The sequence below is a fragment of the Erigeron canadensis genome, chromosome 1 (assembly GCF_010389155.1).
Source record: "Erigeron canadensis isolate Cc75 chromosome 1, C_canadensis_v1, whole genome shotgun sequence".
NCBI lineage: Eukaryota > Viridiplantae > Streptophyta > Magnoliopsida > Asterales > Asteraceae > Erigeron > Erigeron canadensis.
In genome coordinates this window covers 40542951-40611613 of record NC_057761.1, presented here as the reverse complement: position 1 = coordinate 40611613, position 68663 = coordinate 40542951, and the positions used below count along the sequence as shown (strand labels likewise).

Below are 68663 nucleotides of genomic sequence, written 5' to 3'. Positions count from 1 at the left end.
TATAGTAGGTATAGATAATGGTCCTAGTGTCCAACTTCATGCCTCCTTCAATGGCATGGAACGGTTAACGGTATATATTGTTTTCTATGCCAAAGAAAAACATTTAATTATTGAAATAGTGATGTTTATAAAACTTAGTTTTTTAATTGTTAATTTGTTATATGTATGTATAGTTATTGTTAAGGTGGCCGGTACACTTTCATTAGATAATTATACTTGGACAATCGGAGTTCTTTTAAAAAAATAATACAGTAACTAAGTCATCTATAGCTCGAGTAAATATGTAAAATAGCACCTCAAAGTAGCCGTTAAAGAAAATAAAACTTACCCACGTCAAACTTTTACAAAAATTTATTATATATACCTTAACTATTCTGTCATGTATACACATAGTCAGATACATACATGGTAGTATGGTACGAAACATCTATTGGACGCGCAAGTTAATTATTTCAAGCCATTGTTGGCTTGTTTCATATATTTTCAGGTCACTATCTTAAATTGACGTGTTTTCTAAGTTGACCACTATTAACAAACGGGTCCGACATTTTATTGCTATTAGTTTGACGATTCTAATATAGTTATGTACTTTATGTATATAACTATATACTAGTCAATTTTTATTTTTATTTTTTAAGCTAAATTTGGGCAAATATATCAAATTCACAAAAAAGTTATTCGAGTTAGTCACCCCCAATCTGTTTATAGTTTTTGGATACAATATTTATCATTATTATTTTAATATAATTTGAAGTCGGTATATTTAGATTCAAATCTTAACTTTGTCCCTGCATACAATGTTGATGTTCAACTCCCCATACATTTTAGTTATATGTGAAATGCGAATTATACCTATGATATGTGTTGCAGTATATAATCTAATTAACATGGATGTTCAACTCCCATCCAACACATATTGTTTATACGAGTATGTGAAATGAGATTTACCTGTTATATATATGTGTTGCAAATAACGTTTTTTTAGTTACCTTTCAATATGTAATTGAATATTTGGAAATGATTTATTAAAGTTATCCCAACTTAATTAGTCAGTTGGGATAATCTTGAACTTTGGATGAAAATCAAGGGTCAAGATTAAAGATAAGGTTTAAATTTTGACCCTTGATTTTTATCCAAGGGTCAAGATCTTTCCAACTTGACTAGTCAAGTTGGGATAACTTTATGGAACCCCCTCCCATGAATATTCTTATAACATTTCAGACAATATAATTGTCACATCATAAAAAATAGGCGACAATCAACAATGTAATATTTAAATTTGCTAAGCTAACAGTTATATATCTAGTGAAAATACTTAAAATATCTCAAGTTTGAAACTTAATAAAAAAAGGATTAGTACCCCATAATGCAAATAACTTTACACGAATTTTCATAGCTAGTGTGTATCAAATTTTAGCCTCGTGCATTGTATGTAATGAACTTTTAAATTTTGTGCATTGTATGTATTCGACCAATCAAAACCTGGCAAATGGCAGCTTATACGGTTGTCACATATACTCGGATACATACAATGCACAAGATTTAAAAGTTCATTACATACTATACACGAGATTGAAGTTCGATAAACACTATAACAATTCGTGTAAAGTTGTTTACATTATAAAATACTAATCTATACTATATTGTAAAGCAGACCTCTCTGTTTACATTTTAAGTTTCAACATTTACTTTCCCAAAATACCCATATTTCAATTTTATATTTACCTAACACCCTTTCTCTCTCCTCAAATCTCTACCAATCATTTGTTTTCTCTCTCCTCCATAAATCAATTATTCCTCCAATTCATTCAAAATCTTTTATCTCAAAAATCGTGCACCGATAAATTATAAAAATTATATGGGTGTTCTTAAAATTTCATGTTCTTTCATTAGAGATGTCATTCGATATACTTTCGACGAATTTTTAAATCCGAGGGCGGAGCCCGTACGGCTAAGGCATTTGGTTATCACACTCTATGACCTATCACCCCTATCATCTCACCGCCGCAACGTACGGATACTTGCTCTCGTCCCTAAAAAAAAAAACCTATCATCCTTTATGGACATAAAAGTTCACCCACAACGGTTCTTGACTACCCAATTACCAATATAACGGGTGGTCCGATGTATACCTAAGTTAACAAAAGAAAAACACACAATAACAACAAATTAAAGCTTGACATGCATGATAAAATTGGTTACTCAACTATATATTTTTATTAACAGAAAAGGGTTGGATATTTTATATAAAAGGAACTACCAATGACATAGTAACATTACAAATACAATTATAAGGTTAGGATGGATAATAATGGTTATACATTTTCAAAAACACTTTATGATAAAATCAGGGAACGGTGGTTCATTGGTGAGATTTTTGACCTTAGAGAATTACACCACGGTTCGAATAAAGTTCAATTATGCTCTTTTTTTAATAATTAATAATAGATGCGCGCATGTCAAATGTTCAAGTTATTTTGCAATTGCAATGTGTTTGTGAACAGTCAAAAGAAATAATTTCAAAGGTAGAAAATTTTATAAAGCCATCATACCATAAATCTCTAATAATGATTTCATTAACTGAAAGATCTAAATTGTCAAGCATGTTAAAAACCGCAATTATTCATATATGTACAAAGTCTAATATTCTACACTAGCACACTACGACTTAGACCGAACCGGCTCCTCCTTAATAGTATCCAAATCCGGCTTTTTTGATCTACAAACGACCAACCTATGACTAAATTCGGACCCATCAACAACCAACCTCGGCTCTTCATTCCGCACCATCGCATTTTCATCACCACTCAATGCCGACGACTCGGGAGATATTTTTCCTGAAATTCGCCTAGGTGCATTATTAGCTGACATCCAAAAAGTGGCCAAATCGGCTGGAGTGATCATTGAGTTCACACGTCTCATAGGAAACATGACATAAACGTTTCCAGGTTCCAAATCCTCGTCCGCGGATAGAGGAGAGAATCGTCTATTGATGTTTAATGATTGTGAATTAACTAGGAAAAAATTAGGACAAAAAAACATGATTTCGGCCGCTTTGATAGATTCTTGGAACTGTCGGATTTCGCCTGTTGGGAATATTACTCTAGCTGCTTTGTTGCTCTTTATTTTGGGTGTGATACCAAAAGTGCTACAAGCTGAAACATAGTTGCCCATATGTGTGTGTGTAAATATTTGTCTTGGTGTGTGTGAAAGGTCTATACTCGTACACTGTTGGTTATATTGAAGGGAATTATGAAGGATTGATTGTGAATTTATAGAGGATCGATATAAATGCGCGTGAAAGGAAGGTGTGAGGATATGTCACGGACAGAGTTCGTGTGGGACTAATCCGTTATGTTATTAGTCAAACTTTGGGATAAAAGAAGCATCGATCGATCTCACTTTACAGTTGCTCACATCTTTTAGAAAAAACAAGGGTCTAGAATCTAGATATAAGATATTTGGTCAACCAAAATCATACCCACGAAATACACAATTATATATGATATCTCAATAAAAAAAAAAAGTAACTCTTTTTTATTTTTCTTTTTATAAATCAAATATAACAACTTAAAACTGAAGAATTAACATCGATTTTTTTTTAACATAAGTATATGACAATTATGTTTGTTGATTGTTGGTACAAATATTATATAAAGTTAGAAATGATTAGATTAAACCCCAGTGGCCAGGGGTGTTTCACTAAACCTGCTATACAGGGCCCCGGGAGAGTTTACTCAAGGTCTTGAAGTCTTGGTAGGTTTTTCTCGACAGTATATTCCAATAAAGGAGGTGGTATGGTGAGAAATACTATTTAAGATTCGCTTAGTGTGGGACCCTTTCGTTGTGCAATTAGCACACATCATATGTGTCTTAGGTAAAATTCACTTGTCAAAAAAAGAAATAAGTAAGTAAAATGTAAATAATATATGTATATATTGCAAATGATAATCTATAGGGGTAAGGCGTAGTATCAATTTTTATGTATACTCAGAGATAAATAAAGTCTGAATATGAAATTTCTAACACTGTATTCTTGAGATTGATTTATAAAAGAAAAGGAAAGATTAAAAGATAAGTTTGTTTCCTCTCAAATCATTCCAGATATAAGAAGAAATTTTTTTATAAAAAACAATTAGATTACCCCTTCAAATTATATTATTTCTCTTCTTTTCTATCTTAAAAATAAATTCAAGAACACAACTTGTTTTATAATCCATTAAATTCCTTTCTTTTCTTTATTAAAAAAAACTCAAGAACATAGCGTAATGGAATCATACAAAGACCATAGTTACAAGAACTTACTATTCCTTTCATATAAAGATAAATATTACCAAAAGTTACTACTCATGTGAAAAAAAGTCACATATTTAATAAGAGCCTGTTCATTTCACTTACTGGCCCTTACATTCTTTGGGCAAAATGTCATTCAAATTTCAGTGAATCACGGAGGGTGGAAAACCTCCTATTAAACCGTCAAAAGACATAGAGTTTAGTAGTAGTAAACATTGTCCCCTCAAGATTCGAACCAAATTTCCTCATACCCATGACCTTCATGGAACTATGGAATAACTAATATACCACTAAGATTTTTACCGCATTCAATTTTCAAAATATATGTATTTAGTGATTTTATTCTAATGTGATCTTTTATATGGATGGGAAATAAAAAATTAATATGGATGACATATGACTATAATGCACCAACAGTCACTTTTAAGGTGAATTATGGGTTTGAGTTTGATTATCTAAAGGTAAACCTGACATAATCATAGATAATCAGGGGATTATTAAGTGATTGAGATAATTTATTCGAATACTAGCCTGATTGGGAACTTAGTTAGAACCAAATGGTACATAAGATCAAGAGGTTTCCATCCATAGTTGTTAAACTTTTATGAGTCACGGGTTGATTCTTACGAGTCGATTTATACCCAAAACGAGCCGACTCGTTAGGTGACTCGTTTTTGTTCAAAATCTTACGAGTTGTTGTGCGAACTTGGACCGAGTCAAACTATTGTATTTTGATATACTATGGTTATATATTGTATATACTATATTTATTGCTACGTTATTTTGTGTGATATCTATGTAGTTTTGATCACTTTATTGCGAATTAAGAGATAAGTTATAAGTTAATGACTCAAAACTATTGAATTTGTAATATTTGGAGATAATGAAGTTATATTTTGTTTATAAAAATGTCACATGTATATAATTATAACATATTATGTAGTGTTTAAAAATGTTATGACTCTTACGAGTCGAGTCACATTTCGAGTCACGAGTCAAAAAATCAAGTTTTTAAGTCAAGTCAAAAGTTACGAGTCTAACAGCTATGTTTCCATCCAATTACCTTTTGATGTTACGTTGACAAAGTTACCACCAAGCTTATGATAATCCACTAATTTCTTGTTTCGGGATACAATAAAAAAAGTGACCATAAAAAATGGATAATACTAGTCGTACCATTAGTTTTGATATGTTTATCATAATTGTGTAGTTAATATTTATACAACATGCATGATACTTCATATTTTGTGATTGATATATCAAAATTGATGATACGAATATTATGAGCTCTATAAAATATGCACTCAATCAATTCTTATAAATTGACCTAGAACAATCTTTGTCTTTGAAATCAAAGAACATGTATTGATGAAACACGAGTATGCGTAGTTTATATCGTGTGACAAATGACATATTAATCCTTAACATCAAATTAAAGTTGAATTGATCGGTCTTAACCCATTAACGACGCATTCGTAATTTACTAGTGATATACGATTCGAGTCTATAAATTAATATATCTCATACATATATATTGAAGTGGACATGCCTTTTGTTTAGCATATCACCATCTATTTAATAATAAATAAATCAGATAATCTAATTATCTGAAATTATAAGTAAATTTCGAATTTTGGCTTTTGTGACGTGGACGTACGGCTAGTTGATGCAATTTTCTCCGTTAGCATAAGACTCGTAACAAGTTGCTCGATGAAAATAAAGAATTATCAATGTAAAAAATAACATAATTTGTAAGTTTTTATTTCTAGGTTTTTATATATTAATTAATTAGTTGCACTACAACAAAAATGTAATTTGTTAACATTTATGATGTGCGAAATCTAGTTTAAAAATTTGTAACAAACTCTACCGTTTACTGACTACCACACACTTACGGGCAGTGTACCCGTTCGTATGTAATATAGTTAATTGGTAAGACCAAGATCGAACACAAAGACTGAATGTTGTACTTAAAGTTGTAAAAATATAAATCAAGAGAAAGTTTGGTTTGTGACCGAGTTGTCACTTTGCGTTTAGAAAAATTAGTTTGCCGAAATTAAAGCAAGTTAGTAATTCCGAGGAATTAATCGAAAATGGTTTTTGTTGTTAACAATAATTAAAAAGCCATCTATGTCGAATCTGCTCCACAAGAAGTCTAGGTTGCATATAGTTTAAGTTCAAAATTCATAATTGTTGGTGATAATAATCGTGATAAGTCAAAAATGCAAACGGGTGCACAACGTTTGTAAAATCTACTCAATCACCTAATTAACTCAATTTCTTGCAACAAGTGGTACCACCAACCCTATTACAATTCCTTGAACCAACTAGTTTGCTTGATTATTTAAATAACAATTTTATCTTTGTGAAAGAAACGTGGTACCACCAACCATTAAATCCACTTAACAAAGTAATTTCTATTAGACTTGTATTCTTTACTATCATACCATGACATAGTAAAAGTTATTCATAGACAAACAACTAAAATAATACTTGCATTCAATTAGTACCACTATCGAAGAACACAAATATCACCATGAACACAAATTTAAGTAGAAGAAATCACTTCATTAAGATCTTGACAAAATGTTAAGTAAAACCAACTTGAATTCAAAATATTATGCAATCATAACTAATTGTTTCACTTCATCTTCATAGATGTATAAAGATTTAGCTACTCATAATATTAAGAGCTAAAGATTGAAATAAAAAGGAAGACATGATGTACCAAATATGAAGTAATAATCCAAATCATGGTTACAATCGAGCTACAATGAGTAACAAGAGCCAAAATTAGTCTTCAAGTCTTCAAGTATGTTGAAGTGATGGAAAACCCTTAAAAACTGTTTAAAAATGGCTGCAAGTTAAGTATGTGTGCTCAAGTGTCTAAGATTAGGGTTATGGTTGAGTGGGTGCATGTATTTATACCCAAGGAGAGAGAAAATCTGCCAGACCTGCTCAGAATCGCGTCACGAGTCCCCCTGGTCGTGCCGCGAGAATTGCCAAAACTGGAGCCTTTTCTTATAGAACTTTTTATCGTGTCGTGAGCCACCAGACTCGCACCGCGAGTTGAATTTTTGTGCAGTATCGCGCCGCGAGTGGTGTTGGCTGCGCCGCGAGATTCTTCAGTACTTGCTTTTCCTGCTTCGCTCTTCATCACGCTTCATCCGTTTAGTGCATAAGGACCAATCTTAAGCTATTTTCTACCATTTATGAGCAATGTAACTGTTGTAGCCTTGAAAACACTAGCAAACAACATAACGTACCACAAAACAAGTATAAATGGCTATAAAACGGATACAAAACGTCCAATAAAGATGTGTGAAATATGTATAAATTGAGACACATCAATTTATTTCCTCACATTTCTAAAAAGTGTAAAAAAAATATGTTAATTTGTTCACAATTAAAACTAGTTTTTGTCACCCTGGCTTTGCACCGGGAGACATTACGTTTATTGTATGCGATAATATACACATTTCAAAATTGACCTCTCTACCATTCGTTATATTAAGATATTCACGCGGGCGTACAATGGCAGTCATGAAAATACATTATTGCATAAACATAATTAATTTTTTTTTTACTAAATTCAGTTTAAATATAATTCATTACAAAAAGTAGATAAATTTAAGTAAGCACATTAGATAACATCTTAAAATATTCCACTATTATTTAACACGTAATTAAAATAATCAATAAAGAATTGACTCACAAATTATAATCTTATGTATCGTTAAATAAACTGATTAAAATATGACAATGATATAATAAAAAAGATATAATGAAAATAAAATACAAATTTATGTCATGAATGGAAAGAAATGGGGTAGCCTTAAAAGTGATATAAAATGTTATAGTAAAACTGAAAGAAAAAAAAAAGACAAAAATGTCCAAAATAATCAATTAAAAAAATAAGCTACCAATGACCATATACAACTGTGAGAGGGTGCTAAGTTGCTAACCCCACCCGAGGTAGTACAGACCTAAAAAAAAATAAAGTGAAATGGACAAACCTAATTAAAAAAAAATGGGCCCAAATGAAAAATTAAAAAAAAAAAAAGTGAGAGAGTGCTGACCCCACCCAAGGTAGTACAGACCAAAAAAGAAAATAAAAACATGTTAATTGTGAGTGTGCACGCAAATTTGTACCTTTAGTTTTAGTATATATAGTAATAGTAATGTATAAAAAAATTCACATTTAAAAGTGTGAAAAAATTTAAAAAAAAGTCATACTTTTTTCACAACTATAAGGGGGGAGGGAGTGGAAGCGGTGAAAGGGTCGCGGGGTCGTGGGGCCGGGCGGGCACACCGCCGCCGGTGTTTCACCGCAGGAGAGAGAGAGAGAGAGAAAATGGGGGAAGGAAGCCGCAGCGGGGAAAGAAGAAAGAGAAAGGGAGAAGGAGAGAGAGGGGCTCGTGATTGGCTGGTCAAAACGCGTGGGACCCCCCACTAACGGGTATATGACCGTTTTTTTTTTTTTAAAAAAATTTAATTTAATTTTATTTAATCTCTTTATCTATAAAACCAACATCACTTCACCATTTTTATACAACAAAACACCATTCTTCTTCATTTTCTCTCCTCTTTCTTTCAAATTATATACCAAAACTCCATCCCTTTTATAAAAAAAAATGTCATCCGATTCTTCTTCGTCGGATGATTTAAATTATCCTACTTCTTCCGACGAATCCACGGGTAGTTCTTTGCAATTTTTGCTTAAAGCACATAAATATCTTCAAGACACCGCAAGCTTTAGTGAAATCCGACCCCGTCAAAGTATAGATCGTCGGCGTGATATTGGTCTTCAAACTCTAATGACCGATTGGTTTGTTGAAGAACCAAAGTATGACGAAGCTTATTTTCGTCGCAAGTTTCGTATGGATAAAAGTATGTTTTTATCCATAGTAGACGACATTGAAGCAAACTTCCCATATTTTCAAGAAGGATACGACGCTCGAGGCAAGAGAAGTTTCTTGGCTTTACAAAAGATCACGTCGGCGGTAAGACAACTCGCAACCGGCAACGCACCCGATGAGTATGACGAGTACTTATGCATGTCCGCAAGAACTTCACGTGAAACTCTTGATCATTTTTGTGATGCCATCATTAAGTTGTATGGACGAGAGTACCTACGTAGGCCGACTCAACACGATGTTGCACGCATCTTCAAGGCCCATGAGGCTAAGCACCACATTCCTGGCATGCTTGGTAGCATCGATTGTACCCACATCGAATAGAGGAATTGTCCTAGAAGGTTGAGAGGGCAATATACGAGAGGTGACTATGGTGTGCCTACTATTATGATTGAGATTACGGCGTCACAGGATTTGTGGATTTGGCATGCCTTTTTTGGAGCGCCGGGGTCGAACAATGATCTCAATGTATTGAATCAATCTGATTTGTATCTTCAAGAGATACTAGGAACGGCTCCAGATAGTTCATTTTCTGTGAATGGACGAGATTACAAACGCGGCTACCATCTTACCGATGGAATCTATAACAAGTGGGCGACCTTAGTTAAAGCGTACCCGTATCTTACCGACCCAAAGGAAAAGAAATTCAAGAGGTTACAAGAGGCAGCAAGAAAAGATGTGGAGCGCACATTCGGTGTGCTAAAAGAAAAATGGAAGATTCTCATTCGACCTCTCCGGCCTATGACCAAACACAAAATTGGTCAATATGTTTATGCGCTATGTATTTTGCATAACATGATCATAAAGCGCGACGGTAGGGCGATATCACCAGTTCATATCATGGATCCGCCGGTGGAAGGAGTTTATAACGGTGATGTATACAATGAGATACAAGATGAGGATGTCCATCACCGTCTTCGATTCGACCTCACGGAGCATGTCGCGGCTCAAGATTTGCCATATCTTGATGAGTAGTTTGTTTTTTACTATGTCGTAATGTTTTAATTTTTAAGTATGTCGTAATGTTTATTTTTATGCAAGTCGTTTTTTTTAGTATGTTGTAATGTGTTTTTAATATTTTTAATAAAATGTGATGTTTTTAATATTATTGTTGTTATTTTATATAGTTTGTAAAATTATATAGTATTAAAAATAAATGAAAAAGAAATGATGAGGTGGATATGAGGGGAAGATGGGGGAAAGTGTCGCCAGTGATTTGGGGAAGATGAGGGAAGAGTGAGGAAACTTGAGGTGGAAAAATCTAATTGGTCAGTGGTGGGTGAAGAGGGGTGACCACTCCCTCCCCCCTAAATGTATAAACAAAATATTCACACTTAAAGATGTGAAGAAATGTCAACCATTACTAAAAGAAAAAAGAAAAGGACAAAAATGTCAAAAATAATCAATTAAAAAATAAGCTACCAATGACCATATACAACATGATCCGAGTGTTTGGGCTGTGAGAGGATGCTAACCCCACTCAAGGTAGTGCATACCTAAAAAATAATAAAGCGAAATGGACAAGTTTAATAAAAAAGTGGGCCCTATAAACAGAATGTTCATACTTAAAAGTGTGAAAAAAATGTCAACCATTTTTACACTTAAAAATGTGAGATTCTTTGCACTTTCTCTTGTGTGAGGAAATTTGGTGTCACAAATTATTTTCACACTTTTAAGTGTGAAAAGATTTTGATTATTTAACTTTATTCACATTTTTGAATGTTCCACACATTTATAAGTATCAACAAATTAATATTTTTTAAATATTTTTTAAAAGTGTGATAAAATGAGTATTAATAAATAACATATTTGTTGTAGTGTTTGATAAGTAGCTCGAAAGAACAAGCAACATATATGTATGTTCTATTATATTATATATTCGTCCATCATTTGATCAATACAACGAACAGACAACACTTTTTGCTATAATGAAAAGTCATGGAATGTCTCATATGCATCTTTTAAAATTGAGATCTCGGCAGTCTGATAAAAACAATGTAACCATTTTCACATTTTACTTTTGCATGTTTCTCACACATTCAAAAACTAAAATTAAAGGTCCTACCTATCCGGTGGCGAAGCCAGCGTTTTAAATTAGGAAGGGCCAAAATTTTTTTTTTTTTTTTACCAAACTATTTAAAAACAATGAAGTAAAAAAAACAACCTTAGAAGAAACTGCAAATAAATAACAACCAAAAAAGCTAAAAAAAAAAAATATATATATGAAAACTATTATTAAATAACAACAAAAAAATATATAAAAAAGCAACTTTCTTTATTTTATTGATAGAAAATAGTAACAAATATATACCGAATAACCAATGTTGTTACTAAAAAAAGGTTTTTGTAAACATTTAATACTTGATTGTAAACTAGAAATGTCTTTTATAGTTACCCTTAAAAATTAAAGAATTAACTAATATAAGCAAGGATGAAACTTTTAAGGGGCCAAAGGGGGTTCCAGCCCTTCCAGAAGTATTTATCTTTAATACTAATTTACTTATATATTCTTCAAAAATAATTTTCATGATACATATTAGTCTCTCTAACAAAACTAAATTTTATGTGTCATTGAGTTCCGCCCCTTAATAATAAGTGTTCAAGTTCCGCCATTGAATATAAGTTTACAACAGTTTAAATAAGAGCACCAGAAAAAAATAAATGTCATGTAAAAAAAGGAAAAAAACATCCAAACTTGGATATGTATTAGTGTCAAACACTATAAAACTCAAATTTAACTAAAATGAGTATTGGGTTTTATGAAACATTCTAATCGGTTTTTTAACTTTTTTAATAACAACCTTCTATCAAAACTACTAAATGGAATTGTCTTTGCATGTTACTTTTATAAAGTTTCAAAATTAGGATGGGCCACATGATTCAATTGATCAAAATATACCAGATTATCTATATACATGTTATAGGTGATGAGTTTTGTAGGGTGGGCCTTGGCCCGTCCTGGATATAATGTGCCACTAATCTTATATCAAGTTAATTAACGTCTCACAAGGTTGTAACCTTTAATCTATATATAATAAAAAAAATTAAATCTATGATATTTGGATGAATTTGATAATATTTTATTTATGACGACACACTACCGTATTTTATGTAGTTACGCTGAAAGGTTGGTGATCAACTGGATTTCCTCACGTGGTTTCCGGTCACGGGATTCATTTGGTTATCATATATTTCATTATTTTATAAAATTTAAGCCGATGTATCAATTATATTTATTTTGCTTCAATTGTATTTAAAATCTAAGCCGATGTATCAATTGTACGGGAAGGTACCCGCGTAATATGGCGGCGTTGGCGGCGATGGATGGTGGTAGCAACAGTAACAGTGTGGTTATTAATGTAACAATATAAGTGATTCACTAATGAAACCTTACTTCAGATGGTGCAACATTTGTTTCCATAAAAGGTCACTGATGAATTATGAGATATGTGTGAAGATAATATAAAATGTCAAGGCAAATCTGATATTTAAAAGAATGAATAGTTTAATTTAAAAAGGGAGCTTTTGCTTTATAAAAGAGTAGAGATTTATTTTGCTTCATTTTTCTTTTAATTTATTATGAGCTTAGCATTTTTTTAGAGTTATGAAGGAACCGTCAAAAGGATGCTAGCTCCATGTTGCGTGTAGTGTGTGTTTTTTTTAACAGCAATGGTGATTGGACTCAGCGACATGCTTCTTTATCATCCGGTACAGATTGACCACGTCACCAGCACAGTCAATCCGAGGGCATGACTGGCGGTGGAAGTCCCACTACCGTTCTTGAGAAAATTAGCTAATGCTAGAGAAAAACCCCCATGCTCCACCTCATTGGCAAAAACTTTCCAATATGCCTTTCTGAAAGACATAAGGGGCATTAAATGTCCAGTTGGGCTAAATCTTTAACTTAAGTTAATACGAGTAACAAAATTGATCCTCTACTATAAAAGTTATCTTAGGTCGTTTGGTTGGAATGTATCATGGAATGGAATAGATACCATAATCTTAATTTCATTAACAGATAAAACTATGGGTGTATTTATTTTTCAGTTTAACCAAAAACTAGGATTTTTGAACCGATCAACTCATCGAACAACTGTTGAACTGGTTTTTAAAATATTGCTTGTAACATCTCGGGAAGTCTAAAAATGTGCAATGTGAAACAAATAATTAAAAAATGACATATAACATGCTATCACATACTTGCATATATTTATGGCTCGCACTACAAATTTTTATGTCTCAATCAGCTGTCTTCAAAAGATTTCGTCTTTATTCTTGTATCCACACATTCCTCACAAAATTTACAAACGGTTGGATAAAGCCATTTTACTTGCCCATACGTTGACTAGTTATAGACTTATAGGTAATGAATGTCACATTAATAATTTCATAGTATTTCTTACATGTACCATTAGTGCTTGCAGGGATCTCAGCACATGATTTGATTATACTCGAGAATGGTTCGAACGTTAATCGGTCTGTTGCCCCTGGTTTGGTTTGGCTTAGTGTGATCCGGTCTTTTTACGTTTCCCCAATGTTTCATATATCCCTTTTGATTATAAATTTATTAACATGACAAAGAAGTTTTATTCATCGCATACAATATTAACACGACGCAGACCAATATCCAAAACGATTCTAAACATTAAATTCGCTTAAGCAACTTATAATTCTTATTCTCATTTCAGAAAATCTTCATTACAAAGCACAATCCAAGTATCAAATAGTAAACCCCCTTTATTCCTCTAGATTGCGTCTTGAAAACATACATAAAATGATAAGAGTAAAATAAGACACATAATGTGTAGAGATAAAACTTAAAAGTGGGATCAATGGAATGGTAATTTAATACTGGCTAAAGTTCTCACATTCATGGGCCATATTTGTTTTTTGCCTCCAGCCCATATACCCTTGGCAATGAGCCCATAAACACGCTCGGAGGGATGAAAATAATCCCAGAAAAAGTAGTCATTTGGGTTGTGACACAACTTGTAACCTCGTAATCCACATTGCAACTCTCCATTTAGAGGTCCAGCTCCACAACATGCTTGACTTACATTCAAAAAACCTATTCCAATTCCAAACAACCAGCATTTTTTTAAAGCAAAATATATACATTTACTAGCAAATGAACCGATTTTCTCGTAGTTTATCGAAATAACATTGACCCGGTGTTGTGTGAAGTGATTCAACAACAAAAAGTGACACATTATGTTACTATCTTGATTATATGTTTTGTATAATAAGAGAGAAACTAAATGAAAGAAAAGGTACCGTAAAGTTTTGGGTGAGTAAGGAAGTTTTGTACGGTGGGATACACTACAACATAAACACCAATCGCGCCAGGATACCTACGCGGTATACTGATCATTAAGTGTTGCAATTCAGCGTTGTAATATTTAACCATACGGTCCATTTTATCATAACAGTGGTCCTTAGGTGCTCTTTTTATGAGGACTCTGCCAGGAATACACCCCATAGGACCTACCCCATAAGCGACGATTCTACGACCTCCTAGCTTGTAGATTTTGTCAATGAACTTGGATGCTTCTTTTAGCATGGCATGTGCATAGGCTGTTTCGTTTAGCTTCAACTCACCATGTAACAAGTAATAACTAAAAATATCATTCGAACCCGATGCCAAGAAATATATGGATTCTACAACTTGCTTCCTGTGTATAAAGTTTTGTTTAACTAGTGCTTGGAATTGTAGCAATTGGGATTGGATTGATGTCACCCTCTACCCATCATACATGGAACAATAAAAAATGTGGGAATAAGTTAGTTAGATTAGTAGTTATCTAATCAAAATGTATATATTTCAGAAATTAGAATCTGTTGCACTTCAAGCACAATCACTACAAGATAAAAGAAAATACGAGTCCGGAGGGTTATGGCGATAGGATGTCAAAAAATGTCAGATTTCTTGTAGTGACCATAGTCGCAGACTCGTAACTATTGACTCGACTCGAAAATATGATTTTTCGACTCATGACTCGTCTCGTAAGAGTCAAGCCATTTTTAAATATTACAAAATATAGTATTATTGTATATGTAACGTCTTTAAAACCAAAATATTAGTTGATTATATTAATAAGTTTACCAAATTATCACATTTTTGACAGTTTTGAGTCATATACTTATAATTTATATCCTAGTTCACTAACTTCACTCTAAAATGATCAAAAATATATAGATAACACACAAAATAAATTAACCATAAATATTATATTAGTTATAGTATCAAACTAGAATAATTATAAATTTGCGGCTCGTATTGACTCAGTCCTAGTTCACACTACGACTCGTAAGAGTCTGGACAAAAAGAGTCACCCAGCGAGTCGAGTCGGTTTACACCAAAAGCGAGTCGACTCGTTTTTGGTGTAAACCGACTCAACCCGTAAGAGTCGACTCGTGACTCCTAAGAGTTGAACAACTATGGTAGTGACTATGTAAAAAATAACTGGCCAAAGACATTCTAAATGAACTAAAAAACTCGAAGGTTTGGTCATCTTACTTGACGGTTGTTTGTATCTGGCAGAAGTCCACTTCCGGCACTGGCAAAGTTAAGTCCGTTGTCCGGCATAGTTTTTCGGATGTGGTGGCTGTGGTGTACTAATTTTCGATACACCTCTTGGTATGGCTTTTGGAACTTAATCCCCAAATATTGTGCTTGATAATAATTTGTCACACGCGAATTAACATTAAACATATACATAGCATACATATGATACTACAAGAAAAAATAAAAACCTAGCCATTACATATGATATGATGTTTTAACGTTTAATCGATTTCCACTAGTTTCTTAGAAAGAACGTGTTCAGCATAAATCAAAAATGTAAAATTTGTGTACTATACCACCAGAACTCACAATCTATTAATGGATCATTCAACTCGCCCTCAATTTTCTTTTTTCATCAAGTTGCCCATTGTAAACAATTCTCTTTTATACACAATTTTTTTATATTATATTGAAGACATAATGGGTAAAATATTACAGACTACATTTATCCAAAACAACTTAATGAGTGAAAACTTTACCATTTTAGATGACAAACGATGTTATAATTTGGAATGGCATAAGAAATTTGAACTTTCAAAGTGGAATTTGAAAAAAAACTAATACCAAATTTTGAACTTGATAGGAATTTGGCATATAATATCAAATACGAGTAATAATGATGGGTTATAAAGTAAAATAGTGTAGATAATTTAAGTTCAATGGGTATTTATGTCAATAAAAAGTTACATGATACAAGTGAAAAATTCGTTTCCATTTCTAGCCATGTTCAAGTATGTAGAGAAAGAGACTTACAAATGAAATCTGCAACGGTTCGACCGTTGGTGAACCGCCCGGTGGGCGTATGAAAGTAACTCATGCCATAAGGAGTATAGTTGGCTTGAAGGCCGCAATGCTTGATGTATTTATTGTTTCCTGCATCAAATTGAGAGTCCCCAAAGACGAAAATAGACTTAACATGATGTGCAATACCGGGCTTAACATGATATGCATTGGCCAACGCCAAAGCCGCAAGAAATGCAGCGAGGAAGAGGATCAAATGCGGAAATCTCCCCGTCATATTTGGTACCGATAATGATATGCTTGAACTTTGAAGCTAAATAGAGCCTAAGAAGTTGTACTTAACGAAAGGAGTAAGTTGAAGAAACGGAACAAAAATGTTGCCCAAAGAAAGTGAGGAAAATTGGGAAATAGAACGGAAGACGTGCAAAAAGCACAACACTAACTTACCATTATTATCATATATTGCATCAAAGTAGCTTTGGTTACGACAATTATACAATTTTACCGTATCGTTATATGATAAGCCAATTTGAGTGATTCAAACTCTTGGCTTGTGTTCATTCTCATTTAAAATAAGTTAATTTGTATTCATGTTATGCATACTTGTATAAAATTGTTTTGACAGATATACTTGGAAGCAATGTTTTCCCTAAATATTGCTTTGTCACAAATCTCGTTGCTATGTGCTTTAAGCACACAACTTTTTCAAACTGACGAAATCCGTGGTGATTCCATTGTGGTAGGGTTTATTGCAACGGATTTAGCCGTAGTTATAGAGTGCTGCTGTTGTAGTGCAAGATAGAATAGTTAGTGTGAAACTGAATTAACTTATGTAACTTATAAATACATCAGCAAGATAGGATGATTCTTGGTTTTTGGTCCAAGTTATGTTATTCTTTTTAATAGCAACTTCGTAGTAGATGTTCATGTATAACAAACATGTCTCTGTTGCAAGAATCAGGAATCGTGTAAAACAACCAACGAAACCAAGCTAACCAGGGTAAAATCCCTTTTATCAAAATAAAAACAACGAAACCATATAGAGAAAAGATCCAACAAAACAACTATCGACTAGAATACACCTCAAGTCGTGTTAGTCTTTTAACCAAAACACATCAATTTCTCTCAGTGGGGTGTTGACACCAATCACCTCACTTAGCCTTAAAATTTCACGCGTCTACACATAATCCAAGAAACCATTCTACGTTGAATGTCCCCCGTGAAATAAGGATACTTCAAGTGTATATATTGGTCACGTTTTTCCTTCATAGGAGACGATCGAGTTGCTTATAAATTCTTGTGAAGAACATTTGGCATGAAACTCATTGTATCAATTTAATCTAGTTCGTATTAGCAAACATTCGTATAAGCACGCACTTGGTATAATACTCATGGGCTGGTGGGCATGTTAGGCAGCATAACGTCAACAGGTTAGTTGAGTAATAAATTTCATTCACATGATAATTTCATTTATTGAAAACACTCTTGCAGTTTGTATTCAAAATAATAATAGTATAATAATAAAAAAATATATATTAGAGAACTTAAGACCATTGGTTGTATATCATCTCCTGCCATAACCTTACCTATTACGAGAAATTTAAAAGGACTATAAACTTTATAATCAAACAACCATTAATTATCTTGAGTAACCAAATACTGCACACATCGCTCTGTTTGCTTTGAATACTGGCAACTTAAAAAACATCTACATGTAAATGAAGTTCACAAATGTGACGCATATTATGGTTAGTCAAGATACCATATATCCACTAATTTGGGTGTCTGTACTATATAAACCAAACAAATAAATTAACACAATTTCAGTTGCATTATACACATCATATGCACAAGTAAAAAATATACCACAGAACCCCCAAAATAAGATATTATATACACAAATCATTGTTTATAGTAGCCACTCTGGTTCGGAGGCCTGGGGAAAGATCCTGGTTGCTGACCTGGTGCATTGTAGTATGACCCCTGCCGACCCAGGTAAGTGGGCTGGCCGTATTCGGACCCACTGGGTCCCGATTGTTGGCCTGTTTGAGGTGGGTACGAAGATCCGCTAGGTGGTGGCATGTTGTAAGGAGGTGGTTGCTGAGTGTATCCTGATGGTGGTGGCTGATAATAAGGCGTTTGAGGATGGAGCACATAGGGATTTATAGCGGGCCTGGGTTGGGAAGAGTCATTGTGTGTGCTCGAATTTCTACCATCTTGAACACTGAGACCCGATATCTGTCTCTGCAGATCTTCAATCATGTCATGGCATTGTATACTTCGGGTCATTGCAAAGTCACTTGCCTGCTGCTTTATGCTTGTGATGGCTTCCTGCAAATTCATAATTACTCGTATAAAATCAATTATTTAATATATTCATGCTCAGGGATTGACTTCTTAAAAACAATACAAAAAGTCAATTACCTGTAGAGCGACATAAAACTTCAACCCTTCGTTGATATTCCCTTTAATTTCCTGATACTTAGCTATAGCAGCCTCAATCTGCTTATAGCATTTCTCACAAGAAGCTGCAGACCAAAAGTACAGTGCTGTAAGACGAGAGGCTTGTATAAAAGAAATTAGAGCAGACGGTAGAGCAAAGAAATTAGATTGAGTTGAGAATCAAATGGAAAGAAAAAACGCATTACAAAGAACAAAACAAAAACATAGGACTTTAAAAGTGGCACATACCCCTGTAGTCCTCAATGCTGAACGTGCTTGCAAACTGATTGTTTTGAGACTATATGGAAGAAAGGATATCAAAATTATGGTATTAAAAATGAAAACATTATATTTTTTTCAGAAAAAGAAACAGTAAGAAAGAATACCTGAATATGAAACAATAATTGCTCTTGTGCTTGAATATTTTGAGATATTTCCTCACATATATGATCATATTTTGTTATCTCTTTTCTGAAAAGATCCTCGTATGATCCATTAGAAGCCATCAATTTAGGAAGTATATCATCCTAAGACCGATGGATATAAATGCAAATTAGAGTATTAATGATTAATAAAAAAGCAAAAGAAAATTAGCGAAGAAAATCCCAGATAAACATCTCCACTAGAAAGAAGGCAATACCTTTCTCTTCATATCTTTAAGCATGTCTTCCAGACCTGCCCTTTGTGTACCCAATGTCTCCAATTGCATCTACAAATGCAAGAATTTATAATTTCTGGTACCCACAAGTTTCATTTATCAAGAAGTATAAAAATGTGGCAATTTTTTGTAAAAATTATTAAAGAAACACATAATGAAACCAAGTTCATTATAAGAACTTATCACATCATAGACTAAAAAGATAATTTACCAAGCTCTGCTTTAGGGCGCCAACGACAGCGTCTTCGTTGGCATCTAATGACATAATCGGCCTTCCCAAAGTTGGTAGGGCAGATTCTATCTGGTAAGTAACAAATTCAAAAAAACAAATTAGCTTAAGCGCTTAACAAAAGTAAATAGAACTGCTACATTATCGATGAACTCCAGATATAATATATTATTACAAATCAAATGAACAGTAAAACTACACAGTGTTTAGTATAAGGTTATCAGAGATGGAACTGTGAGAATTGCACGATACATCTAAAATATCAATTATAGCTCAACAAATAAATTGCAAAGAAACTCGTCTTAAAGTAGTCCATAAAAGTAGTCGACAGTCCATGTAAAGAGTTCAAGAAAGCTTACCGGGCGGGTATCTAGAATAGACATGGGTGCCATGTGGGCTTTAACAGATCGTTCAAGTTTACCATCACTGTCTGCAGCTTGCTTCAAATTTGCTGCCAACTTATTTAACCGATCCATTAAATTCTTTGTAAGAGTGCTAGACTGAGGTCTGGTCCATCGTGTCCTAAATTGGCTACGAAAATGTGTATCTTCTGCTGCTTCTTTCTGGAGGAGCTCTTCGGTCTGGACCACCAATTCATGGTTCACTCGTCTCAAATCTTGGAGTTGTTGGAGCTCACCTTGCAAGCCAGCTGGACCACCACTAACTTGAACCGCTTCTACATCTTCCCATAAAGCAGTTGGCAAGACGGAATGGCCTCCCAAAGCAAGAACTGAATCCGGTAAATTCATTTCCTTGAGGTGCACTCGTGCAAGCTCACTACCTTGCTGTAATTTCTCAGTTTGAGTTCTGATGATGTCATCAACCATTTCAGTGTACCTTGAAAGCGCCTTGGCACTACTGTCAGGAACTAAACTAGCAAACAGTGTATCCTTGCTGGCATCCAACAAATCACTCATGTCCATTGACTTGACCAAAGAGAATGCAGGGAGAGGTTGTAGCGAACTGGTTGGAGGAACCCTCATAAGATAGACCCTATCGTTCTCCTTCATAGCCGTTTCTAGATTGGAATTAAGATTTGTTTCAAGCTTATTGATAACATCAAGTATTTGCTGGGGAGCACCCCATGGAGCTGACTTTTTGGCATCGATTAACGTGGTGATGCCACTTTTCAATCTTGCAACTTCTTCCCCAATTTCCTCTTTCTCATGAAGCTCTAAGCTATACCTATAACAAGCCTCTGCATAGAATAAAGCTGCCTTTAAGTGAATATGAGACGTCCATGTCTTATCAAAATGCTGACTGAGAGGTGCGACACTTAGTGCAACTGCGGCTTCCTCATAGTAGAGGCCCACCTACAGTTAGGTAAATCTTTCTATAAAACCATAGCCAAATGCAAGTACTCTATTATTTGGTAATGCTATATTGGTCAAAAGTTAGTTGCTTTTGCATAACTGAACTCGGGGATAGGGGGGACTCAACTATGTTCAAACAGAATATCTGCATTGCTCACAATATACATTACCGTACATCATAAAAATGACCATTACAAGTCTGTAATGAACGACACAACAAAAAACATACTAAAAAGTTCTTAACCCAAAACATATCTCATTTTATCAAGACAACAAAACCGCCCCGTTTATCCCTTCTCTCTTTAAGCAATTTTAATTCCTATCAGTTATAAGAATACCTTTCCCATCAAAACAATAAGATATCATACTATTTTTCTAAACCTATATTTTAAACTCTGGTTTTTCGCACCCCACTATTTCACACTTCACAGCATTGACCGCCACACAAACTTAGCCCATGTAAAGCTCTGCCTTTCCCTAAAGAGACTAGTGTGCCCCCACATAGATATTTCGGATATGAACCCTCGACCTCAACACCCCTCGGTCAAATTTGTCACTAACTCCAGGGAAATCTAACAAGCCATACTTCTTAATCAAATACCAACTCACATTTTCTAAGCAAACTAGATCAATACTATCACATATATAAAAAATCATTCAATGCATTTAAAACGAACACAGTATATACCTGTCTCGAAACCTTGGCACAAACACCATGACTACTGCCTTTGGCAACGCTATTCTCGAAAACGCATTCCTGAGCTTGAGCAAGCATCAACTTCTCCAACATCCCAACACACTCACCGGAAACATCCACCGTACCACCACTCGCCACCGCATTCTCCCTCAGATAACCAAAAACGCCCGCACTCGCAACAAACGCCTGAACCGCGTCTCGTCTCCCATCCACCGTAGACCGATCAAACCCTAACCCTAACTGACTATACACCGCACCTAAATTAAACAACACAGCAGCCTTCTCAAAATGTATGTCCTGTTGTGAAGCTTTGTTTCTGGTTTTAAAAGCATCGTACCACGTGAACGTCACGTGAGTGTTCCTATCGCTAGAAAAAAAGAATCTGGATTGAACGGCGGTTAGGGATTTGAAATAGGAGATGAGATTATCTCGGCGGGAAATTAGGGAGTTAGTTAGGAGGTTGTTACGGAGGGTGTTTACAGTTTGGAGATCGTCTTCTAGATTTTGGGCTTGTTGTTGTGAGTAATTGGTGACGATGTAATTACGCAATGGACGGTAGAGATCGATCGGAGTGGTTTTTTTATCCGGGATTGATAACATGATGTTTGATGATGATGATGATGATGAAGTGGCCATTACTTTATGATTTTGATATATGAATATAAGATTATAAAGTATTTAGGATAATCGAAAAACTAAAACAATTTGAAATGGTGAAAAAACTCAAGGATATGTTGTTGTCGATTTTGGTTTCATGAATGAAGCAATCAGGGAGCTATTTCTGTTTTGTGTGATCTGTTTAATTTAACTAGGTGGCAGTTTGAGTTTGTTTTTAAGTATTTTATATCAATATAATGAAATGATAATGATTTAGATTAGTTTATTTTATGGAAGTGTGACAAGAAATATGTCGACCAAATACTGGTTTGTTGATGTTTACATTAAATGCGTAAGAACGATGTTGCAACAATTGGATGACTGGGCAATATTTCTTTTGAATAAGAAAATAGAAAGACTCATTCGAACGATTCATGAAAATAACAGTGATCTTTAAATGTTTTACATTTTAAAAATAAATTTTAATTTATTTTTAAAAATAGTAACATTTGACACACGTACATAATGACATGGACATTTTTTGATTACCTGGTATTTTTTGATGACATGACATATGTTAAAACTACAAAAAATATAAAGGATCTTTCGATCAATTTACGAAAATAGTAGTGACCTTTAAAAGTTTTACTTTCGAGTAATAAACTCATTTATTGTCAGATTACTCCAACACTGACGACAACGTGTTGAAGGTGGAGGTGGTTACTTCTCGATTTCTTCAACTAAGTTTAGAAACTGTTGGCGGTCTCTTCGAGTTCGAGCTAACCTCTGGACCTGCATTATCTGGATCTATGTCATCTGTCGACGAAATATCTTAAAGGGTCCAAATCCGGCCTATGTCTACAGAAATCTATAAAATAAAAATTAGCTTCAGGAGAAAATGACGAGAAGAAGTACCTTACCAGTAAAAAATGACACGGCTGATAAAAATTACATAGCAGTGACCAATTCACGACACTCCAAAAAATAGAAAGTAAAAAATGTCACCTAATCGAAAATGTCTATATCATCATGTACACGTGTCAAATGTTACTATTTTCGGGAATAAATGAAAATTCATCTCTAAAAAGTAAAACTTTTAAAGGTCACTACTATTTTCGTGAATTGGTCGACAGGTATTTTCTATTTTCTGCAGTTATCCTTATTTTGTTTAATGTTTAAAATAAACAAGTCTTAAATTGTATAAAGACGTAGAAAGTTTGGGTTTTTATTATTCTTTCTCATAAACTCCAAAGCACTTACAAAGAGAAAAAAATGTATATTTTAGTACACCGCAGTTCGATTTTTGTAACCTGCATTGCGTATGACAACAACACGTCTAAACAATTAACAGGGGTAATACTCCTCCTCCTCCCCAACTGAATTATACGAAGTAAATTCTTAATTGCATGTATTTGTTATGGGAGGTGATTTTTATGGGGAGTGATATATCTATAACAAGTTTTTGCCATCTACAACAATACATGCTTTATACAGTTGTATAATGTGCAGTATAATATGTATGTTTGTTGTAGGTGGCAAAAAATTGATGTAGATATATCATTTCCCCATTTTTATATTGCAAAACTTTACTTCTCTTACTACAACAAATTTTTTATTACTATTTTGCACTTATTGATTCATTTTAATTTTTTTTATTAATCCGTAATTTGATCTAATCACAAGATATTCATCCTATTGTTTTTCATCTTTTCTTTTTCTTGCTCTGACGCTGGCAGCACATCAAGACACAGGTAATACATAATATCTTATTCCGATTGAAACTATATGTCGATCATATTACAAATTGCATTTCATGTGACAAGAATGTTGTTCATTATTAACACAACATGTCTTTCATTTGAGAAAAAAGTCAATTATTATATACTATTATCATTGGTTGAATAGTTTTTAGTTTTTTATTTACTGATAATATATATTTTACAGTTGAATGAGATCCTTTGTTGTGGTAGTGTTTTTTGTACCATTATATCATTTCATTCTTGCTGCAAAACGATAATGTTAAAACATATATTCATAGTACTGTAATATATTTATACTATAACCATACTGAACTAATTCAACTTACCAAAAGTAATGTTAATATTGTAAAACATTTTATTTTTATTTTTTGTATTATACTTGAACCAGTTTTTTGTAATTACATCTGAGTCTCATTATATTTTTGTCAATGCATATAGATGAGCTCAATTCAGTCTTCAAGTTCGGTGATTCAAAATGAAGAATTTTATCTGGCTAACTCCAAATTTGAATTATATGATGATTTACTAAAGAGTGTTCGAGACTTTTATCGCACCAAAGGATATGCCTTAACTATTCGTGATTCAAGGAAAAATAAGTATGTCATTTTACAATGTGACCGGGCTGGATCCTATCAAGATACATTTGGTGATAAACGAAAAAAGAGCATTGTAACTCGTTTGTTTGATTGATTGCCCCTTCCAAATTTCAAGTAAAAAGGGAAATGATGGTCTTTGGATATTTAAGGCAAAAAACTTAGCACACAACCATGATCCATCTATATTGATGTGTCCGGACATCCATCATTTCGTCGATTACTACCTGATGATATACAAACCGTCAAAAATATGACACTTTCTGGTATACCTCCGAGACAAATTCTTTCTTCTTTACAGCAACAATCACCAAATCTCCCAGCTGCCTCTAGAACTATTTACAACTTGAAAGCAAAAATACGTAAAGATAGCTTAGGAGGTCGGCCATTGATCAGTTTTTATTTGAAGAGCTTCAAAAAGGTGGGTTTTCATATGATGTTTTACAGAATCCAGAAGGGCGTATAACACGGTTGTTCATTGCACACCCTTTGTCAGTCAGATTGGCGAATAATATCTCTAATTTCTTTGTGATGGATTGTACCTACAAAACCAATATATATAAAATGCCGCTTCTCGATATCATTGGAGTTTCATGCTTTAACACTACTTTTTACTCCGTCTTCACTTTCTTGGAAAAAGAGGATGAAGAAAATTATGTATGGGCATTAACTGCATTTAAAAAGATCGTTGGACATGAAAATCAACCATCTGTAATTATGACAGACAGGGAGTTGGCACTAATGAATGGCATAACAAACGTTTTTCCATCTACAACAAATCTATTATGTGTTTGGCATATTGAAAAGAATGTCTTAGCGAACTTCAAGAAGCATTTTGGACGTTCTGAAGACTACGATATTTTTATGTGAAGTTGGAATAACGTGGCTTATTCTTCAACAGAAGCTCTCTTTAAGAAGAATTTGGTTGTTTTATACAGAGAAAAAAGATGCAGTTGAGTATTTAATGAAAATTTGGTTGCCATGGAAAGGAAAATTTGTTAGTGCTTGGACTGACAAGTACTTGCATTTTGGTAATCGGTCATCTGCAAGAGCTGAAGGTGCTCATTTGAAACTCAAAAAGTATCTACAAGTTTCTACCGGGGATTTCAAAGAAGTGAAAGACAAACTTTGTCTTGCTATTGAGCATGAGTTCAATGAGATTAAAGTGAAACTTGCAAGCGAGAAAATCCAGGTTCCTAACAACTGTAACATGCCTCTTTTCAGGGAGCTTCTTTGCAAGATATCGAAGTTTGCATTGAAGGAGGTATATATGCAATATGAACTGATAAAAAAATGGTAATATTGCTGATTTGCAACATTTGCTAATATCTCATTATCATTTTCTCATATAGTTTTAGATATACTTTTACTTTTTTCATATGTTTGGTTGTCTAGGTACAATAACTTCCAGCATCGGTAATTATATGGCAACTATGGGTCTTCCATGTGCTCACCAGATTGAATCTTTGCATGGAATGACCATTTCATTGGATCTTATTCATTCGCAATGGAGGATCGACACATTATGCCTGAACTTGGAAGATATTCTGATGATAATGACCATGAAAAGTTTCTTAAGTTAGTAAATGAGTTGATCTTGAAGTACAAAACGTGGCCTCTAAGCAAAAAAGGACTTGTTACTTCTATGATCACCAAAGTTATGACGGAATCTGATGTTTTGTTTGAGCCAATGATCCGACGACCAAAAGGAAAACCTCCGAAAGCAAAAAAGAAATAAGGATCTGGGACAACTTCAACTAGTCGAGATCCTTCTAGATTTGAGCACGTGGAATCATTACAAGCACACAACCCTTTAAGCTCTACTTGTGAATTTCAGAGTAGATGTGAAGTGTTCGAGGGATCTAGTTATATGCATCTTGAGAACGACTTGCTTGATTTAAATGTCTGTCCTAATATTTCAGGTGTATACATCAGCTAGGTTGACTTTGGTTTGGCACATGGCTTTTGCCAAGGTTTTGGGTTGCTATTGTGTTTTGGTCATCGTTGGATTCTGAAGACAAACACTTTCTTGGTTGTATGTTATTTTTTTCTTTCAATTGTGTGTTGAATTTTTACAACTGGTCATGTATGGCGTAATTTTGAACTTTCAAGACAATATCACTTTCTTGGTTTAAAGTATTATCTTTCATTCCAAGTATTTAGTGAGTTGTTGCTTAGTATTTCTTCTCAAACTCAAATAACATATGTTGATCTTTATTGTTATTGCATTTATAATCTATATTTTTTTTAGTAGCAAGTGGTTAATATCTTTGTGACTAGTTCAGTTACAATATGTGCACCAATCTATCATAGGACTTATATCAAACAGTTTATGGTCACCACAAATTTAGAGAAAATAGAGTTTTATATGACAAGCACCAAAGCTCAAAATATCATGGATTCCAAAAATAATAAGCAATAAACGTGATTAAATGTTCGTTGCCAGAAAAAGTAAAAGGCATAAATGAGAGTGGAGGGGTTAAAACTAATTTTATGGGTAAGTAGTTACTAATTTAAAATTTTTTAATTAATATGGGCAAAGTAGTCATAACCAATTTTATGCAGTATAAGAATAAAAGTCTGCAGTATAAAAATTAGCCCCCTTTACTTATACACTGCTCAGGAATAAATAGTGAACATGTGTAAAGGTTTTTTTTAAGGCATTACATCAATAGTTATCGATATAAATCATCGCCTCTGTAGTTAACTTAAAAAGTCATGTTTTATTTCATCGCTGAAAAATAATAACATCACCTTTTTTTAACACTGAATTTCATTTGACAAACTCTCATTCTATGGATGTTAATAGACTACCCTGCAAGTTAGACAATCACATAATTAATTTCATCATCATATATTGGCTCTAATTTGTATGGATAATGATCGATCAACTTAAATCATATGCCTAAAAATCAACCTAAATGATACGTTGATTCTATTAAATCTCTTTGCTAATCTTATTCCTTTATTTTTCCACATGTCATTATTCTATAGAAAAGGTTGTTTTTTAAACGTATGAATTAAGTTAATGAATCAGTATTCATTATGTATACTAAAAAGTCAAGAATAACAAGTAGATGTGGAATATGTGTTGCGTTGGGTTAATCAACAAAGATATCGTTTGATGGTAAATTTATATAAATATTCGTGACACATATATGCTAGGTTTTTCCAATGTAAGTGAAGCATGGCAGCATGTTGCGGGGGTGGAGCTTTGAATGGAATGTTGCAATGTGTTTCACAAGATTACAAGTTGTGTAAGAAACTAAAAACCATAAATGAGTACTTTTACTATGACGTTTTTCATCCTTATAAATGTATTTATCGACCATTTGCCAAGATGTTATGGGCCGAAGGAAATATAATAGCTCCACCACTATGAATGAAGACTTTAGCCCATATTTCTTTACCATTCTTTTATGCCCATTGCATATATTTATTTATACATTTGTTGATGAGCTTTATGTATTTATCCAAGAAACAATCTTTTATTATAATGATAAATTGCTATCATGTGATAAGTTGATTGCTTTTTTAGTAAATTAAATTATTTCTCACGTAATACGTGAGATAAATATATTAAGTTTCACAATTACGTATTAATAGTTACTAATAAGACGTTAAAATATGATAATATTATTATTCAAAAAATTTATGTTGAAAGTTATTAAAAGTAAGATTATTCATAAATTATTATTTTAAAAGGATTTATATATCTTAATATAATATGATGATGTAAATTAACTAAAAATAACTCTTGCGGAAAAATGATAATATATCTATGTCAAATCAAATATCAAATCAAAGGTCAGGTTAATAAATATTACTCATACGTGACAAAATAAGTGTTCATGATAAAAATAACATAAAATTATAGAACTTGCAATTATTTTATACGCAATTATTGAATGACATTTTTACCATCAATTTTTGAATAGATCTCTCACACGTTTTAGTAATTAGTATCGACAAATATTGACAAATATGGGCTCAAAGACATCTTTCATATACTCATTTTTAATTCTAGGGGAAACTCATTATGGGAAAATCATGTCTCCATTCTTAAAAAAATTTGCTCACATCAGGATTTGAACCTAAGACTTTTTAGCCTCAGGCTCCACTATACACCATTCATTTATCTAGATTTTTTTTTATATATTTTTTTTATAAATAGTAGAAATTAATATTTAAATTTGACAAAGTTGTAAGATGGTTATTACTTAATGTTTATGCTAGTAAATCTTGAAGACAGTTATTCGTAAGTAAGCATCATCAATTTATCAATTTATTAAGATGTAACATAGAATAATTCCGAATCGAAACTTGCCGAATTGAAACTCCTCCTATAAATATGAACATTACTTATTTTTTGGTGATAGATACATTAAATAATATTTGAATATAATGTTTTGACTAATTATGTAAAATTGAAAGACTAATGTTGTGTCTTAATAATAATTTTCGTAATGATATAATTATTTTGATATAAGGGTTGTAATTAAAAGTTTGAACTTATCTAACGGTTCTTGATTTTCCATAAAAGAATTTTAGACCTTGTTATATATATATTTGGTAGATTGGTAGATGGTTTGAAATAAGACAATAAATATATATACTTAGGCGGTTCATTTAAAATTTTTATATTCAAAGACTGATTTTTGGATATTGGACCGTGAATAACCAATTTCAACTTACCATATGAAATAAACCCAATCTTTACCCCAAAGCCTTCCCTTAAGTCTCTCTTTATATATACCACTTCTTTCTCGCTTCTTTCATTATTCATCGGCTTTCTCTCTCTTAAAACACCCCAAAAACATCATACTACTCACTTATTTCCCACTTTATTCATTATTTTATTATTTCTTTTTTTTTTTTCCACAAAATTAAACAAACATATTTTATTATAATTAAAAACATTACATTACTTGAAAATATAACATGACATCCCCAAAAACACATTAATCTACGAATTTAAAAATAACAAAATTATATACATTTTGGACATCTTGAGCTTGCGAAACCTATGTTTCATATCGGATTTATGAAGACTGTACTCAGTATTCTGCGATGTGTATGCTTCAATTGCTCAAAGATCCTTGCAAATGAGGTACTTTTATACGGATGCAATCTGGATTTCTTGAGGTTATGTAGCTGATACCACGGATTTGATGAAACGTCTATAATATGATTTGTATCATTATATAAATTGAACTTAAAATATGAGTTCAGTAATATGAGATCAGTAGTACAATGCACTTCTTATGTCAATTCGACCAACTCTGGGTAAGATTCTAGTTCCTACCTTCTTGGGAGATAAATTTTTAGTGACCAATCCTGCTGCTAATTACTTGCAAGTGCAAACAGATTTTGCTTTCTACAATTGAATATAGTACTACTCTCTTTAGTTTTTCATACCTTTACCATATAAAATGACAGGATAGTTGCCAGTTCGAAAAATGCGCTAACATGAAGCTTGTCCAGTAACATATTTGGCTGCTACTTCTTCAACATTTTATTTCTATCTATAGATTTGTTGAAATCAGCTCTGCTTCTTTAGCTGGCATTATCTTTTGATATTGAATCTTCTCTTTGGTCTCATTTTAAGTTGTGCGCTCTCACGATAAACTTGTGACTCTATCCATGTGTGCATGCCTGTGTACAGGATGATCATAAATTCAAGCAAGCTCAGAAAATAAGAAACCCAAAACATAGGCTTAAGAAGATTTTAGATGCATGCAAGAACAGAAGTTCATGTGAAGGTGGTGATGAGATTGATTCCCGAGTACAGGATGGTGTTAAAAAGAGTCTAGGGGGTTGTGGTGCCTGGCAGCCAAAGTTTACTATTGAAGGTATGATCATGGTTGCAGAATACAAGTGTCAGAAGAAGGAAACTGATGACTCACAACAACTTCCTGAGCCAGCTGAAAGAAGGCAGCAGCTTTCTGCAGAACGAGTAAAATTTTGGAACCCATAATATTGCATTTTGCATGTTTCTTTCTTTGTGCAATGCAATGGCTTAAAAGATCCATTGTTTTTTAGGTTCTTGGTGTATTAAAGCAGATAAGTGATGAAGACTGCACGTTGTTGGGATTGAACCCCGATTATGCTCGTCCAGATTGGATGATCCTGCAGGTCCTCCCAATACCACCACCTCCAGTCAGACCATCAGTGATGATGGATACGTCGGCTTGGTGTGAGGCAAGTTTCTTGATTGTGTGCTTTGACCCTGCTTATCTGGGCTCTTTTGGCCCACATTATGTAAAACTCCTCCTAGAAAACAAAAAACAAAAAGGAAAATTTCTAGATGAAAGGAATAGAAGAGATCCTCTTCTGTGTGTTTTTATACAGAACATTTTAAGTAGATGTGGAAATTTCTACCCAATTACATGTGAATTGGTTGATTTGGATTATGTTTCAATTCTAACAGTCACATGTCAATTAGATAAAAGACCTGAATAGGAAGTGGGCCAAATTTTGCAGGTTGGATAAATTGTGTATAATTCATAATACTAATCATCATATTAAATTTTTTGATCATTGGCATTGTAAGTATTTATTTTGAATGGTAAATACTCAAACACCCTAGTCCCTGCTACCATCGTATTTAACCCACTATCGGGGCCAGCCAGACTGGACCCTCTCGTTTTGAACCATCACTCAACTTGCCTGACCGCCCATTTCGCCACCTCCAATTTTATGTATAATGTTCATTAACTTAGAAGTGATCAACTATGTGAGTGTGTGAGCTTCTAAGTAATCAACATCCTAAATGCCTTGTCGGACTTCATCTCAACTTTTATTTTCTGCCAAACAGGATGGCCTAACTCATCAGCTGGCCATGATAATTAGACACAATGAAAACCTGAGGAGGCAAGAAAAGACTGGAGCTCCTGCTCACGTAATCTCTGAATTCGCTCAGTTACTGCAGTTCCATATTTCCACATATTTTGACAATGAGCTTCCTGGCCTGCCAAGGGTATGTATACATACATCTCTATTCTCAACTCATATCAAATTATGCATTAGTTGTAGTATTATTATGGCATATAAAACTCGGCTTATTCCACAGGCTACTCAACTGTCGGGTCGCCCAATCAAATCTATATGTAGTAGGCTCAAGGGAAAGGAGGGCCGGATCAGAGCCAACCTGATGGGGAAGCGTGTTGATTTTGCGGCACGTACAGTCATCACTCCAGATCCAACCATTAACATTGATGAACTTGGAGTACCATGGAGTATTGCTCTTAATCTTACTTATCCTGAGAATGTCACTCCTTATAACATAGAATGGTATACCCTTCTAGACATTTATCATCTTTTTTGGCTTCTGCATTTCATTTTCCTTTTCACTATTGATTTTCATTTTTCATCAGGCTGAAGGAGCTTGTTGAGTACGGCCCCCATCCTCCCCCTGGTAAAACTGGATCCAAGTATATTATCAGAAATGACGGTCAAAGGCTCGATCTTCGTTACTTAAAGAAAAACAGTGATTGTCATTTGGAACCTGGATACAAGGTAAGTATAGGACTTAATGTTGTTAACTCGGTAATCTTGTATTTGAAGACTTAATGTTGTTTACTTTTAATCTTGTGATTTTACAGGTGGAACGACATTTGATCGATGGAGATCTGGTTCTTTTTAATCGACAACCAAGTCTGCATAAGATGTCCATAATGGGGCATAGGATTAAGATCATGCCACACTCTACTTTTCGGCTAAATTTATCAGTCACATCACCATATAATGCTGATTTTGATGGAGATGAAATGAACATGCACGTACCTCAGTCATTTGAAACAAAAGCAGAGGTTCTGGAGTTGATGATGGTACCTAAATGCATTGTTTCACCACAGGCAAATCGGCCTGTTATGGGTATTGTGCAGGATACACTCTTAGGTTGCCGTAAAATCACCAAGAGAGATACGTTCATTGAGAAGGTGATCCTCACAATTCAATCTTTTTAAAGACTTTTTATTTGGGCTGCTCACTAATACAGTGTCTGATATGAACAAATGGACCATTATGTTGGAATGGAATGAATCGTTCACTAGGAACAATAAATTTTTTGATTAATAATAAAAAACAACTTTTTAATGGTGTCCCAAGATTTTATTAAATTTCAAGTTGTCATGGTATGCTCTGAATTCATCCTCTTCATGTATGCAGGATGTTTTTATGAATATACTGATGTGGTGGCAAGATTTTGATGGAAATGTACCCACACCTGCCATTTTAAAACCTAGGCCTCTATGGACGGGAAAACAGGTGTTCAATCTCATTATCCCAAAGAAGATAAACCTTATCAGGACAGCTGCTTGGCATTCAGAAACTGAAACTGGATATTTAACGCCTGGTGACACTCAAGTTCGAATAGAGAAGGGAGAGGTTGTCTCCGGTACCTTTTGTAAAAGAACTCTCGGTGCATCTGCTGGAAGTCTTATACACGTCATCTGGTGCGTTCTCGTCTACCACTCCTATACATATTATGGTAATTAATTCACATGTCTGTAATGTATAAATGTAATATTACAGGGAGGAGGTTGGTCCAGATGCTGCTCGTAAGTTTCTTGGACATACCCAGTGGCTTGTTAACTACTGGCTTTTGCAACAAGGGTTCAGCATTGGGATTGGAGACACGATTGCTGATGAAAGCACTATGAAAACCATCAACGAAACTATTTCACAAGCCAAGAATGAGGTGCAACAACTTATCAAGGCTCTGCTCAAATTAACCAATTGGAGGCAGAGCCTGGTCGAACCATGATGGAATCATTTGAAAACAAAGTGAATCAGGTACTTGGCCAATGTTGGTGGCAGTTTCAGCCCATATACTTATGAGTGTGTCGAATAGATATTGTGTTGTCTCAAACGGTTCAAATAAGAAGGGAATTGGGTTGAATGGATTGAGCGGGTCAAACAGGTCCATAGTTGCCTGTAAAGTCTTTTTTGTCTAATAAATACAACCACTTAAGTTGCCAAATATGAATATTAATGTTTCTGTAATTACAGTTAACTTACGAATATAATTAAAGTGTGAATCCCTACTATTTTTTTAAGTACATTAACATACTGCTGTGGCCAGGTGCTAAACAAGGCCCGTGATGATGCTGGAAGTAGTGCCCAGAGAAGTTTATCAGAAAGTAACAATCTCAAGGCAATGGTAACAGCAGGTTCAAAAGGAAGTTTCATCAACATATCACAGATGACTGCCTGTGTGGGACAACAAAATGTTGAGGGTAAGCGAATCCCATTCGGTTTCATGGACCGGACTCTCCCTCATTTCACAAAAGATGATTACGGGCCAGAAAGTCGTGGGTTTGTGGAGAATTCCTATCTTAGAGGGTTAACACCACAAGAATTCTTTTTCCATGCCATGGGTGGTAGAGAAGGTCTAATTGACACTGCAGTGAAAACATCTGAAACTGGTTACATTCAAAGGCGGTTAGTAAAAGCCATGGAAGATATCATGGTGAAGTATGATGGTACAGTCAGGAACTCTTTGGGAGATGTTATCCAATTTCTGTACGGAGAAGATGGTATGGATGCAGTTTGGGTAGAAAATCAGAAACTCGATTCTTTGAAAATTAAAAAAGGCGAGTTTGATCGGATTTTTAAATACGAGATCGATGAGGAGAATTGGAATCCAAGTTACATGCTTCCAGAATATGTTGAGCATTTAAAATTTTGCCCAGAACTTCGTAATGTTTTTGATGTGGAAGTACAAACACTTGAAGACGATCGACTCCAACTTGGAACCGAGATTGCTACCACAGGTGATAATTCATGGCCCATGCCCGTGAATCTTAAACGAATCATATGGAATGCACAAAAGACTTTCAAGGTTGACTTGAGGCAGCCTTCAGATATGCACCCCGTCGAAATTGTGGAATGTGTTGATAAGCTTCAAGAACGTTTGCGGGTTGTTCATGGTGATGATTTGTTGAGTATTGAAGCTCAAAAGAATGCAACTCTATTCTTCAACATTCTACTTCGTAGCACGCTTGCTAGCAAACAAGTGTTGAGTGAGTACAGACTTACACATGAGGCATTTGAGTGGGTTATTGGTGAGATAGAGTCGAGGTTCTTACAGTCACTTGTTTCACCAGGAGAAATGGTTGGGTGTGTTGCAGCACAGTCGATTGGTGAGCCTGCAACACAGATGACTCTAAACACTTTCCATTATGCTGGTGTGAGTGCCAAGAATGTGACTCTTGGTGTTCCTCGATTGAGAGAGATTATTAATGTTGCTAAAAACATCAAAACCCCATCATTGTCGGTTTATTTGAAGCCAGATGTCAGCAAGTCAAAGGATCGGGCTAAGAATGTCCAGTGTGATCTGGAATACACGACTCTTCATGATGTGACTGAAACAACTGAAGTATGGTATGATCCGGATCCTGTGAGTAAAATTATAGAAGAGGACGTTGACTTTGTCAAATCATACTATGAAATGCCTGATGAAGAAATCGACCCAGAAAAGATATCTCCCTGGCTACTCCGTATTGAGTTGAATCGGGAGATGATGGTTGATAAGAAGTTGAGCATGGCAGATATTGCCCAGAAGATTAATCTCGCATTTGGTGATGATTTAAACTGTATATATACTGATGACAATGCTGAGAAGTTGATTCTAAGAATTCGCATCATAAATGACGAGGCTCACAAAAGTGAGTTACAAGATGAATATGCCGAAGATGATGTGTTCCTCAGGAAGATTGAGAGTTATATGTTAACAGACTTGGCATTATGTGGTATTCCTGACATCAATAAGGTGTTTATTAAATCAGGCAGAGTTAACAAATTCGACGAGAATGAAGGATTCAAGCCAGAAGTTGAATGGGTGCTTGACACTGAAGGTGTAAATCTGTTGGGGGTCATGTGTCATGAGGATGTTGATGCATCAAGAACAACCAGTAATCATTTGATTGAAGTGATTCAAGTGCTTGGGATTGAAGCAGCCCGGAGGTCGTTACTGGATGAGCTTCAAGCAGTCCTTTCGTTTGATGGATCTTATGTGAATTGCCGGCATTTGGCTGTATTATGCGACATTATGACCTATCTTGGTCACCTTATGGCCATAACACGTCACAGGATCAATAGGAATGATACTGCGCCGCTGACGAGATGCTCATTTGAAGAAACAGTTGATATTATAATCGATGCAGCTGCTTATGCCGAAACTGATTACATTTCGGGAGTAACGGAAAATATAATGGTGGGCCAGCTTGCTCCGATAGGGACAGGAGGCTTTGATTTGTACATGAATGAGGGGATGATTCAAGAAGCTATTGACGCTCGGATACCATTCTATAGAAATGGGATTGAGATTGGAGTGTCTCCTAGCAGATCAACGATTGAGAGTCCGGTGGTGTCTCCCTATCCTAATCTAGTTTCACCCACCAATCGTGCAGAATTTTCGCCTCATATTGCCAGGGGTTTTGATCCCACTTCCCCAGCATATAGTATGAGTCCTCCAGGCTACTCGCCGAGCTCCCCCACCTACTCGCCGAGCTCTCCCGACTACTCGCCGAGCTCCCCCGCCTACTCGCCGAGCTCCCCCGCCTACTCGCCAAGCTCCCCCGCATACTCTCCGAGCTCCCCCGCTTACTCTCCAAGCTCCCCCGCATACTCACCTGCGTCACCTAGTTACAGCTGGACATCACCAGCATATTGCCCGATCTCACCAAGCTATAATTTTACTTCACCAAGCTATACTCCGTCATTGGGCAGTTATAACCCGTGCCTAGCCTATTCCCCCAGCCGTCCAACATTGTCGCCAACTCACAGGTACTACTGCCAGCATCTCCTTTCTGAAGCTTACTGTTTATGTGTACTCAAATGGGTTGGATACAGATGGATTCATTCGGTTATGTTTGATCTCAAATGGGTAACTAATAACTTAGTCATGTTTCAGGTCATCCTTGACACATTTTTTAGATAAAATACAACCATAAAAAATTTAACAAAAATCTAAAAAGTATCTCGGGTCAAGGTGTGTGTCGTACATGTGTTGTTTTCTCAAATTATATCTCTTCTACGTTTGTAGTGTTTATATGATATATGTACATAGTTTTCTATGGGTGGTTCCTTATTCGGTATAAATTTAAATGTTGTATATTTCTTATCGCAGTCTGAGTTCACCGTGGTATTCACCTACGTCTCCTTCGTATTCTCCCTCAAGCCCTGCTTACAGTGCCCTCAGGTACATTTCAGATAAAATGCTGCATTGTTGATGGTGGTATGCACAGATTAATAATGCTTTTCAGCTTGTTAATTATTTGTATGGGTTATTTCAGTCCAAGTTACGGGTATTCACCATCATCATCCAGCCCGTATACTTCTGAAGTGAGCAACAAGGACGATGAGTTGATGCCTTAGATGGGTTTTAGGCATTAAGTGGTAGGAAAATTTTCACTTTCTATCCACCCTTAACAGATTGTGGTTGATATGGTTGTTGTATAACTTGGAATGCAATAACTTGTTTAGTATGCCAAATCATTGTTGTTTTGAACAAGTAAATAACTTGTTTGCTTATTGTTCCAGATGAATTAAAACTGTCGGATGCGATTATTATATCAATCAACATGTAAAGTCTAAAATCTGCATATATAGCCACCTTCTGTTGATCCAAATTGTTGTAGTCAGGATTTTATAGGTCTTAATAGTCTCACAGCAAGCTTGCATTGCCTAATATATTTGTTGATGTTTCAGTGTTCCTACTATCATCATAGTTACAATTTCAGTTGTAAATATTTACGCATATAATATTTGAAGTCATTTTCGGTTATTCTTGTTTGAATTTAAATTTTGGAAACTACTTGTGTGAAATTTGTTTCCCTTTGGTTTTTTGAAGAATTTGTACGTGGTGTTTTGAGATTCGAAAGTTCCTTTTCACAAATGGACTTGTATAATCAATCTAGATTTTGGAAATACCCAGTGGTGTTGGGTATTGTTTTTGTTGTTGAATTTAGATTTTGAAAATGATCAGTGAGATATGTGTCCCTTTAGTTCTTTGAAGAACTTATCGTAATTCTTCGGTGGTTCGTTTTGACTTATATGTTAAAAAAAAATTACTATTATTTGTGGCGTTTTGACATTCTATAGTTCCTTTCCACACTAATTTCATGTCACAGACTTCTATATCAATCATTTCAATCTGCAGGTTTTCTACTTAGATAAAATTTGTTATGCCAAGAATGGATATATGGATATTTGGTCCATCAACAGTTCAACATGAATAAGAAAACCATGGTGTAGAGATAGTGGCCTAATGCTTTAATATTTATTACTAAGGATCAAAAACATTGGTAAGATCCCCACCCGTTTCACGAATTGTCACCAAAACTGGACTTTAAGCTTTTGGTGGTGCGTACAATGAGATTTGATGTGTTTGTTTTGATTTCAATGGTGTGGTAGGATTAGGTTCAATGGTGGAACAAACCGTCTGAGGTGACTGACGATATGTAACTTACCAGAAAACTTTTTAATTTTCAAGAGGAAGGAAAAAATCACTGAAGTATAGGTTCATACTTCCGAATTTTAGTCATCGGAGCCGCTTTACTATATTTATGTTTTAAATTGAGTACTCTCGTGTTGGAACCTTGTTTCCTGAATCACAACAGCACTTGTTACCTTCACCACTAGGTTGCTTATGCTGATGTGGTCTTCTTGACCTTGTTAGAAGATAACCTCTGTGTCGCTAATTACATGGTATGCTACCTTGTGTGTTGTTATCTGGATAAAATGGGTTTGGACTAAATATTGTACGATTTTTGATTGGTTAATGGGTCAGTTACTATTAGGGATGGGCATGAGACTGGTACCGTCCCGTACCGGTCCCGATACCGACGGTACCGATCCCGAAATTGGCCAAAAGTGGGTACCGATCCTGGTCCCATATGGGACGGTACCGGGACCGGTACCGAATCGGTACGGGACCGGGATTTCGGTATCAAATCCCGACTAGCACCGAATTTTGATTTGCAGTTTCGTAATTAACGAAGTAATTGTATTGATCTGAATATGTCCTTTTATGGGACACACAAATTTCATATTATAAGGTACTGATAGGTATATATCATGTTAAATTATACAGTAAACAATAGATAAACTGTTATAAAGAAAGAGATGGTTCGAAATGGTTGTTCTTGTATACAAAATATATATATGTATTAATATATACATGAGTCTAAGTAGAAAAAAAGAAAAATGGAACTTCCAAAAGGCAGGTTCCAATATGCACCAGACAACTCCACCACATGCTGGTGATTTCTATTAGGCTATTTAAATTGTTTTCTAATGCATATGATAGGTACTATGGCTGTAATATGAACACCATTTATTAGCCCAACCCAATTGAATAATAGCCTTTTGCATCACTAGCTACCGAGCCTAAAACAAAAGAAATTGAATTACGGTACTAACGGGACTAGTCGGGATTTACGGGATTTTCCCGGTCCCGGTACCGATTAGTACCGATCCCGAAAACTCTAAAAAGTAAGTACCGATCCCGGTCCCATTCGGGATTCGGTACCAATTTTCGGTACCGGTATCGGGACGGTACCGGGACGGGATCGGGATTTGGGATTTTTGGCTCATCCTTAGTTACTATGTGTTTTAGATGAAGGCTTAGTGGAGAGTCACTTGGGTTGGGTATGTTGGAAATAATATGATTCGTATTGTAAATATAATGAAAACATGATAATAATAATGTGTACCTGACGATCTAGAGGACCTTGTAAGAGCAAGAATGTTTGTCATTGATGTCAGGTTCCCATAACGAGGTGATTATATTATAATGGGATGATGAATCGGTTTTATGTAAACCGAATTAGGGAGAGAGGCACAATATGAAGTTTTAGTCATTAGGTCAAAATGAAGGTTAATGTGTTCTATTTATAATAGAAACATTTACACCTTCAACCCTTGGTGTTTATGTGTGCACGTTTAGTCCCTGTATCCTAATGACAAACCCTATAATATGTCTTTAAGAGTAAATACGTCCATCTTATATTTACTAGACATAGGGATTTCAGTTATGGTCAATTATCATATCACGAATGATAAATGATTAGTGACGGTCATATTTAACGTGGTTCCAACATTCTCCCACTTGACCAAGCAATCATTTATCTATGAGTATTCAATAAGTCCGGCCGGGATAATACTCATTTTGTTTTAAACTGAAATCATAGTCAATAAGTACAGTCGTAGAGAATAACATCAACTCAGGAACCCCACTAGTCAAACTATGACTCAAATTTAAAACTAATAAACAATGATCAATTGACTAAGACAAATTTTGTTATAATAATGTCTGTACACCGTTATGAGTACTCAAAGTGTAATTATCAGACAAACAAAACTTGAATATAGAGGAAAAATTTGTTAAGATAATAATAATGACCAATAAGTACAACATGCTACTATAATAGGTCATTTAATAAGCCTCATATTCGACACGTGTCCTACGAAAATTTAAGGAGGGAGACCTTTGGTCTTTGGATCCGATAGCATATTATGTGTACTTATATACTCAATACAAAGAACATTTTTCTCAATCCGTTTGGGTACAAACAGATACTTTGTATCGAGATACAGCTCAGCGCCAGTTAAACTGTTACTGTTCAATAAAGTTATGGCAACTGAGTTATCACAGTAAAGCTTCAATGGTCTAGTAATAAAGTTGACGACTTTGAGTCCACTGACCAGGTTCTTTAACAACATCCCGTGACATGGTATTATAGATGACAATGCATTCAACCATCATGATGGACATTGTAGTCAGTTTCTGTTTATGACTCCGTTAAGAGTTAGGTCTCCTAACTAATCATAAAATATATTCAAAAGTAGATTTCTTATCGGAATCAGAATATCCTACTACTTCTAAGTTGTCACCTCTTCTATAAGTTAATGTGTAGTCTTTGGTCCCTCGCAGATATCGTAGAACCTTTTAGCCAGTGATGTAAGCGATATCTAGACGAGTATAGACCAGAGCGTACAAAATGCTCTCAACTACTTATGAGTAATGTATCATCCTCATTTGCTCCTTTTAATCTCTATGTTCGAACTTTGGAAACAATTATACACGTTTCCTTGTACTACTAGAGCTAGATACGTGACAAAATAAGTGTTCATGATAAAAATAACATAAAATTATAGAAATTTACAATTATTTTATACGTAATTATTGAATGATATTTTTACCATCAATTTTTGAATAGATCTCTAACATGTTTTAGTAATTAGTATTGACAAATATTGACAAATATGGGCTTAAAGACATGCCTCTTTATATGCCCATTTCTAATTCTAGAGGAAACCCATTATGGAAAAACCCCTGTCTTTATTCTTGAGAGCATTTTGCTCACACCAGGATTTGAACTTAAGACCTCTTAGTCTGAGGCTCCACTATATACCATTCATTTATCTAGATTTTTTTTATAGATCGTAGAAATTAATATTTAAACTTTGACGAAGTTGTAAGATGGTTATTACTTAATGTTTATGCTAGTAAATCTTGAAGACAGCTATTCGTAAGTAAGCATCATCAATTTTTTAATTTATTAAGATGTAACATATTTGTATATAATAATTCCTAATCGAAACTTGCCGAATTGAAACTCCTGTAAATATGAAACATTACTTATTTTTTGGTGATAGTTAAATTAAATAATATTTGAATATAATGTTTTGACTAATTATGTAAAATTGAAAGACTAATGTTGTGTTTACTTAATAATAATTTTGGTAATGATATAATTATTTTGATTTAAGAATTGTAATTAAAAGTTTGAACTCATCTAACGGTTCTTGATTTTCCATAAAAGAATTTTGGACCTTATTATATATATATATATATATATATTTGGTAGATTGGTAGATGGTTTGAAAAAAGACAATGAATATATATGCTTAGGCAATTCATTTGAAATTTTTATATTCAAGGACTAATTTTTGGGTATTGGACAATGAATCTCAATGTACCATATGAAATAAACCCAATCTTTACCCCCAAGCCTTCCTTTAGGTCTCTCTTTATACATACTATTTTTTTCTCATTTCTTCCATTATACTACCCAAAAAACACCACTGTCTTATACTATCCACTTCTTCTACTATTCATTTATTATTTTATTATTTCATTTTTCTTTTTCACAAAATTAAACAAACATATTTTATTATAATTAAAACACATTACATTACTTAAAAATATAACATTACATCCCTAAAAACACATTAACCTACAAATTTAAAAATAAAAAATTATATCTAGGGTGTTAAAGTGAAACTTGTAAATACATAATGATTATTCACATATAATTAAAAGTTCAGAGGTCAAAATGAAAATATGTATTAAATATAATAATAGGAAACAGTGTTGTCTTCTTCGTTTCTCATACATACATCACCTGCAACTTATGTACTGCCGCCTAGCCTAAACTCATTTTATTCGTTTATGTATGTAAAAAGTTGTAACAGCCCACATATGCATATATATATATATAATAATAATAAGTGAAAAGAAAAAATTTAAAAAAAGTGTTTTTTTCTTTTATATATTGGGTGGGCCTTGGCCACCCTCAGCTCACCTCCCACATGGCTCCGCCGGTGCCCTGGTTTATGTGTATTGCACGGTATATATGTGTGTGTGTTTTGTTTTTATTTTAGTTTTTTTAATCCAAAAAACCTATTCAGGGAATCATTTTACATGTAAGTATGTAAAATGTACAAAAGCATAAAACTTGTCATATGTCGAAACATGATATAGTCTCGATATAATGTGAATCAGCTCACACGCAGTTTTGCAATGAGAATCATTTAGGGAATATGGCAGCTTGGTAAACTTATCCATAAGTCATGTCATACAAATAACAAAAAGTTCATTAAAAAATAAAATTCAAAAAGCATTTTGTTATAAATCAGTGTCTCACATAATAACAATTTGTAAAGGATATATTGTTCTTGGATTAATACATAAGGCTCCTTAACATAAGTATAGATACAACGGGTTCAAGAGATTTGTAATGTAATATGGGCTAAAGTCTTCAGGCTAATGAGCCATATTTCTTTTTTGCCTCCGGCCCATAACATCTTGGTAAATACGGAGTAGTCGATAAGTACGTTCAGAGGGATGAAAAAAGTCCCAGTAAAAGTACTCATTAGTTTTCTTACACAACTTGTAATTTGATGAACCGCATTGCAACATTCCATTTAGAGGTCCAACCCCACAGCATGCTTCACTACCTAGTCCAATTTCAAAGAGCAAGAACATATTTGTCACAAAACATATAAATTAACCACCAAACTGTGTCAATCTTTGTTATAAATCTAGTAGTTTTCTATTTAAAAAAAACGATATATTTGTTGACCAACCCAAAGCAACACATATCCCACATTTACTTGTCATTCTTGAACTTTTTGTATGCATAATAAGACACTAGCTATATGAAAAAATTAGTACCGTAACTTTTTGGGTTAGAACACAACATTTGGCAAGAGCAACAAATGTTGCATCCTTGCAAGTGCTCAAAGTTGTATTATCCTCAGATCCTAGTAAGCTCCTAGTATACGGGTTCCAGCATTACAAACACTTTTTACAACGACCTTCACTTAACGGCGCTTTACAATTTTGGGTGATATTAAAATTTTTTGAAATTGAAGCATCTGTACATATACAAGCATAAAGAACGGGTACAAATACACTTATACACTTACGTAAAGAATACTTGAACATACAAGCAACAGTGGCGAAGCCATGTTAGGAACTAGATGGGCCAAGGCCCACCCTGAGATGTTTAGAATTAATTAAACATTGTTTATATATATATATATAGGTAAGTCCATCTAACTCAATTTTGGCCCACCCTACTTGCTTACTCATACAAGTTCTGTTAATAAATGTGACATTGTAACGTTACGCTAAGCATTGTTTATTCGTTAATCATATATCTTATTTGTTTGTCAACATTAAATCTACTACTTTAATACTTCATTTCAATAAACACTCATTAAGTTGTGATGTAACTCCCAGAATTATCAAAGTTAATTCTATTAACTTCCTGAAAACTTATCTTTAAATAATGGAATATTATTATAAGTGAAATATATTAGGGCGTTTGCCATGTAGGAAAACATCAAGTCAAATATGCAATTCAATTTGTTCTATATGAATATTTTTAAAATCGTAAATGTCGGTTTGATTTGAAATTCATCCAAAACTTGCACCGATACGTGAGCATCTGCTTTACTTTTCGGTTCTTTACTCAAAAAGTAGATTAGAGAAAAAAAGAAATTAGCCCATCTAAAAATGATTTTCTGGCTCCGCCACCACAAGCAAGCATCAACTGTGAGCAAGTATAATTACCAGCTATAGAATCTACGGTTAAAATCGAACTGCATTTGTCATTTTTAAGTTATAATAATAATGATAATCATGATAATAATAATAATAATAATAATAATAATAATAATAATAATAATAATAATAATAATAATAGATTCTAACGAATTGAATGTCGGTTGGGTGCTCTCTTTCAACTTCTATACTTATCACCAAAGTCGAGCCCCATTCTTTCAAGTTATGGAATGAGCAGCCCCCATGTGCACATGTACCCACTACCTAGCCAGCCAATTTCGAAGAAAAACGAAAATTTTTCAACCATTTTTTAAACCAAAGAATGTACTTGACTTTGATGTATTTCTAGATGAAAATCATGTTGAATGGAAAATTCGGTAAAGGGTTGATCCAAAAACATAAACCGAAAGTTCAAATTAAAGTCTTACCTTCGCCAGTAGTATGAGGCAAAAGAAGTCCATTTTGTTACCTTACAAAAAATAACCTAGAATTAGTGTTCAAAAGTGTATGTACATGTTGTAATGTAATTTTAGAAGTTCTAAAAACACTACCAACACAAGGCTCCTATGAATACTCCTTTTTTAGAAGTTCTAAAAATTTGATGGTAATATTGGAAATGCAGGGCTCCTATAAATACTCTTTTGTTATCTATAATCATTTATCAAACAAACAGTATTTTAGGAAATTCAATATCTTTTTCAATATCTCCAAACTACCCTATAACAACCCTAACAAATTGTATCTCACGGTCGTCTGTATGTATGTCACGGTCGTCTGTATGTATGTATCTCTTTCTCTCCCTCTCTCTCTCCCTCTCTCTCTCTCATGTACACACACACCTAAAAAACTATTACCATTATGGCATTTCACGCAATTATAACCGTTTCCGCTGCAACGTGCGGACACCCTTCTAGTATATAAGGATAAAGACTAGATTTAGATTCCGCGTAAAACGCGTGCCTTTTAAATATATATCCAATAAGGTGCATTTACTAACATTTGAGTAAAATGTATTTATTTTTGTAACCAAATACTCGATAAATTAATTATCTCGATAAAACTAATAATTTGTCCGGTCCCAAACAAAATTGGTCATCAATCAATAAAATAATAAGATAATAATTTTTTTGAAACCCTAAGATAAATATATAAGTCCCATCAAAACTATAAATTAATAATTTCTTAAATATTCCAAAACTTTAAAAAAAGAAATGAATCTATAGTCACTTGTTTTTTTTTAAAATTAAAATATATGTTGAATATATATTGCCTTTATCCGTGACCTAAGGACCTGATGGTTTCCCCTTGATAAATGCACGTTATCTTGGGGAAATGAAATCCTTTACCCCTACCCAGGTCTTGGGAATGATATTTTCCTTCATGAAGAAAGCCACAGAGCAACATTTGAAACGACCAGTTACTGATTGCTTCATTAGGGTACCTATCTATTTCAACTAGGCCTGGCAAAATGGGCGGGTCGGACGGGTTTGGGTAACGGGTCTAAACGGGTGCGGGTCCAAACGGGTCAAACGGGCGCAGGTCAAAGCGGGTTGGGCGCGGGTCGGGTGCGGATCAACCTGAAATATATTATACGAGTATCATCTTCTTATATGAGGTTGGGTTGTAAAATTAGTATTACAGTAAAACACATAGAACAATATCTTGACCCTTAGATCAGGGACGGCTCCACAATGGGGGCAGTGTGGGCAACTGCCCCCATTCCAATTTTGGTACAATGTAATTTTTTAGAGGTATATTTATAGTTTTATTTCTAAATTATACTCGTAACAATAAACAGAAAATACATTATACATACAAATGTCACCATCGTTGTCATAAGCCTCTTCTTTGGAAGTATGTTACTTATGTTGGGAGCATTAGTTTTGAAATAAAATTTTCTATTGGTAAAGTAAAAATCTTCAGTTATTTTGATTTTTAACGAAGTTGAAAAAGATAAGTTGAAAAAAGTGTTTTATTTGTTTGGGTAATTGTATATCACATGCTCTAAAATTGCATAGAACAATGTTTAAGTTAAAGATAGATGTTCTCATAACTGGCACCCACACGAAATTATTTTAAGGGTCCATTTTTTCTAAATTCTCCGTTGAGAGTTAATTTTTATTTAAAAAATTTTTTCCCCTCAAAGATGACTCTAATAAATATAATAAGAGACTTTTAAATTTGCCCCCTCACAAAAAAAAGTTCTGGCTCCGTCCCTGTCTTAGATCATGGTTAAAAATGGGGTTGGGTGGGATCGATATGTTTGGTGTTATACATGGTGACAAACACATATATACATATACATACATATAATATATATCGATAGATATAGATAGTGAGTGGAATCCAAGCTGGATAATTAAATGACTTGGCATTTACATTTAGACAGAAAAATAATTTCAAAATTTAATATTACCGTTTACCTTGTTGCGAGGTCAATAAAGACGTTTTAGTCGGTTTTTAACCCCAACATAGAGAACTTTTTTGTTCGATCCTCAATAAAAGTATTTGTGACAAGTTGACTGACTTTCCAATCAAATAGCCTTTTTATATATTCAGTATATTATCGGTATTCCGTATTAAATAGGAAAAGAAAATCAAAACAAAATGAATAACACATGCATTACCCAAAACCTTCAACAAAATAAGGGGGAAAATCATATGAAAACAAAACTAAATAGGTATGCAAAAGCATAAAGAAAAACATGCAAGTCGAATAAGTATGAAAGACCGTAAATCTATTTATTAAAGAAATCCAAATCAAAGCTCAAAACTAATTATATATATATATATATATGTAAGCATCATACACAACAACTCAAAAGTCAAAAACTCAAACTCAAGAATCACACAGCAGTCCCTCTTTTGTGAGGGTTGTTATTTGGTGAGTACTCCATGCCTCTTCTTTTTCTTTTTTCTTTTTCATTGTCTTTGTTGTTATTCTTGAAGAAAAAAGATGATGATATAAAGGAAAATATATATATTTTTTCAGTTTCCAGGCCATTACAAAGATTATGGTGTTCGTCGAAGCCGTGTATCTGGTATAAAGGTAAATTGTTTCTAATTTTTTACTTTTTGTTCATCAATTGTTGCTTATAGTTTTTATAAATGTTTTACTATATTTACAATAAAATCGTTTGAGGTTATATTGGCAATACTGTATATTGTGTGATTGATTGTTGCATTGGTACTTGAATAGCTCAGAACTTTAGGATAATCAAATGTTAGAGGGTTGGCAACCCATCACTCAAACATTTTTTCACCACTCACTTCTAACCAATCATCTTATGCCACCTCAACTTCACCACTCACTCACCACTCATCCAAATTTTGTTGGCATCCGACCACTCACTTCACCACTCATTTTACAATTTTCATTTTATTTAAACATTAAATTTTCATTAAATTAAAAACATTACATAATAAATCAAAATAAAACATACATAATACTTAAAAAACATTACGAAAACATTACATGACAAATAAAAACATAACTAACATAGTAAATTTAAAATACATAAATACTAAGCATCGGAATAGTCCGAGTCGACACTATCACCGTCGTTACGATGAATGTAACGGTATGGTTCGGGTGACCCGACAACGTTGCCAGGTGGAGGAGATACGTACTCCTCCCCTGGGTCAGAGTAGTAAGGTACATCCTCATCGTTACCGACACTGCCTTGCCAGTACTCCCCGTGGCCTAGCGTGGTGGTCAAAGTCGAAGAGGCGGTGGTAAGCTGACAAATAACTTGATTCAGCCAATCCATCTTCTGACGAAGATACGCGAGATACTCACTTTCATTGCGATTAAGAACCCGATTGGGAGCCGTCAACCGGTTGATCTGGGCTTGGTAAGCCGCCTTGTTTTCAGACTGAATGATGTTGTTTACTGTAGTGCGGTGTCTGGAGTCGTAATTTAGGTGGACTTGGATCGACATTTTAACATCACGAAGATTCATTGGAGTGTTAACCATGGAAGAAGGTAGATTGTGGTAAAATGAGATTTATATTTAGTAGTAGTAGAAAGTATTTGAAAGAGTTGTGTGTGTAAATATGTAGTAGTGGTATATATAGGAAAGTGAAAAGATAAAAAAAGAAGAAAAAAATAAATAAAGGCAAACGGCTACTACTTTGTATTAGTATTTTATGAGTCACCTGCATACTTACTTGGTCTTTTAACATGTTTATTTGAACTCAGACATTGTCATCTAGCTAGCTGAACACATAGGCAATATATAGATTTTTGATATTTTCTTGATCCCTTTATATTCACACAAAGTCAAACTCAATTGTGTGGCTCTCAACAAAACCAAGAAGCCCAATAGTTTATGATGGACAATTCGTAGATGCTACAATTGCAATCGGCTCACTAATATTTTTAAACATTGAAGTCATACTTGTATTGAAGCACCTTATGTGAATCACGCATCAGTTGTGGACTTTGTTGGTCCTGCGGTTCATAAACAACAATCCCCCAAACTGACTACATGAATTTGGGAGCATCAGCACAACATACTTTTTGGCTACTTTACCAACAAATTGTTAGGTTAATATTGGAAAATTGATATATAGTAAAAGTATAATCCAATTTATATGTTAACTTATTATTGGCAAACCGATTATATTAGTGTTGGTTAATTAATGGTTAGCTAACTATTAATGGTTAATCTACTCTAAATCACTATACTAAGAATAGTGTATGAGTAAACATAAAAACGTACTTGAAGGTCATGATAAAAGTTAACAAAAGCTCAGATCTTGTGTCATTGGAGCTGTAATTTATTGTCTTTTGAAGGCTAAAAACTGTATGTAAGTGATCAAGAACAACGAATGAGGTATAAGTAGCAAAAAAACCCAATTCGATCTCTCATTTGAGCCAACTTTTTTTAGTTTTTACCAAGTAACCAACCGAATCGCAGTTCAAAGTCTTTGAATTCTTTTTTTTTTTTATCAATTCAGAAAAGGAAAGAAGGAGAGCATATGCTTTGACAAACGATCCGGCCAAATTACTATGGAAAAACCAAATCACAGGCTACAACCTTACTATTTCGTTGTTTATTAGATGAAAACCTTTGGTCAAAATGTGGAAGCGATATACTTTTTCGGCTACTTAAGTTTTTCTCTCTTTAACTTAACGATCATGGTAAACTAACCTGGTTTAAAGAAAATAGATTATCTAAAATTAGTTGCCTTGAAGAAGAAATTATCATATTCATTAACCAACATAACATTTTCAGGTTTCAGGTTCTTCAGGTGAGTGGCATGCCTCAACAACACCAGCAATAATCTTTATCAACCCGGCAGCCTCCTTCTCGGTAAAATGTCTTCTCTCAACAATTTTGTCGAACAATGTTTTTCCATTGCAAAGTTCCGTAACAATATGAGCATATGAAATGATCCTCTGATGCACCCTTAATTGTTACAATATTATATGTTCTGCCTAATGGTGCATTATTTGAATCTCCCTTCTAACTTCTTCTAAATGCTTTTTGAAAAATAACTTTCTCTTGGAGATTAATTTGCAGGCATAATGTAGACCAGTTACAATCTCGGTGCACAAATATACAGTGCTGAGTTCAATCTGCTGTAACTTTTTACCAAATGTATATATATCGCCAATGTCACCGGTCTTATGACCAAGAACATAATATTCATTAGAGTTTTCATAGTAGCTTAAGTAGTTTCCTTTCTTGGAACCATGTAGGGGTTTAGATCCTTGGGCTATAAGCTCTTAGTAAATGCTCAATGGGAATTGCCAGACAACATAGAGACTCATGTAAGTCTAGACCAAAGAACCATGAAACTAAAAGATTAAAACTAAACCTAAATCGTTAGTTTTAGTTTTGTATTACGATGCATGTGTTCTTTTTGTTAGATTTTAGATATTAGTTCAGAAGAACCAAACCAAATCGACCAAACTAATACATTAAAAGTGATATACTTTTCTTTGGGATAGTAGTATTCACAAAAGGGTTTGCAAAAATAGGGAGTCAAACATGAGTTTCGCAAAAAAGGGGAGTCCCAAGTTTCCCAAACCCGAGTTGTGTGAGTTTACGGATACAACCAGAATTTCGGAAACTTAAGTGATTAAGTTTAAAACACTTTTTTAAGCCCTGTTCGGGGTTTCTGGTCAATTTGCTCCTCTCTTGTTTAGACACCGAATTAAAATCAATTCTTGTTTGTGTCGTAGGTCTGGGAGAAACTATACCACTTTGTTACCAAACCTGAGCGAGAGACCTTTCTTGCTCAACTTCAAGAGATCGAGGATTGGTTGAGTGGTGAGGGAGAATATACGACTATGGGTGTTTACAAATCGAAGCTTGAGGAGCTGAAGAAGGTAGGTGATCTTTTTGAACAAAGATACAAGGAGCACTTAGGAGGGGATGAGAAAATGCTTTGGCGACACCATCTTCACCTGCTCCAACCTCAGATTCCAATATCAGCGATTCCTTAAATGAATCATCCGGATCATCCCTTCTTCTTCATCTACAAGATCGCTTTGATGAGGTATTCTTGTCCATGTTGGAAGACAACCTCTTTACAGGCTTTTAATTTTGTGTGTAATATGTATTATAGGCTTTGATGGTGTTCCTCTTGTGGCTATTTACATGGTATGCTGATCAACTACTTCGTCTGTTGTTATCTGGATACAATTTATTATTGGTTAATGGGTCAGTTGCTATGTGTTTTAAACAAAGGCTTAGCGGAGAGTCACTTGGGTAGGGTAGTTAATAATTATGTGCAGAAATATTAGCATTTACCCTGTTAGTCAAATCAGATGAGATTGACCCAACACTTCTCCAACTGTTCAAAATGTGTTGGACCGGTTTCTAGTTACTCGAACCCGAGCAAATGGGTCAGAGAGCTGATGTGTATGAGATAGTAATAAAAAAACATAAATAGAGTATAAACAGAAGAATTATCATTTTTAACATTTCCTAGTTAGATAATTATGAGTTATTTCAGTTAGGAATTAGTATCCATTGGGATTGTTGTGGTTATGGGGGATTTATATTTTGAGATTATTTTCTGAATTAATTGGAGAGGTTATTCCAAAATTTTGTGTTCTTTATTTGATTTTAAATCAATTGGGACTTGTAAATGGGGGCGAGATCTATCTCTAGTGATTCAAAAGACACAGATGGTCGGTCAATTCAAATCTGGCTGTTTTGACAGGAACCTGTAGAACCTGTTTTTTATTAGAATCTTGTGACCCGTACGTTAATAACCAACTCTCCAACTGATTAACTATATAACTTGAAGAAATGGTAATGGAGGTGATTTCTATCTGGGCTCATCTTGAGCAATACTAGTCTGAATTACTACAGTATTTAATTTCATTTAACCATTAGTATGAATTGGTAACACTTGAAACTTGATGATCAACTATTATTAGCAAAACCAACAAATGCCGCATTATTCTCATTGTACTATACTTGTTGTTCAAGTCTGTCCTCTTATTTTTGTCTTCACTCCTTTGATGTGTAAGCGTTAGCCAATGAGTCATGATTATGTTTGATTGTCCTATCAGTATATTGTAGTGCAACTTAAATAGCTATTTAGCTCTGTATGGTATTTAGCTTGCTAAAAGGTAGTTGCTATTTCTTTGTTTCAATGATATCTTATGTTTTTGGAGATAGGAGAGATGATCTTTCTCTCATTTATGGTTTATTGATCGCAATGTGTTGATTTGGTGGCATAATCTGATGCATGAATTAAGATAGAATAATTGTGGGGAAAAACTATTGGTTTACTATTTTGCTTAGTTGTATGTGTGCTTGAACAGGTAATGTTGGAGTCCATGCCTCCATAGGATGTTGATGGATGATCGTTTACAAGGATTAGAGGTTTCATTGAAGCAGGATGACAAATTTCTAGCATACCTGGGTACTATATTCCATTAGTAGTGAGTGCTCAAGAAATGCTTAATGTGAGATGTTATAGACCCACATTTTTTATGCATAAAGGAGGGTTTGATTGTACTGTAATTACAACCATAAAGGTTGAAAAACCATAACATGGATTTTACATATGGTTTTGTAGCTATCTTGATGTAATTATAACCTAATTGTAGCCTGTTTTGCAGCTATTTAACATATGTTTGGGACCTGTTCCTAGTTATCTTTTGCAAGTTGTTTTTAGTTTTGTGTCGAACCTGTTTCAAAAGCTGTTCCGCCGCAATGTGTGGGCGGGAACCAGCTATTTATATCATACACAACTAAAAATGTGTGTGTGTGGGTGGGTGGGGGGGGGGGGGGGGGGGGGTAGACCGATCAGCCAATTGCAGGGCATGTAATTTGAAGGGTGCAAAATGTTGTTCTCAGCGAAGAGGTCAAGATACAGAATGTTGGGGACTTTTCTCAGAAAACTTCTTGTGATAATAATTCCCTCCAAATTGAGTATGAATGATCTAATTACTTGAGATTTCTAATGCCAATTGTAACAGTTTTCAGGGAAAAATATAATCCAAAAGAGAAGAACCTGCAAAAGTATATGATTGCCGTTAATTGCTAACCCATGACTATCTACATGAGTATGAACCTAATTCATTTATTTTATGTTTCCGAGGGCTTAAAGGTTGTGTACATGTCTCTTATCTTGGTTACGTGTTTCCTTTTATTTGAATACATATGGAAGTTGCCTTTAGAATGATCTTTTGCATACGGGTCGACCCGTCTTACTTTATTAAGAATGGTTAAAATCGTCTTGTATTGCATAATGTCACATGTGGATTACATGAGTTTTGTCTGCAGTTCACCTGCATCGAACCGAGTAATTGGTCAAACAAAGAAAGTTTAGTTAGTGTGACAACTTTCAGAGTTTAAATCTTTTTTGAAGCTGTTATAGTTGATGAGTTGAATACTTGTGAATTTAGTATGAGTATTTGATATTAGGGTCTAGAGGCTAATTTTTCTGAAGTTCGGGGCCTTTTTCTTACATTTCTGGCCAAATGCATCTTTTTTCTAATCAATTTTTGGCTTGCTGCTGCTGTTGACAAGTCATTTTATATAATTGTGGCAGTAACTACCTGCATTCACAACAAGCTTCCCATGTATTTGAATACACCTCAATAGAGATCACAAACACTGGAAAGAGTTTAGTTTTCTTGATAACTTGTTAAAATGGGTGTATACATCTAAAAACGACAACCAAAAATTCTAACTAGCATAAAACAAGTACCACATTGGAATTATTGTCACCGTCACGACACTTCATGTGTTGTAAATTGTTGTGGTTGCACCGCACGGGTACTAGATTGGTGTATATGTATATGTATATGTATATACATATATATGTTGGAACAACAAATAACATATTAAAATATATCCATAAAAAAAAAAAAAAAAAAAAGAAGCTCCAATAAGTGGAATAACAAATGTTTGTTGGTGTCATTCTATCCAACATGAGAATCAGAATAATAGTCTTGAATGATTATCAAAAAAGGTTCAAACCTTCAGATTGGTTTACCACTGGACAGATTTACACCAATAATAGGGATTTAGAGATTAATTAACAATCAGTCTTCAGAGGACAACAACATGTCAAAAGTATATTTAAAGATTAATTAACAATCAGTCTTCAGAGGACAACAACATGTCAAAAGTATCTTCTCTGGTCATAGTGAGTCTTTACTGCCTGAAACATTAGCAGCACAATGATAAGTAAGACAGGTGATCATGGGATAAAATAAGTTGCTGATAAACAAAACAAACATATGACTGATAACATGCAGTCATATTATAGGATAACAGCACCACAGAATAAGTGTAGAACACATACACAATGCACCCACACTAGGAAAATTAGGTGATAGTACCATATCTTGCCAACATTTCATGAGAGATATATATGTAATTATATATATATGAAAGTTGACTTTTCTTATATATCACCAAACACATCGAAAGATTGACTTTTTAGGATAAAAGCAGTCATATTATAGGATAACAGCACCACAGAATAAGTGTAGAACACATACACAACGCACCCACACTAGGAAAATTAGGTGATAGTAGCACATCTTGCTAACGTTTAAAGAGAGATATATATGTAATTATATATATACGACAGTTGACTTTTCTTATATATCACCAAACACATCGAAAGATTGACTTTTTCTGAATTGAAAACAGAGGTAAATGTTTATTGTTCAAGTGAGCATAAGTTAAAAGAGTTCATGAACAAAAAGAAACACAATTGATGAATCTGCTATAGATATGGAGAAAAAAAAAGTCAAGGTTGACTTCTCTGTGTGTGTATTTATTGAGATCCAATAAAAAATATAAGCAAGTGGCATGTGGTGGCCCCCTCAAAGCACCAATTGAAAGACACAAACTTTATATTCAATTCAAAATTTATTAATTATTTAAACAAAAAAGAAAGGAGAGACAATCCACATACACAAGACACATGTTTTCTGCATGAGAAACCTAAAATACTACATATGAAATTGGTAAGAGCATGCATTGCTAAATAGCAGTAGTTTTTGATCATATAAACAAGTAACCTCACAGCAACTAATTCAAACTACATTATATGTAACTGGTAGAGCATGCATTGCTAAATAGTAGTAGGCAGTTTTTGATCATATAAACAAGTAACCTCACAGCAACTAATTCAAACTACATTATAAGTAACTGGTAAGAGGATGCATTGCTAAATAGTAGTAGGCAGTTTTTGATCATATAAACAAGTAACCTCACAGCAACTAATTCAAACTACATTATAAGTAACTGGTAAGAGCATATATGCATTGCTAAATAGTAGTAGCATAGTAAGCAGTTTCTGATCATATAAACAAGTAACCTAACAGCAACTAATTCAAACTACATTATATGTAATTGGTAAGAGCATATAAGCATTGCTAAATAGTAGTAGCATAGTAAGCAGTTATTGATCATATATACAAGTATCCTCACAGCAACTAATTCAAACTAGCTTTTAATTAATAAGGCAAATATTTTTTTAAAAAAACAAGCAGTAGAGAAACATACAATGCTAGGGGCAAGACGAGAAACAATCTAGTGTTGAATGTGGGGCTGGTATGCTGAGCAATGACCCTTTGTGGTTGAGTGTCCACCTGCCATCCTTCATTATCTTGAATGTGGGGCTGGTACCTGTAAGTTGTGTAACCGAACTGGCCATTGAGAGATGAGGCCATCGAAAGATAGACACATCCCCTCACAGCTCCAACAAAATAATATGAGAAGCGTTGATAGATTGGTGGATCCTCAAACAAATGGCCAGGCACATCACTAACATGATTATATCTAGTACGATCCTCATTCAGCTCAAAAAGAGACACTTCCCTTATGGACTGTTGAGTCGGGTCAACCTCACCTTGGATCCAGTGCATTGTAAACAAATAGCCTCCATTCCCAATTGACCTGATCGGGCGAATACCCATGTGTGGATTCCTTAGTGCCACATTTGGTCGAGGGGAGTACACAGGTTGATCATTCCTTGTTGACACAAAATATGTGATTCCTGAGAGCCGAGGACTAAAAAACATGGAATTTGCTGCTTCAAACTCTTGCCGAGTTAGGTTGTTCACATTCATAGCATCGTGCTCGACTTCCCAAGGATCTGCAGTCATCGGGTGCATGCCATACCTGATAATGCCAAGATCGGTACTCTCCACGAATGCCAAGAGGGCATTCGGGTATTGGAGACACACATTTAGCTCCACTGGTCGCCTAGTAAAAGAAGTTGGGGCAAAGGGGGGTATTGAGATCGGAATACGTGTCAATCGGCCGTTGGACAGATTGAGGACTAGCAGACCTTGTTCTCTTAGGCTTGGGGTTACCAATACAAACACCAAAATTGATGCCACAACATTTAACAGGTGAACTGCTTCTCCCTCCCTAACCAGCCCATTGTTAATAACATCAAACCTTTCTAACTCAAAGGTAACTACAAAACGGTCAATGGCTCGCACCATCACGACCTGGCCTAACAGGTCGTTGGCGCCTCTGTAATGAGTTACAGACCAAAGGGGTTGATCCCTCCGGTTGAACTCATTGACAAATTGCCAGTCATCAATAGTAAGAGCAGGAGACCTTAAGGCTGGGACAGAATACCTTATGGCGGCAAGAAGCCGTAAATCGCCACGTAGAGCAATTTCACGGATCGCGAACTCCGGATATTCTGCTGGTTCTTGGCGGCTGCGTTGATGAGGCCGTTCTGACACTTTTTCTTCTTTTTTGTTTCTAATCAAAACCCTTCAATAAAATGTTCAAAAGAAAACCCCTTCAATAAACCCTAAAAAGAAGGCCAGTGACTAAGCGACGTATTTTTCCTTTTTCTTTCCTTTTTTTTTTTTTTTCTAAAATGCAAAATGATGATGGATACATGAGTTATACTAGTTACATAATTTTGAGATGAAACGACATTATTTTAAACATGTAGTAATAGTCGCATATTATTTTAATTTGATTTGTTAATTCTAATTAAGTTTTTTTATTTTTATGGTTTTATCTTTATATAACTACTAGGTTATTAACCCCGCATATTACGCAGGGTGAACATATATTGTTTTTTTGAAAGACAGCAACGAATAAATGGTTAATATCCTTCACGCGGATGGTTAATACCACATTATAGGTTAGCTCTATAATGTGATAGTTGTAAAATAAAAGAGTAGTCCTAACTTATAAATGATGATGGTTGTAAAGTAAAAAAGTAGTCGTAATTCTTAACTGGTGGTGGTTGTAAAGTAAAAAAGTAGTTGTAACTCTTAAATAGTGGTGGTTCTAAAGTAATGAAGTAGTCGTAACTCTTAAAAATGGTGGTTAATATAGATGCGGATAGAATATCACAGCGGAAGGTTTTGACTATGCTGTCCTAACCGGATTCATGTTAGAGAGATCTCACCCGAAGTCTAGTATGAGAAAATCCCCAATTAGTATGGCCAAAAGCACGACAACATATCAGAAAAAACCTTATCCTTTAAGACTTGAACCTGAGTTTTCCCAAATCCAAACCCTCATGGAAAGACTTTTTAACCATTGAAATATTAATCCAGTGGTTCTTAAATAGTAGTAGTTGTAAGTCTTAGCACTACAACAAATATATCATTTATTCACATTCATTTCTTCGCACTTTTAAGAAGTGTAAAAATTTATTAATTTGATCACACTTATAAATGTGTGAAAAGAACACACATTTAAAAGGTGTGAAGAAATTTAAAAAATTAATATTTTTTCACACTTATATATATATGTTTAAACTAAAAGTTTACATTTTCAAGTGTATAAAAGTATATAATTGTTCACAATTAAAATTGTGAAAGTAACTTGTGACACCAAATTTTTCACACAAGAGAAAGTGTGAAGAAATTGAGTGTGAAAACTAACTCTAACACTTTTAACTATGAAAATGTTTAATATTTTTTTCATACTTTAATTTTATGTGTGAACGTTATGTTTATAGGGAGAGCTAACCTAGGAATGGGAAATGATGAGCAAAAAGGGAAAGACTTTCTAACTGAACTTGACTTACCCACATAAAAAACATCTGGAAGGTGCAATGAAATTTGGTCCTTCCGGTCAACACCCAAAAATCAGTCCCAAAAGTGTAAATTTCAAATGAACTGCTTAAGCATTATTGTCTTATTTCAAAAATATTTTATACAAAAGCAATCGACTTAATTAGAATATTTTTTAGTGCTTAAAAATTATGGTTATTCATAACAAAATGATATAATCAAGAATAAAATTTATTATGGTTGTAGCCAATAATAAATAGGTAACTTAAGTTTTATTATATAGGTAACTTAAGTTTCAGTCTATGATAATTTGGTTTTGGTTGCGGCCATTGGAAAACGAGTTGTGTACTAGTAAATAAGTAGATAGTGAAAAACATTCTTTGTCTATGTAAATAGTCATGACTTCCTAGTGTGACTTAAAGTCCTAATAATCAAATAATCAATTAGAAAATGCAAATATAAACAACTCTTAAATACTATTTGCTCGATAAATGACAAAAAAATATGAACTAACCTTGGAGGCTTTAACACCGCGTTCTTGAGTTTAAATTAAAAGAAAAGAATGGAGAAGATTGGATCACACTTATAAGTGTGATCCAATCTTCTCCTTTCTTTTCTTTTAATTTAAACTCAAGAACGCAGTGTTAAAGCCTCCAAGGTTATTTCATATATCATCTATTCACATTCATTTCTTTACACTTTAAGAAGTGTGGAAATTTATTAATTTGATCACACTTATAAATGTGTGAAAAGAACACACATTTAAAAGGTGTGAAGAAATTTAAAAAATCAAAATCTTTTCACACTTATATATATGTATAAACTAAAAGTTCACATTTTCAAGTGTATAAAAGTATATAATGGTTCACAATTAAAAATGTGAAAGTAATTTGTGACATCAAAGTTTTTTCACACAAGAGGAAGTGTGAATAAATTGAGTGTGAAATTACTTTTAACTATGAAAATGTTTAATATTTTTTTCATACTCTAATTTTATGTGTGAACGTTTTGTTTATAGGGAGAGCTAACCTAGGATTCTAGGAACGGGAAAGGATGAGCAAAAAGGGAAAGACTTTCTAACTGAACTTGACTTACCCGCATAAAAAACAACTGGAAGGTGCAATGAATTTGGTCCTTCCGTTCAACACCCAAAAATCAGTCCCAAAAGTGTAAATTTCAAATGAACTGCCTAAGCATTATTCTCTTATTTCAAAAATATTTTTCTACGAAAGCAATCGACTTAATTAGAATATTTTCCAGTGCTTGAAAATTATGGTTATTTAATAAACTTGAAAATTATGGTTATTTAATAAACTGATAGCAAAATGATATAATCAAGAATAATGTAGTTAAATAACTATTATATATAAAAAAAAATTAATTAATGCAATGTAAATTGACTATTGTAATTAAAACTTAAACTTTATATTAGTATAACTATAATATATGGTTAAACGAAAATAAAACCGAAATTAACCGACTTTTTCGGGTAACCGAACTTAACGGTTCAAAATTTCTAACTAACCGAACCGAACCGAAACCCGAAAAACGGTTCGAAATTTCTAGCTAACCGAACCGAACCGAACCGTTTACAGCCCTACGTATTAGTCAAAGTTTGGGATTTCAATCAATCTCACTATACATTTGCTTAAAACAAGCATGGTACCCGCGCAATGTGACGACAGTGGTGGAGAAGGCGGTCTAATGGGGTCGGTGATGAGACTATTTGTGGTGGTGGTGGCGGTGTCAAGCGGTGTAGGTTGATGTAATTGTGATAGTGAAAATTTTTAGAAGATAAGGGCTTAAAGTGTTAATTATTAAAATAAAGATTTAGAGTGTAAATTAATTCATTAAGAGAAAAACTTAAAAAGTTAAGGGCAATTCTGATAATTCAAAAGTATAATTACCTAAAATAAAAAGGGTCTCTTTTTTTTATAAGGGAATATAAATATAGATAAAATATTTAAAAGAAAATATACAATTTTTTTTTTTTTTTAAAGTTAATTTCGACTCAGACGTGTTATACTTAATACATTATTACATGCATTTTTTTTTTTTTGGTTATTTATTACATGTAAGATGAAACACGTCGTGTGACAAATGAAATATTAATCCTTAACTTCAAATTAAAGTTGAATTGATCGGCTCATCGGCCTTAGCTCATTAACGATGCATTTGTAATTTACTAGTGATATACGAATATACGATTCGAGTCTATAATTAATATGTTAGATTGAAGTGTACGTGCCTTTTTGTTTAACATATTACCATACATCAAATAATCCAATTATTTGAAATTATAAGTAAATTTCGAGTTTTGATCGTTTGTGACGTGGACGACTAGTTGATGCAATTTTATCCGTTAGCATAAGACTCGTGACAAGTTGCTCGATGAAAATATTTTCCACTAAGAATAATGTACAAAATTAAATGACATATATTGTAAGTTTATATCTAGGTGTTTTGTATTAATTAATGAGCAGCCAAGGAGCTAGAAAGAACAATCAATATATCAATATATGTTTTATTTATCTATAATATAATTAAAAGAGTAAGTAGATGGTACACTTAGTACTCTAATTCTCTCCTTGAACCTAATTTTCCATCCTAATTAATCCTTTATTTTTTTTCAATCAAAAAATTAAAAACAAATTTTTTTATGCTTAAAACTCTCAAAAAGATTATTATATAAAAAATAAATTTTTTTATGCTTAAAACTTTACAAAAGATTATTATATAAAAAACAAATCTTTTTATGCTAAAACTCTTCAAAAGATTATTATTATATATACAACCTAATAAATAAACCTTCACGAATTCTTTAAAAAAAAATGTTTGACTACCTCACGAATTCTCAATAACAAAATGTTCGACTTACTTGACAAACATAAAGGTTTTTTTAAATATATTTTGTTCATGTTTAATCATTATTATTTGACATTGAATTTTTATTTGACTTAGCACCCTAATCCTCTCTTTGAGCCTAATTTTCCATTCTAATTAATCCTCTATTTTTTTCTATCAAAAAATTAAAAACAAATTTTTTTATGCTTAAAACTCTCAAAAAGATTATTATATAAAAAACAAATCTTTTTATGCTTAAAACTTTCCAAAAGATTATTATATAAAAAACAGATCTTTTTATGCTAAAACTCTTCAAAAGATTATTATTATATATACAACCTAATAAATAAACCTTCACGAATTCTAAAAAAAAATGTTTGACTACCTCACGAATTCTCAATAACAAAATGTTCGACTTACTCGACAAACATAAAGGTTTTTTTATATATATTTTGTTCATGTTTAATCATTATTATTTGACATTGAATTTTTATGTTATTATTACTATTCATCTCTTTTAATTTTGTTCTAAGATAAAATCCTCACGAATTCTCAACAACAACAAAAAAGTTAGACTACCTCACGAATTCTCAACAAAAAAGAAAGTTCGACTTACTCAACAAATAAAAAGGGTTTTTTCTATTAATTTTGTGTTTAATCATTATTATTTGACATTGAATTCTGATGTTATTATTATTATTGATCTCTATTAATTTAGTTTGTTGTCCATTATAGAGGTAAGAATTTATATTTAGTTATAATTTAGGAGATTGAAAGATCCAACTATTTTTCTTCACCTCTTTCATCATTTGACATCTTTCCTTCTTTCTTTCTTCAAACTGCAAATTTTTTATTTAACTAATTATTACAAATTAATAAACAAAAATAATGAATTTTTCAATAAAAAAGAAGTTGAAGAAAATGGGTTAACTGAAATCGATATTGATATGAAGTTAATCTTCATATGTTTCGTTTTTTAATTTGTACTTTGTTTGATTGAATTTTATTTATTTTTATTTAACATAATTAAAATTATTTTAAAAACTTTGATTTATATATTGTGAATTGTAAGCCTACCAGTCTAATGTACGGGCCTAAAGACTACTTCTAATATATATTCGTCAATCATTTGATCAATACAACGAACATACACTACTTTTGGCTACAATGAAAAGTCATGGACTGTCTCATATGCATCTATTAAAATTTAGATCTCGGCGCAGTCTGATAAAAAAAATATTGTAACTAGTCTGCCTTTAAAATAAAGCATTGTAACTAGTCTTTAAAATTCTCTCGATATCAACATCAACATCAACATATATATATATATATATATATATATATATACTCCCTTGTAAAGCAAACTAGCTTTAAGTCATTAATAATCTGATAAGTCTAAAATGTCCCTCACCTTAATACATCTTTCTATACCCACCTTTATAGTTGTACTAAACTACCCCCAAATCTATACAATTCTTAAAACAAAATTCCGCTGCAACGCGCGGGTATTATGCTCGTATATATATATATATAGTTAAAAGTTAAAACGAGAACCAATAAAATGTCGAGAACTATAAAAACTCTTATTTCATTAATATCTTTAGAGATAGTATTGTAATTTTATAAATCAATTTATATAATTTACAATCTAAATGAAAATTCTCCACCAATATCTCCGTGAGTTATGTGAACAATTTGGCAGTTACTAAATTCTTATTTTACGAGGTATTTTAGGACTTCTTTGTTTGGAGAAAACGAATAAAAAAATCTGCTATTGTTACAAATTACAACATCATTATTTAATTTAATACATGTATATGGCATATGCTTACCACTTTTTCCAGCAATAGCAAGCATCACAAAGATATATGTATTTACCAGTTTTTCATAATTCTATTGTCAAAATTCTAAAAATTAGTCTATTTCTTGGTAGGGTCGAATATTAAGTGGTATTTTGCAAACCACATGAGTGCAGCTCAAATAAAAACATGTTTACATATTACTTCTAGTATCTTAAACTTTCTGACAATCAAAGGCTTTCTTGACATGACACTACGTAACAGATTACTTAAATGTCCATAAAAAGCATCCAAACGAATAGACGATAACATAGTATAAAACGTGTTACGATGCGGTACACGTATGTTTAAACTACCCACTTATACCACAAATGATACAATCCGAGCCTCATATATGAATAGCCATAAGTGATAACACATTTGTAACACAAAAACACATGTGAAACGAGTCAAATACAAATATTTACACCGAATCACACATGTGTTTATGGGCCTGCTACATATGACATATACAAACACAGGTGCACACTAACAGAAACAAGTGTACCAACTAGTGTTCAAGACAAACAATTTTATATACACTTATAAAATCTTCTAAAAAAATAATTGTACGCGTGTGTATATGGTAATTCACATGTGTTCGACTCAAAATGTTTATGGTTGTTTTAGAAAATTATATTTTTGTAATTCTAATTTAATATGATTACGTTATTATCATATATTATGAAAATATTTTAATGATTTAATAGAGTTAAAATTAAATACCTACAAATCTTCTTCTACAATACTAATAATAACTAGAACTAAGTCGTGCGAAAGAAAAAGAACAACAACCGTTTCATCCTCTGTGTGGTTCTTCTACTTTCTCTATTATACCCTTTTTCAATTCTTATTTATTTGTAATTTATTTTGTATTTCAAATAATTACAAAAATACCATCATTAATTAATAAACATTGATTAAGTTAATCTAATGGCTATAAATGGTTCTCGTATATATATATATATATATGGAAGAAGTGAAGGTGGTGCTGTTAGGCACTTAAGTTGGGTGAAATCTCTCTTACATGCTAATTTTTTGATATGGAAAAAATCATGGGGCCCCATTATTTATGCATTATATATCTATAGATTAAAAAATTAGCATTTGTAAGGGATTTCACCCAAGTTGGGTAGTGTTGTCTCACACCTTCACTCTTCCTTATATATATATATTACACTAAACTAAGCAAATAGTTTCTGTCTAAAATTTTAAGTTTCAACATTTACTTCTTTAAAATGTCATTTTTATCTATTCTATATTTACCTAAAATAACCATAATACCTTTTATGATCTCCTCAAATCTCAACCAATCATTTTTTTTTGTCTCTCATTCATAAATCATTTTATTCTCCTAATTCATTCAAAATCTTTTATTTCAAAAATCGTACATCAATTAATTATAAAAACTATATGTATGTTTTTAACATTTCATGTTCATTCATTAGAGTGGTCATTCGATATACTTTCGACAAATTTTTAAATCCGAGGGCGGAGCCCGTCAGGTAGATCACTCTATCACCGCCGCCGCCATCACTGTCGCAACGCGCGAGTATCGTTCTCGTTTTTATCAAGAATAATTATCTTTAAAATATATTAAAATAATACCGTTAATTATTGGAAAAGTAAGGACCATTGATTGAATTTCATATCTTATTTTATACCATTAGATCATTTTGATGACATCATTATTCACTAATTTTGGTCCTTATTTTTTTTTATATATAAATGTCTTATAAAGTCTTTTGGTTTTATTTATTTTAGACTAATATATGGTTTAATTGAATACCATCCTATAACTTTGTTAACCATATATTCATAATAATAGTACTTTGTAATCTTAAACTTATATAACTTATAAATAATTAAAATCATGTATATAGTTGATGTGACTAAATATATACATATTTCCCACATTGTTTTTAGGTCGTTTTATATGTAATTGTTAGTCATTTTCATGTATATTCGATGTTTTATGGTATGTGCGAGTGCTTTCAGGTTTATGACGTCTAAAACGGATGAAAATGGCCAAAAGCGAGTTTAGAAAGGATGAAATGATGTTTGTGGAAGTTACGGGTGAAGGAGGTGTGGAAAAAGATGTTAAAGTGAAGAAATCATGATGGAAGAAGTGTAACTCCCGTTAGAATGGTTAACTCCCATCAAAAGGACCAAGTATAACCATTTTAGCACTTAACTCCCGTTAGCCAAATCATAACTGCCATTAAGAGGAAGGTGAGATTACAAGCTCTCGCTAACTGCCGTTAGGGGTCAGACTAATGGCCGTTAGTCACCGCAGGACTGATGGTGCAACAAAATTCTAACGGGCGTTAGAAAAAAAGACCAAAAGTGCACAAATTTGCTAGTTGACCCGTGTAACGGCCGTTACACCTCCCTAACGGCCGTTAGTCGCTGATTTCATATATATAACATCTTTGATTGCTTATGGACGGAACTTATCTCTTTTTTACCACTTAAAAACCCTAGAAACCCGAAGAACAAATTGGAAAGCTCTTGTAGGTCGATTTCTATCATCTATTTGTTTAAGAATATCAAATTCTATTCAAGGATTCATTATTTCTTTCCGAATTCATCAATACTATTGGTACAATATGATTTCTTTTAATATTATTTGTGTTTCCTTGGTTATTATGAGTGGCTAAATCTTATTTGCACCCGCTTGGGTAGTGAACATGTCATAGGGTCGTTGTGAATGTTACTTGCAAACGTTGAACAAGGTTTTTACGTTTAATCGAAGATCCATATTTATTTGAGTTTAAATATTATTTTCATCTTTTATATTTATTGATTGATAATCGTAATTAGAAGTTCGGAAGAAATCTATGTTATTGTCAATTGGTTTATGAAAAGGTTGATCGGTCTATGATTAATCTACAGTCGTTGGAGTTCAGAAGAAACCAACGATAAAGATTTTAAACAATTAAATTCATTTTGAATGTGTAAACACTTATGATAGAGGAATCTGATTAGGTTAATAAGCAGTTCGGAAGAAAGCTTTTATAGGTTAAATCGTAAAAATCAACTCAGGATCTTAAGGCTTAATTGTTTTGAATAGAAATTAAACGCGGAAGCGATAACTATATTTGGAGCAATTAAAGTGTCAAGTATAACGGAAGTTCGTCTTCTCTATCTTTTGAGTCGTTCAACAAATGCAAGTAATGTTTAGACCCGATGATTGGCATGTGAGTTGATCCAAGTGGGTGTCCTTTTAAATTATTGTTCGAAATTCAACAACAAATATTCTCTTGCGATTAATCCTACGGGATTACTGACTTATCTTACTTACTCTTGCAAGGTGGCAATTCGGCCACAAAACCCCCTTTTAATCTGAATCGCTTTATTGTAATAATTGCTTAATAAGTCCTTGTGTTCGACCTCGTACTTACCAAGTCACTATATTGCATACGAACGGGTACACTGCCCGCAAGTGTGTAGTAGTCAGTAGCTAGGTATTTCGTGTTTATAAATTTAAGACTAGAAAATACACATCAATAGTATATCAAATTTTCATGTATATAGAGTTCTATATATTTGTATTTTTTTAATGTGAAAAAAATGGTATTTGCCTGGGAACCACTTAGTCCCATAGAGAATATTTCTCTCAAGCTAGCAACCCCAGCAATGCTGCCTGACGATGAGACTCCAAACTCCTTGGTTTGAGTTTCAAACCCGGGTCTCTCATCCTCAAGGAGTTTTTGTAGGGAGGCGGGTGGCCACTGCGCCATTAATATATTATAAAGTAAATGGTACTCCGTATTTTTTTAATGTGATGTAAATGATATGAATATTTCGACAAATTTTTACTTCAAATGGTTTGATACTTTGAATATGGTATTCCAATTTTGATAATATATTATACGTTTACTTTTTTGTTAATAATACTAGGTCTTTTACCCGCACGTTGTGCGGTTATTTAAAATAAGACTACGTAAAAAGAAAACATATAGCTACACATGAATCAATGTATAATAAAGCATTAAAGCATAAAAATTGTAGAAGTACATACCATCAATCTCATGAGAAATATAATTATGTGAAAATAAAGGGTATGCAACAATGAAAAATATTGTGGGTACATAACTCTTTCATCAACAACTACCTCATTAATGTTGAAAGAATATTTTCTCAATTTAGGATATATTTCTCTTAATAAAAACTGCACAAGATTAACTATGACTTACAAATGCATAAAATCATAATAAAATTATGGGAAATGCTAAATACAGCCCTTTAAAAGGGCTGTATTTAACGTGCATAAAAAAACTTGTACTTTCCATATTAAAAGTCTGCCCTCTGATTTTCATGGTAAATGTACAAACAATTTATGCACTTTAAACACAGCCTTAAAGGCCGTATTTAGCAAACCCCTAAAATTATATAATCATAGTAGGAGCAAAACTATGCCAATAAATAAATTATTGTATAGATTAACCGATCATGGCAAGCTATTCCAGACTAGTTAGAACCATAATTATGTTTTAAATTGCATAATTCACAATCATATCACACCAACTTTTTCTTATCGAGATCCTTTTGCATATAGTTTTACTTTCAAAGTCCAAAATTCGTAAACTCCAGCAAACGTAAAAATGTCGAATAAACATTCAATCTTATCATTAAGTCCTTAAAAATCAAAATCGTAAGAACCATAAAGTCAAAAATATCTCAATAAACGACCGATCGAAATATCATCTAATCAAATTTAACAACCCAGTTGCCTTTCATATCGAAAATGAAAAAGAATATGAAATCAAAAGATCCATACGAATGTAAGCTCTATTTACGAAAATTAATGCTAGTTTTTTAGGAAACAAAATCAGTTTTATTAATTTCAAAATTTTAGGGTTCTTAAATCTGCTGCTGGTCCTGGTCGTCCTTAGACTGAACCGGCGTAGGGTACGTCCCACATGGGCGTGGGTTACGCTAGGTAGGGTTTAATTTGCATGGGCGTATGATACACCAGATTTAATTGGCGTAATTTACGCTGGAGAGTGACCTGATGGCGTCCTTTACGCTGAAAATACCGTAGCTTACGCTTGCGGCTTGCCCCCATTATTCAATTGGACCTTACGCTTAAATACATCTGTTTACACTGGAAACTGGATCATGAGAGGCTGAAACATCAATTTTCGGGGCACCGTAAGGTAGGGTGCCTGGACCGTAATGTACGCTGTGAATAAAGTTTTGTTTAACTAGTGCTTGGAATTGTAGCAATTGGGATTGGATTGATGTCACCCTCTACCCATCATACATGGAACATATAGAAAATGTGGGAATAAGTTAGATTAGTATTTATCTAGCTAGTCAAAAACTAGAAATGTACATTAGTAATTTCAGAAGTTAGAATCTTTTGCACTTAAAAGCACACACTAAAAAAAAAAGTGTGAAAAAGTTTCTTAATTTGTTCACACTTAAAATTGTTTAAAAAGTATTCATAATTAAAAGTGCGAAGAAATTTAAAAAATCATAATTTTTTCACACTTATATATGTGGAGAAAAAAAGTTCACACTTTTAAGTGTAAATTTGTTCTTTTCACATGTATAAGTGTGAAAAAGTTATAATTTTTCACACTTTTACTTGTGTATATTTTTTAAACATTTTCAAGTGTGAATAAATTAATAAATTTCTTCACACTTTTTTAAAGTAAGTGTGAATAAATGGAATTTTTGTTGTAGTTACAATATATAAAATCTGGCCAAAGACAAGTGAACTTTGAAACTGCTAGAAGGGTTGGCTATCTTACTTGGCGGTTGTTTGTATCTGGCAGAAGCCCACTTCCGGCACGTACTGGCAAAGTTAAGTCCGTTGTCCCTCATATATAGTTTTTCGGATGTGTTAGGGGGGTGGGAGTGGTTTCCCCAACCCCAAAGTTCCCCAAATATCCACATCACCATCTTTCAATAAAAACTCTCCACCTCAAACTTCCCCAATTCACACCAAATCATCCCAAAATGGTGGCGTCACTCACCCCAACCCCAATTTCCACATCATCTTTTTTATTTCCATTTATTTTTACTTAACAAAATCACAAATTATATTAAAATTAAAAAACATACCCTTTTATTATATTAAAACAAAGAAACATTACATAATATTTAAAAAAAAATAAACATTACATAATACTTAAAAACAATAAACATTAAATAATACTTAAAAAAAAAACATTACATAATACTAAAAAAAAACTAATCATCGAGATACGCCAAATCTTGAGCCCATACGTGCTCCGTAAGATCATATCGAAGGCGATGGTGAACTTCTTTGTCAATCAACTCCGCATACACACTTTCATCGAACACCGGTTGCACT

At 33.6% G+C, this 68663-nt stretch overlaps 5 protein-coding genes and 1 pseudogene across 5 annotated transcripts; 3 read left to right on the top strand and 3 right to left on the bottom strand.

The window, feature by feature from the left end:
* Nucleotides 1-2661: 2661 nt before the first annotated feature.
* Nucleotides 2662-3174, bottom strand: LOC122592373. Its single transcript, XM_043764587.1, has one exon. It carries the CDS (start codon nucleotides 3172-3174, stop codon nucleotides 2662-2664), a length of 513 nt encoding a protein of 170 aa, XP_043620522.1.
* Nucleotides 3175-8927: 5753 nt separating this feature from the next.
* On the top strand, nucleotides 8928-9533 carry LOC122592363. The gene has a single exon (XM_043764574.1). It carries the CDS (start codon nucleotides 8928-8930, stop codon nucleotides 9531-9533), a length of 606 nt encoding a protein of 201 aa, XP_043620509.1.
* Nucleotides 9534-9596: 63 nt separating this feature from the next.
* Nucleotides 9597-10184, top strand: LOC122592354. Its single transcript, XM_043764563.1, has one exon. The coding sequence runs from the start codon at nucleotides 9597-9599 to the stop codon at nucleotides 10182-10184; it is 588 nt and encodes a 195-aa protein (XP_043620498.1).
* A 3854-nt stretch (nucleotides 10185-14038) lies between these two features.
* LOC122592346 (GDSL esterase/lipase 6-like) lies at nucleotides 14039-16792 on the bottom strand. The gene is made up of 4 exons (XM_043764551.1): nucleotides 16528-16792; nucleotides 15727-15881; nucleotides 14484-14949; nucleotides 14039-14277 (listed from the first exon to the last, which is right to left on the bottom strand). Exons 1-4 carry the CDS (start codon nucleotides 16790-16792, stop codon nucleotides 14039-14041), a joined length of 1125 nt encoding a protein of 374 aa, XP_043620486.1.
* A 1489-nt stretch (nucleotides 16793-18281) lies between these two features.
* Nucleotides 18282-22625, bottom strand: LOC122585696 (vacuolar-sorting protein BRO1-like). Its single transcript, XM_043757820.1, has 8 exons — nucleotides 21846-22625; nucleotides 20204-21157; nucleotides 19827-19916; nucleotides 19598-19666; nucleotides 19344-19484; nucleotides 19207-19255; nucleotides 18940-19043; nucleotides 18282-18846 (listed from the first exon to the last, which is right to left on the bottom strand). The coding sequence occupies exons 1-8, from the start codon at nucleotides 22488-22490 to the stop codon at nucleotides 18418-18420; spliced, it is 2481 nt and encodes an 826-aa protein (XP_043613755.1). The 5' UTR covers nucleotides 22491-22625; the 3' UTR covers nucleotides 18282-18417.
* An 8951-nt stretch (nucleotides 22626-31576) lies between these two features.
* Nucleotides 31577-37406, top strand: LOC122592335 (annotated as a pseudogene).
* Nucleotides 37407-68663: the final 31257 nt, after the last annotated feature.

What these genes read in the sequence shown, in the direction of transcription:
- LOC122592363 (XM_043764574.1), top strand. Translation starts at nt 8,928, where the DNA reads ATGTCATCCGATTCTTCTTCGTCGGATGATTTAAATTATCCTACTTCT.
- LOC122592354 (XM_043764563.1), top strand. Translation starts at nt 9,597, where the DNA reads ATGATTGAGATTACGGCGTCACAGGATTTGTGGATTTGGCATGCCTTT.
- LOC122592346 (XM_043764551.1), bottom strand. Translation starts at nt 16,792, where the DNA reads ATGACGGGGAGATTTCCGCATTTGATCCTCTTCCTCGCTGCATTTCTT. An exon ending in CAGATACAAACAACCGTCAA is followed by an intron (nt 14,950 to 15,726) that starts GTAAGATGACCA and finishes TATGATGGGTAG; the next exon opens with AGGGTGACATCAATCCAATC. An exon ending in TACTCACCCAAAACTTTACG is followed by an intron (nt 14,278 to 14,483) that starts GTACCTTTTCTT and finishes GAATTGGAATAG; the next exon opens with GTTTTTTGAATGTAAGTCAA.
- LOC122592373 (XM_043764587.1), bottom strand. Translation starts at nt 3,174, where the DNA reads ATGGGCAACTATGTTTCAGCTTGTAGCACTTTTGGTATCACACCCAAA.
- LOC122585696 (XM_043757820.1), bottom strand. Translation starts at nt 22,490, where the DNA reads ATGGCCACTTCATCATCATCATCATCATCAAACATCATGTTATCAATC. An exon ending in AATTATTGTTTCATATTCAG is followed by an intron (nt 19,256 to 19,343) that starts GTATTCTTTCTT and finishes TCTTCCATATAG; the next exon opens with TCTCAAAACAATCAGTTTGC. An exon ending in CAGCATTGAGGACTACAGGG is followed by an intron (nt 19,044 to 19,206) that starts GTATGTGCCACT and finishes TTTGGTCTGCAG; the next exon opens with CTTCTTGTGAGAAATGCTAT.